Below are 52,780 nucleotides of genomic sequence, written 5' to 3' on the forward strand. Positions count from 1 at the left end.
AAGTTCCTGTTTTTGGACTAAGTGTAAAACCAAAAACTCTAAATGTTATTTTGTGATTTTGGTGACTTTAGTTTGATGATTTAAAGCATGGTTGATATTAGGATGATATTATGAATATGTTAGAAGTAAGATTTGATTTTTGAAATTTTTGGAGATGTTTTGATTTAAGGTCAAAACTTGTGATTCAAGTGCTTGGATCTTTTTACAAAAAAAAAGTTTGGTGTTGATTATTAGCTTTTTCTAAATGGATGTTTTAAGTATAGTTTTAAACTTAGGATTGGAAGATGTTTGTTGCAAAATTTTGGTTTAAGCATGAGTTTTGAAGTTGGAAGGAATTGCAACAAAAATAAAGGGAAATGGCCTATGGATGTTTCAACCATAATGTGTTCTTCATAGTTGTGTTTTGTTTTAAATTTTTCTGAGTTGATATTTAAGTTTAGGACAAAATTTACATGAGGAATGTAAATTTTGGAAACTTTTGGAGTTAGTATGCAAAATCCTTAAGTTATGGGTAAAACGGTCATTTTCCCACATTTAGAGAGTAAAATGAAAATTTTACTCTTTAAGTTAGTATTTTCCATATTTCAAATTATTAGTGATTTAGTTCTAACTTTTAGAATCACTAATTACAGTTCCTCGTAATCGCACTTGAAGTTTTATAAGAAACGCGGAGATCGAGGTAAGTTAGCTTTTAACTTACTAGCAGTCTACTGTGTATGTGTGCTAAGTAAAAGAATTACAGTGTATGTATGTATGTTATCATATATGTCATACCATGCCAAGTTATCATGTAATTGTCTATTATACAGAATTTATTCTGTCATCAATTTTTATCTGTTACACAATATATTCTGTCATGTATTACTATACATTACAAATATGTCATGTTAAATATGTTGTCTGTTATATGTTATGCCATGTTACGAAATGTTACTATCTCAAGTTGGTTATGTATTTAACTACAATTGTGATGCGTAAAATACATGGGGCCACAACAACTGTGGAGTATGTATTTTTCATGTTAAGTCAAGTTTATGTAGAATACATGGGGCCACAACAACTGTGGAGTATGTATTTAACTGCATAGTGATGTATAGAATACATGGGGCCACAACAACTGTGGAGTATGTATTTTTAATGTTAAGTCAAGTTTGTGTAGAATACATGGGGCCACAACAACTGTGGAGTATGTATTTACACATAGAATACATGGGGCCACAACAACTGTGGAGTATGTATTTTTCATGTTAAGTCAAGTTCGTGTAGAATACATGGGGCCACAACAACTGTGGAGTATGTATTTACACGTAGAATACATGGGGCCACAACAACTGTGGAGTATGTATTTTTCATGTTAATTCAAGTTTCAGAGTAAGTTCATGCTAAGTCAAGTTTCAGATCAAGTTCATGTCAAGTTAAGTTTAGTTCATGATTCAATTTAAGCTATGTCAATTATGCTATGTTGTACACTAAGTTATGCTTTAATTACTTATGAATTTGATTATGCATTTATGCTTTTACTGTCATACATGTATCATTAGTCTGTATGGAAGTTTTTTGTTAACTTGCTGAGATTTGTAATCAAATCTCACTGTGGTAGTCCCAACTACCATTCCCCCCGAATGGTAGATCTTGTTACAGGACCTGAAGGAGGATCAGGAGCTGACCAACTAGACACAGTCGACTGAACGACGGTGCGTCGTTAATGTTAATATAGTAGTTAAATTACTACTTGTACGATGGAGTTGCATCTCCAGTACTTTTGGATCATAACTATTTTGGAATAGTGCTGAGATCTTAGTTATTCAATGGATCTTTATGTATGAAGTATGTTTTAAGTATTGGGATATTTTCAGTTTGGTGCATAGTATTGCTAAAGAAAAAAATTATCCGCTGCGAATATTGCATAATGTTAGATGCATGTTAGGATTATTGCATCTTATATGTCATGAACGGGGGCAGGTAACCTTGTGTTGCATGTCTCGACGCTTCAAATGTCCGTCCGATCCCAAACGGAATTTGGGGGCGTCACATTGCCTCATTCTTCAAACGCTCTTGTTCTTCAAGAATCTGCATAGCATCCCTATCTAAAGGGGTGGGCAATCGAAAAGAAGATTTAAGCAAGGATTTTAAATTCCTATTCTTTTTCTTTATTGATTCTATCTTCATGTTGGACTCCAGAAGAAGTCGCTGAAGTATAGCAATATTCTCGTGGAGATTGTCAACTCCACAAGTTCTGAATTGCAGTCGCTGAGAAAATGCAACAATGGATGATGAGTATCGGGTACCGAGACTCACAAGCTCATAGATAGCTTCATTATCTGACCTACGAGTCAGATCATTATATTGCATGTTAGCACCTGTGGTAGAAGCAGGAACAGCTGATGAACGAGGTGCAGAATACCTCATATATTGACCCTGAGAAGATTGCTGAGCCATTGCAGAGAGAGATTGCAGGATAAGAATGCAGAAAGAGATTGTAGAGTGAAAATGCAGTATGATTACAGAAAAGTGAAGAAGATGAGATGCGAATGAAGATGAACTGAATATCTTTTTTATAGAGAAAATCATGATACAACATCTCTCGTGAAGCAAGAGAAAAGAGATGGAATATAGCTTCATAACTCTGCGGCGCCTGACAGCTGCAGTGCCTGACAGCACGCCTGACACCTACAGAGGAGTTGAAAATTCGCGGTGCTTGTTTGATCTTAAAAGGCTGGCCACCGTTTTTATTAAAAAATGAGGTTAGCGGTTTAATGTTGATGAATTCTCCACTAACTGTGTTATTTATAAGAACTCCAGAAGAGTACAACTCCAGAAGAGTAGTGATGAGTAGAAAGATCCAGTTGTGATTATTTTATCAACATGGATCAAGTCCACAGTTAGTTGGATGTATAGATGCGAGTGATCTTTCAGATACACACAAGAAGATCATTGCAATTCATGAGAAGAAAGTTGAAATTGATATCAAGAAGATATGGTCAAGTAAAAATCTGGCAGATTTATTCACTAAAGCACTACCAACTGCAACATTTAAGAAGATTATGCAGAACATTGGAATGTGAAGGTTTGAAGACCTGTTATCATGCATTACCAACTGCAACATTTAATAAGATTATGCAGAACATTAGAATGCGGAGGTTTGAATACCTGTTATTGTAACAGCCCGCTAGAAATTTAATTGTGAAATTTCTATTAACTTTAGGAATCTCGTGAAAAACCCATAAGTTTTCACGAATCCATTAATCGTATAGTTTTTTTTGTCTAACTACATAGTTAGTGTTATTATTTACTATGGTATTAGAAGTGTATTTTTGATTATTGGAGATAGTTAGAAATGTCAAAATGTATTATGGTTTGTGCCATTAGACTCGGAGGGTTATTTAAAATCTTATGGCGCAATAACTTTTTTTCATATTTTCGGACAAAATGTCTGTTCAAAATTGTAAATATTATTGGATAAAAAGAAATATCTTGAGGTAATTTTCGTGAATATTATTGGGTAAAAATATTTTGAGTTGATTTTTATAGATATTATTAGATAAAAATATCTTAAGTTGATTTTTTGTAGATATTATTAGATAGAATATTATGAGATAATCTTTTATAGATATTTTGGGTAGGAGAAAACCACACTTAACTCTCAACTCCAGCCTTATCACCTCCCTTATCTCGTCCATAAATGTGTCCAGCCATCACCCATGAACTTATCTTCAATAACTCCTTCTAATAAAAGATTATCAAACACTCTCTCTCGGACAGATTTTAGGAGATCTTTTGCATGCCCATTTCGAAGCTGTTGTAAGTGTTTTATCATAAAGTCTCCTTCATATAAGTTGTTCCTTTTTGAGTCTAGTTTACATGGATATCTTATTTGCCCCATTTGAAGATCATTTGGTCAGTCAAATATTGTGTAAACTATAGAAAGGTCATTCTGGGAGATAAACTGGAGAATATGTTATAGTTTGGAGTTTTTGACCAAGCTAATGGATAGATATTGGTCCGAAATTTTTATGGAGTATTGTTAACATGTATATGTGACTATTGGTTGAGGATTTTTGCATGATTAAAGGTTTTGATGAAAGATGTTCTTAGATTTAGAAACTTAGAAACTGGAAGAGGAAAAACAGTTTCTGTTTTGAGAAAGTTTAACTCTTTGGTGGTCTAAACCTATTCTAATGACTTTGATAATTTTATTGGAGGATCCTAAACATCTTATATACATGTTATATTATTATTTTGAAGATATTTGATGTTAGTTTCAAAGATATGAAATTTTATGCAAAGAGATATTCAAATAAGTCAAAGTGTGGATATTCTTGGCTAAATTTATGTTTTGGTTAATTTCTAACCATATGATCTTGAATTAGAAGCTTATATATGTTTTAGGACATCTTTTTAAACCATATGATGGTTTGGTTTGAAGATCATATATTTATAAGTCATAGATCAAGAGATTTATCAAAACTAGTTGAGGGAAAAGTTTATGTTTTTGGACTAAGTGTAAAACCAAAAAACTCCAAATATTATTTTGTGATTTTGGTGACTTTAGTTTGATGATTTAAAGCATGGTTGATGTTAGGATGATATTATGAATATGTTAGAAGTAAGATTTGATTTTTGAAATTCTTGGAGATGTTTTGATTTAAGGTCAAAACTTGTGATTCAAGTGCTTGGATCTTTTTACAAAAAAGTTTGGTGTTGATTATTAGTTTTTTTTAAATGGATGTTTTAAGTATGGTTTTGAACTTAGGATTGGAAGATGTTTGTTGCAAAATTTTGGTTTAAGCATGAGTTTTGAAGTTGGAAGGAATTGCAACAAAAATAAAGGGAAATGGCCTATACATGTTTCGACCATAGTGTGTTCTTCATAGTTGTGTTTTGTTTTAAATTTTTCTGAGTTGATATTTAAGTTTAGGACAAGATTTACATGAGGAATGTAAATTTTAGAAACTTTTGGAGTTAGTATGCAAAATCCTTAAGTTATGGGTAAAACGGTCATTTTCCCACATGTAGAGAGTAAAATGAAAATTTTACTCTTTAAGTTAGTATTTTCCATATTTTAAATTATTAGTGATTTAGTTCTAACTTTTAGAATCCCTAATTACAGTTCCTCGTGATCGCACTTGAAGTTTTATAAGAAACGCGGAGATCGAAGTAAGTTAGCTTTTAACTTACTAGCAGTCTACTGTGTATGTGTGCTAAGTAAAAGAATTACAGTGTATGTATGTATGTTATCATATATGTCATGCTATGCCAAGTTATCATGTAATTGTCTATTATACAGAATTTATTCTGTCATCAATTTTTATCTGTTGCACAATATATTCTGTCATGTATTACTATACATTACAAATATGTCATGCTAAATATGTTGCTTATTATATGTTATGCCATGTTACGAAATGTTACTATCTCAAGTTGGTTATGTATTTCAAATTATGTTCAAGTCACGTTATGTTACGTCAGGCCTTCAGTCCTTTCATATTCCAGTCACGTTTCATCTTGAGTATATTCAGTTTATGTAGAATACATGGGGCCACAACAACTGTGGAGTATGTATTTACACGTAGAATACATGGGGCCACAACAACTGTGGAGTATGTATTTTTCATGTTAAGTCAAGTTTGTGTAAAATACATGGGGCCACAACAACTGTGGAGTATGTATTTTTAATGTTAAGTCAAGTTTGTGTAGAATACATGGGGCTACAACAACTGTGGAGTATGTATTTACACGTAGAATACATGGGGCCACAACAACTGTGGAGTATGTATTTTTCATGTTAATTCAAGTTTCAGAGCAAGTTCATGCTAAGTCAAGTTTCAGATCAAGTTTATGTCAAGTCAAGTTCAGTTTATGATTCATTTTAAGCTATGTCAATTATGCTATGTTGTACGTTAAGTTATGCTTTAATTACTTATAAATTTGATTATGCATTTATGCTTTTACTGTCATACATGCATCATTAGTCTGTATGGAAGTTTTTTGTTAACTTGCTGAGATTTGTAATCAAATCTCACTGTGGTAGTCCCAACTACCATTCCCCCCGAATGGTAGATCTTATTACAGGACCTGAAGGAGGATCAGGAGCTGACCAACTAGACACAGTCGACTGAACGACGGTGCGTCGTTAATGTTAATATAGTAGTTAAATTACTACTTGTACGATGGAGTTGCATCTCCAGTACTTTTGGATCATAACTATTTTGGAATAGTGCTGTGATCTTAGTTATTCAATGGATCTTTATGTATGAAGTATGTTTTAAGTATTGGGATATTTTCAGTTTGGTGCATAGTATTGCTAAAGAAAAAAAAAATTATCCGCTGCGAATATTGCATAATGTTAGATGCATGTTAGGATTATTGCATCTTATATGTCATGAACGGGGGCAGGTAACCTTGTGTTGCATGTCTCGACGCTTCAAATGTCCGTCCGATCCCAAACGGAATTTGGGGGCGTCACAGGGTGGTATCAGAGCAATACGTCTCTGGGCAGTAAATCCACATGTCCTTAGGAAATGCACCAAATATTAGGTTTAAAATTTAGTTGTCATTAGGCTTGAATTTCTTAAAGGTATGAGAGGTATTATATGATTGTAATATGTATACTCGTGTGTTACAGGAAGAGAGAAATGACTCATGGTAGAATACCTCAAAACCCTGAAGGTGGTATCAATCAGGAGAATCATGATTCCCCGATGGATGGAGGATTAGCTGAAGCTGTGCGTATGCTGACTGACGTGCTTAGACATCAGCAACAGCAACAAGTGATCGCACCTAGACCCGAAGTTAGGGGTTGTCCATATGAGAAGTTTATGCTTTACCGTTACCCAAATTTTTTTGGTAATGAAGGACCACTGAGAGCCGAGAAATGGATTATAGATCTCGAGAGAACGTACGAGATTTGTGGATGTCTTGAGGATCAAAAGGTTCTATATGCTGGATACCTATTCCAAGGAGAAGCTGGAATATGGTGGGATACACGTAGGCAACTTCTAGTTAGGGAACTAGGTAGTATGGCTGCATTGTCTTGGGAGAGGTTCAAGGAAGAGTTTGACAACAGATTCTTCCCAGACTCTGTCAAACAATTGAAAGCCCTGGAATTTGCGTCCTTAAAACAAGGTAGTTTGACTGTAGAGCAGTATGCTGCTAAATTCATGGCATTGGGAAGGTTTGCACCACACTTGATTTCAACTCAAAAGATGCAGGCACAAAAGTTTCAAGCAGGACTTCTGCCTAAAATCCGAAGTCAAGTAGCTTGCCTTAGAATAGAGAATTACCAAGAGTTGGTAAATGTAGCGACAATAGCAGAGGCTGAGCAGAAGGAATTGGCAATCCAGAACATGACCGATCGAAAGAGGGCCATGCCATTTACTACAAGCAGTAGTGTTGAGAAAAAGAGGCCTTTTTCTAGTCCGGAGAAAGGCAAGGGAATAATGATTGGAGGACAGAAGCCGTCCTTTTATTCACCATGCCCTAAGTGTGGTAAGCTTCATTCTGGAGAATGTTACAAGGGATATGGAGTCTGTTACCGATGTGGAAAACCAGGACATATGATTAGAGATTGTCCTAACGCCAAACAAGGTAGTGGATCTGGTGATCGCAAGCCAAGGCCCCACATTCCGGCACGAGTGTATGCAGTAACACCCGGTGATTTTGATGTTGACACACCTGAAACTGATGAAGCTGGCGTCATGACTGGTAAATTTTTTATTTTTATTTTATTTTATTTTCTTTTCTTTCCTTTTAGTATTTATGATGTTGCAGGTATTATGAATGTGTTAGAATTAGTATTAATATCGGTGTATATATTTTTTTTTTAGGAAGGGTTAATTTGTTTAGGTTCTCGGCTTGTGCACTATTCGATTCAGGTGCGTCGCAGTCCTTTGTGTCTGCAGCATTTGCACGAATTTGTAGTTTGCAGACTGAATTATTACCACGACGGGTTGTAGTATTAATTCCCGATGGGAATACAGTATCTTGTACCCGTTTAGTTAATGATTGTCCGTTAGAGCTAGAAGGAAGGACACTGAAGGCTAACTTGTTAGTATTCGGTCAGATGGAATTCGACCTGATTTTGGGGATGGACTGGCTTTTCAAGCACTACGCTAAGATAGACTGTCGGAAACGAGAGGTTGTGTTTGAACCTCCAACTGAAGACAGGATGAGTTACGCAGGAACATCAGTTAAGGCCACCCCACCTTTGATCTCGGCGTTGCAAGCTAGGAAGTGTATCGATGATGGAGCCTCAGCGTTTCTATTGATAACTGTAGAGGAGACAACCAAAACTATAGGAATCCAAGGGATACCTGTGGTTGAAGACTTTCCTGAAGTTTTCGTTGATGAGTTACCTGGTTTACCACCAGATAGAGAAGTAGAATTCCAAATAGAGTTGGAGCCGGCAACAACTCCGACTCACAAGGCGCCATATCGTATGGCCCCTACCGAGTTGAAGGAGCTCAAGCTACAATTGGAAGAACTTTTGGAGAAGGGTTTTATCCGCCCTAGTTCTTCGCCGTGGGGAGCACCTGTGTTATTTGTGAAGAAAAAAGATGGATCTATGAGGATGTGTATAGACTATAGAGAGTTGAATAAGGTGACGATTAAGAATAGATACCCATTACCCAGAATCGATGATTTGTTGGATCAGTTACAAGGAGCAGCAGTGTTTTCAAAGATTGACCTGAGATCCGGGTATCATCAGCTAAAAGTCAAGGATCAAGATGTGCTGAAAACTGCCTTTAGGACAAGGTATGGCCACTTCGAGTTTTTAGTGATGCCTTTTGGGTTAACCAATGCTCCAGCCGCATTCATGGACATGATGAACAAAATATTCAGACCTTATTTGGATAATTTTGTTGTCGTATTCATTGATGACATCTTAATCTACTCTAAGAACAAGGAGGAACACAGACATCATCTAAGCATGGCTTTAACTATACTTAAGGATCAGAAACTTTATGCCAAACTTAGTAAGTGTGAGTTCTGGCTAGAAGAAGTAAAATTTCTAGGTCATGTGATCTCTAGTAGAGGAGTAGCAGTAGACCCAAGCAAGATTGAAGCTGTAACGAACTGGCAGAGACCGACCAGTGTGCATGAGATCCGAAGTTTCTTAGGACTGGCTGGTTACTATAGGAGATTTGTGGAAGGATTCTCCCGTTTGTCTGGACCACTTACCGCCCTAACTAAGAAAAATGTGAAATTTACTTGGAATGATAAGTGCGAAACAAGTTTTCTTGAGTTGAAGAAAAGACTTACCACTGCACCGGTACTTACACTGCCGGAACCTCTTAAATCTTTTGTAGTATATAGCGATGCATCTAAGGCAGGACTCGGATGTGTGCTAATGCAAGAAGGGAAAGTGGTTGCTTATGCTTCACGACAACTGAAGAATCACGAACAGAATTATCCTACTCATGATTTGGAATTAGCTGCAGTAATTTTTGCTCTTAAAATTTGGAGACATTATTTGTATGGCGAGAAGTGTGAAGTCTTCACAGATCACAAAAGCCTAAAGTACCTGTTTGAGCAGAAGAATCTTAACATGAGGCAAAGAAGATGGCTGGAATTAATCAGCGACTATCAGTGCGACATCAAGTATCATCCTGGAAAGGCCAACGTGGTAGCTGATGCTTTAAGCCGCAAGAGCAGACAAGAAGCTTCATCAGTTCCTTCATCAGAAGTAAATTCCCTCTTATGTAGTATGAGAAAACTGTTGATTAGAAACCGTAATCAGGAAACCATGTTGACTACAATCCAAGAATTCATTCCATTGGACTGGGAAGAACTGAAAGACCGTCAAAAGAAGGACAGTAAACTTGCAGAAGTTGTAAAAAAGATCGAAAAGTCAAAAGGACCAGTGGACTTTAGCCTCAGAGAGGATGGGACTCTGTATTACAAGGACCGAAGAGTCATTCCAGCAGATGAAGAGTTAAAGGAAAAAGTACTAAAGGAAGCTCATAACACACCTTACACTGCTCATCCTGGTAGTACAAAAATGTATCAGGATTTGAAACAGTCTTTTTGGTGGGAAGGAATGAAGAAGGACGTAGCAGAATTTGTGAACAAATGTTCTGTCTGTAGATTAGTAAAAGCAGAGCACCAAAAGCCAGCCGGTAAATTGCAATCATTGCCAATCCCAGAATGGAAATGGGAGGATATTTCCATGGATTTTATAGTAGGCTTTCCAAGGACCTCAGCCGGAAATAATACTATCTGGGTAATAGTTGATCGTCTGACAAAAAGTGCTCACTTCATACCCATTAAGAATACAGATTCTCTAGAAAGATTGACGAGAATTTATATAGCAGAGATTGTCAGATTGCATGGAGTGCCTAAGACGATCGTATCAGATAGAGACCCTCGTTTTACGTCACGCTTCTGGAAAAGTTTACAAGAATCGATGGGCTCTAGTATGAGGTTTAGTAGTGCATACCACCCACAAACAGATGGACAGACAGAAAGGACGATTCAAACTTTGGAAGATATGCTAAGAGCCTGTGTTTTGGATTACGAAGGGAATTGGGAGAAACAATTACCTTTGGTAGAATTTGCTTATAACAATAGTTTCCAGGCCACTATTCAAATGGCACCATATGAAGCCTTGTATGGCAGAAAGTGTAGATCACCTCTGTATTGGGATGAAGTAGGGGAAAGCAAAGTAGTTGGACCAGAAGTCTTACAAGAGATTAAGGACCAAGTACACTTGATTAAAGAAAGGATGAAAACAGCACAGAGTCGACAGAAGAGCTACGCTGATAATCGAAGGAGGAGCATAGATTTTAAAGTTGGAGATTGGGTCTATGTGAAGGTATCTCCTATGAGAGGAGTAAGTCGTTTCGGAGTGAAAAACAAGTTAAGTCCGAGATATGTGGGACCCTATGAGATAGTGGAGAAAGTGGGAGTAGTTGCATATCGTTTGGAATTGCCAACTGAGTTCCATGGAATTCATAATGTTTTCCACGTGTCTTCTTTGAAAAAGAGTTTTGGGAATCAGACACCAATGATAGTGGATCCTGACAGCATACCTTTACAACCCAACTAGACCTATGAAGAGAAGCCAATGCAAATTATTGACTGGAAAGATAAAGAGTTGCGGAACCGTAAGATCCCATTGGTCAAAGTACTTTGGCAAAATCATAATATTCAAGAGGCGACTTGGGAGAAGGAAGTTGATATGCGAGCCAAGTACCCCCAGTTGTTTGACATTTAAATTCAGTCTTGCAGAGTTGTTTTGGGATTTTGCTTAATTGATACTTTGTGGTTCACTTGTACGGGACTGACAATATCAGACGTTGTACTTCGTTATTCGAATATCAATAAAGTATATGTGTTTCCTTAACTTTTGAATTGTTATTTCTTACTTACTTCGATTTCGAGGACGAAATCTTTTTTTTAGGAGGGGAGATTGTAACAGCCCGCTAGAAATTTAATTGTGAAATTTCTATTAACTTTAGGAATCTCGTGAAAAACCCATAAGTTTTCACGAATCCATTAATCGTATAGTTTTTTTTGTCTAACTACATAGTTAGTGTTATTATTTACTATGGTATTAGAAGTGTATTTTTGATTATTGGAGATAGTTAGAAATGTCAAAATGTATTATGGTTTGTGCCATTAGACTCGGAGGGTTATTTAAAATCTTATGGCGCAATAACTTTTTTTCATATTTTCGGACAAAATGTCTGTTCAAAATTGTAAATATTATTGGATAAAAAGAAATATCTTGAGGTAATTTTCGTGAATATTATTGGGTAAAAATATTTTGAGTTGATTTTTATAGATATTATTAGATAAAAATATCTTGAGGTAAGTTAGCTTTTAACTTACTAGCAGTCTACTGTGTATGTGTGCTAAGTAAAAGAATTACAGTGTATGTATGTATGTTATCATATATGTCATGCTATGCCAAGTTATCATGTAATTGTCTATTATACAGAATTTATTCTGTCATCAATTTTTATCTATTGCACAATATATTCTGTCATGTATTACTATACATTACAAATATGTCATGCTAAATATGTTGCTTATTATATGTTATGCCATGTTACGAAATGTTACTATCTCAAGTTGGTTATGTATTTCAAATTATGTTCAAGTCACGTTATGTTACGTCAGGCCTTCAGTCCTTTCATATTCCAGTCACGTTTCATCTTGAGTATATTCAGTTTATGTAGAATACATGGGGCCACAACAACTGTGGAGTATGTATTTACACGTAGAATACATGGGGCCACAACAACTGTGGAGTATGTATTTTTCATGTTAAGTCAAGTTTGTGTAAAATACATGGGGCCACAACAACTGTGGAGTATGTATTTTTAATGTTAAGTCAAGTTTGTGTAGAATACATGGGGCTACAACAACTGTGGAGTATGTATTTACACGTAGAATACATGGGGCCACAACAACTGTGGAGTATGTATTTTTCATGTTAATTCAAGTTTCAGAGCAAGTTCATGCTAAGTCAAGTTTCAGATCAAGTTTATGTCAAGTCAAGTTCAGTTTATGATTCATTTTAAGCTATGTCAATTATGCTATGTTGTACGTTAAGTTATGCTTTAATTACTTATAAATTTGATTATGCATTTATGCTTTTACTGTCATACATGCATCATTAGTCTGTATGGAAGTTTTTTGTTAACTTGCTGAGATTTGTAATCAAATCTCACTGTGGTAGTCCCAACTACCATTCCCCCCGAATGGTAGATCTTATTACAGGACCTGAAGGAGGATCAGGAGCTGACCAACTAGACACAGTCGACTGAACGACGGTGCGTCGTTAATGTTAATATAGTAGTTAAATTACTACTTGTACGATGGAGTTGCATCTCCAGTACTTTTGGATCATAACTATTTTGGAATAGTGCTGTGATCTTAGTTATTCAATGGATCTTTATGTATGAAGTATGTTTTAAGTATTGGGATATTTTCAGTTTGGTGCATAGTATTGCTAAAGAAAAAAAAAATTATCCGCTGCGAATATTGCATAATGTTAGATGCATGTTAGGATTATTGCATCTTATATGTCATGAACGGGGGCAGGTAACCTTGTGTTGCATGTCTCGACGCTTCAAATGTCCGTCCGATCCCAAACGGAATTTGGGGGCGTCACAGTTATCATGCAATTTTCAGGGGAAGTAATGTCTTGAAGACTTGTGCTGATTGTACTCTTTTTCCTTCGCTAAGGTTTTATCCCACTGGGTTTTTCTTTGCAAAGTTTTAATGAGGCAATCCTAAAACATTCGGCGATATACATGAATACTGTACTCTTTTTCCTTCGCCATTGGTTTTTTCCCACAGGGTTTTTCCTTGGCAAGATTTTAACGAGGCATATTCTTTAAATATGGTCATCCAAAGGGGAAGTGTTATAAACTATCTTGAATTGTATGACCACATTTATCTAGTCGTCAAATGCATAGTACATAGTGCCAGTATAGTACTGCATAGTAACTGGCATAGTGAATGGTCGACATATGCATAATGCATAATGCCAGCATAATACTGCATAGTAACTGACATAGTGAATGGTCGACATATACACAATGCATAGTGCCAGTATAGTACTGCATAGTAAGATAGCATAGTTCCATTTGTACGCCTATATATATATCGTTGAATTCTTTAAGAAATTCATAAGTTTCATTACCTTTCTGAGCTCAATCTCTTTCTCTCTCATTTTAAAAGTTTTATAATACGTTATGGCTCTCTCTTTTCTATGATTTTATAACATCTTTTAAAAATTTTACATGTTTTATATTATACATAAACTATTGAGACTACTTTAATTTATAAGAGCAAGATGAACCAAATATTCTTTTTATTATTCCTTACGGAACTCCCTTTTCTCCTTGACATTCCCTATCACAAACAAGTTTAATTTGATTTGTAATTAAAATATTTATATTAAATTTTAAATAAATTTAATTAGATGTTTGTGATTATTAGAATTAAATAATCATTTAAAATATAATTTTTTAATCAATAATTTAATTAAAATATGATTAGTAATTAACATATAATTTGATAAATTGGTAAAATATAATAATTGATATTATTTTATTATTATATAATGAATAGTCTAATATATAAATTATATGTGAATGAAATAAATAAAGACAAATTCTTATCATATTAATTAATATTTGGACTTAACTTTTACTATTTCAAAAAGAGTGCTATGGTTACTGGGCAGGTTCGCTTGCAAACTTTCAATAGGAACCCTCGAACCACGAGTGGGACCGCCTCCAGCTTTACCCTTCACTACATTTGATTTTAAGAAAATATTTTAAACACAACAAAATTACATAAAAATAAACTTATAAATTTATGTAACTTGATATTATACATCATATTATAAAATTATTTTTATTATAAAAGACATCTAACAAATCTATAAAATTATATCAGTTTCTACTTTCTAAGTTCATTTTTGTGAATAAAACAATTCTCTTAAATTTAATTTCTTGTTTTAAAATGTAATAATTACTATAACATTTATAAAAATGAAACTTGGATATATTATTCAATATAATAAATAAGCAATTTTTGTGAATTTAATTGTTTACAAAATGTTAAAAATTATCTTTAACGTGTTTTTAGGTAACATTCAAAATTTACAATTATAAGCATTTTACCATACTTCACAGAATTGAGAATAAGATTTTTCTGACAAGAAGAAAATAAGAAAATTCCTATAATTGTCACAGCTTCGTGTTAATAAAACCGAATCAGCTTTTACACGCGGAGTCCCTTCGAGTTTAAGGTAAACAAGGTTTGCTGTCTCCTTTCTTTGTTTAGTTCATGAGTAAAAAGGTCCACTACCGTGCAAACCATCCTGCCATAATAGCTTAGGGTGCCCATGTCTAACATGATAGAATAGGATGGCCGAAGGGTTTTTTTTCCAGAAAAATGGATAAATTTAAAACTAACCTAGAAAAAGATTACTATATTAACAGTGGATCTAGCTTTATGTGCAAGACTTGGAACCATATATTAGGCATTATTACCCTTTTCTCAATTAGCATGCTAACTAGATGAAAACGGCTAAGGAAAAAAGGGGGGATTTTGAGAGTCGCATTTGGTTCAAGCAAAACAGAGAGGAGTTTGATTTTCAAGTACCATTCCCATGCAGAACGGGCCATTAATGTTTTCCTCTTTTGTCTTTCACCCAAACTCTGTAAACCAAACGAAAAGGCGAAAAGAGCTTTTGGGGGCATGTGTCCACTCCCCCATCTGTCATTTACATTAATTAAATGCCACAAAAGATAAATCACTAACAAACAGAATAAAGATAAGGTCTTCCAAGAAACATCAAATTATTATACTAATTTATCATTTTCCTACTAATATGATATTAGCCTACTAATAAACTTCCCAGCTGAGGAAACAGTTCAATTTCCTACGTACAAAGACAACCTTACAAGCACTTATTTATTTATTTCTACAAAGGTAAGCATCGGGAAGAAAAACAAACCTAAGTTCTCTAAACTTCCCTTTCTTTAGCTTTACTGCGCGATACCCAAAAGATTATTTTGACCTTCCATTCTTCTTTCCTGGAGCTCCTACTTAATATCATCCTCAAGCCAGAAGATAGTGTTGCAGCAAAAAACGAGTTTGTGGTAGATGAGTTCAGTAAGTCCAGTCTTGAGGCAAACTCATCTCAGGAGGAAGATAGCAATGACTTTCCCTTTGTTTGGCTACATCGATTCCTTTGAGGGAGTTCCCCGTTACTTGAATCTTCTGTTCATTTCTCAGAACTGGAATAGATATATAAACATGAACTCCATCAAAACAACGAAGATAGTGTTACGGGATGGGAATGAGAAGACGAAAATTTTGCGACTAGCAGTATATGGTTGAATAGCAGCAATATATGGTTTGTGAACAGTTGTAAAATTGTTTGAGTTATTATTTTCCAGAGTTTTAGAAAATGAAAGAAAAAAATGAATAAAAAATATTATAATATTAAAATATTATTATAATATAATTTTTAGTTTTATATTTGAAAAAATTAAATTGTTTTTTTAGTTATAATGAATAATTTGAAAGTATTTTTGTTTTGAGTGATACTGGGAAAGAAGATGAGATTGGGATAGACCAAAATAATTTCCAAACTTCAAAAACAACCTCAACTTTCCCCATTTTCAGTGCATTTTGAAAAGTCAAAGTTCTTTACATTCTTCTCCGGCAAGATAATACAATAGTAGATACTCAACATGTCACTATCCAAACATACAAATCCAATGCAGATCACTGGACAACTCATTTCGTATGCAAACAGGAAACAGTAAAAGCACACACTCATTTGTTTCTCTATTATTACTTGCATAAGGAATCTGATATGAAATGAAACGATGGTAGGTACACAAATAAAAAAAGCAGGATGCACTTATGTCTCACATTGTTTCTTTGATCACTTGCAAAAGGAATCCGATATGATATGAAACAAAACGTTTGGAATTAGAACTTCATGTTAAAATCAGCCAGTCACCTGGCATCTCAATTTGCAAAAGACACACAGAACGGCTTCTCCCATTGAAAATATAAGGGTTTCAAAACTAAGAATAATGTCAATAACTAAATGCAAGCCCAAATGATGCCTGTACAAACACCATGGACAATTAGACTGATTATTAGTTGATTACACACACCTATACTTTCCTTATTTCCCAGCAAACCCTCCACGCTTTACCTCGACTGTTTGAACGCAAGAGCAAAGAAAAAATATCCCATAATGCAGATTTAAAGAAACACACAAGCATAAAACACTTGAAGTAAACAAAAAAAGATTTAAAAAAAAAACTTCAAGCGTAGGTTTGATAACTCACCCTTTCGCTTTCTTATATCACTAGCGACGGCACTTGTGGTGGCGGTGTTCAAAATACGGGGAATGAAGACCCCTGTACCACCAGACTCTTTTACATAACCACCGCTAAGCCCAAACCCAGTACTTCCCTGAAACGGCAAAAGGCGATTTTGAAGGCGGTTTTGCTGAGTCCGCCGGACTCTCGCGCTTAAGCCGTCAACAACAGCCTAGAAATGACGAACATTAAATTTTGTTTTAGAAACTTGCTCTGAAGCCCTCATTAATTAAAGCTGAGAAAAAGCAAAAGATCCTAAAGACGGCAAATAAAAGAACTGGTTTTCTAAACAATCGGTTCTTGTTTCCCGTTCATTTTTCTTTACCTTAGGTTGAGATGGTTGCAGTAGCTGGTACTCGTAGAGCAGTTTGTTTACTGGGGAGGAGGGCCTGGCTCCGCACCCGCATAGACCGCGACCAGTGTTTTCAAAACCGCCGTTGAGGCTCATATATTCCTGCGGCACACGACTAATCGCACCGAACTTTTGAACCTCCGGTCTGAACCACTGGAAAAAAATAATTAAAAAAAAAACAAAAGAAGTGTTAGATAGCCATGCAAGGTGGTTCAATAGCACAAATATAAACGCTAAAAGAAAGAAAGTGGAGGGACCTCAATGTTTGGGGACAGATTGCGGGGAGCATTGGAAACGTTTCGGCGATGCTGGAGCAACGTGAAAGCAGCGAAACGTTCAGCGAGGTCGTCCACGCAAGAGAAGTTACGGTTGCTGAGACGGGAAGGCGGCACTACTTCGTTGAGAAACATATCGGAGGGAAGCCACACTTCCCCATCGTCCAAATTCGGAGGAAACTCCGCCATATAAAAAGGGCTCGCTTTGGGGGATTACAGTCACAAAATAAACAAAGCTAAAACAAGAGGCAAGGATTTGAGTTTTCTTGCAAACGAAACCCAAAATAGCAGAGAAACGTCGGGAAAAATAGATAGAATTCCAAGGCCTGAGACATGCTTGAGACTAGTGAGGGAGAGGGCTCTGCTTTCAAAACGACGTTACAAGTTCATCTCTTTTCTCTAGAAAGCAAGTATTAAATAGACAAGGAGAAGATACATTGGTAAGGACCCGTTTGGTTCGTGTTGTCTTATCCAAAACAAAGAAACCGATTTTATAGTAACCACGAAACGAATCAGACCTCGACTTTTCAAAACTGTAAAACAAACATGGTCTAGGGTTCCTTTCGGCCGAGACAGCCGTACTTATGGCACGTGACCACTCGGCACACGCCTTTTTTGCCTCGGAGTGGAATCGGGAGCCGTATAGATCGGCTCCTCGTTGGCCACTACTCGGCCTTTTGTTTCAGTCCTGAGGACAAACTCTCCACGTCTAGGAATTAGGCCGTGTGCGTTACGGAGGTAAGCCATGAGACTAGTTGAACACGTGTCTCTTTCCTGAGGCGAATATAAGAAGTATGTACGAATAGAAGCGTGAGATAAAAGCCTGTAACGTTTGATACGTTGGCAGGAAAGAAGATCAACGCAACGGATGCGACCTGCCATGGAGTCGTCGAGTCGTCCTACGTGATTACACGTGTCAGTCTGGAGATGACTTCAGAAGATATCCTACCGATGATACATCCAAAGGGCACTTTTACTGTGTTTACTATGCGCACCCTCCCGCGTTGGAAGCCAATTCGGCGATTCGCCCAGCATATACAAGTATTTTTAAGAGGGGTTCTTCAAAGATATTAAAACTTTTTTAAGTGGAAAAACGAAAAAAGAAAAGCAAAACCCGGCTTTTGATTTGTTTCCCTTATCATCAGACTCACAGATAAATCAATCTGCTATAAAAACATTTCTGAAGCTAGCTGATACTCCAGGAAGCTCTTTTATCACCCGATTCTATTGCAATTCATGGGTTTTAAGGGAAGATATTACGGTCTGCTAAAGAAAGATAATTATGAAATATTCACGCCAGAGCCAACACTCCCAAATCTATCTTGCATAAAGATAACATCGTTTAGAACATATAGTTCAAGTCAGTTAAGACAAACCATTTGCAATGTGACCAGCAAGCAAACTTGTCAAGTAATAGGTCACAAGTTTTTTAACGCTCCAGGAATTTGGTAAAATCACACCTTGCAGCAAGTTACCAATAAGTACACAGATTACTTCTATTGCCTAGATCATTTTTTCATATTTATTCTCACAACCCAATTTTAAGCATAGCACAAGAGCCCAGCGTTGCGGGGAGGAACGCACGAGGAGACGAACGAGCTGCACACATTCGACTAATTTAGGAATTTTGGAGGAAGGGCCGTTTTTGGAATTTTGGCTCGCATTGGGTTTCACAAAGAGAAGCAGTTGAAGAGAATGGTGCTTGCGGATCATCAAGTCTTAGGCGGGGTAGGGACGAAGGCATGGGAGGTTCACATAGAAGAGGAGACAAACCCCATCAGAGAGGAAAACGCGAAAGCGAAGATGTTGGGGCGAGAAAGAAGAGCCAGTTAATTTGTTAACGAACCTGGTTTGACACATGAGATGTGTGGTGTAAATTAGATAAACGGACTGATGAGAAGAATCTTTTAAGAGATGAGTGTTACGCAGAAAGGATACATAATAAATTATCGTTAAATAATAATTTGTATGCGATTATGTAAGAAAATAATACTATTTTTATTTTTAATTTAATATATTTAAATTTAATAAAAAAATATGATTATATTTAAAATTGTCTATAAATTATGAAAGGATTGTTAGTTTATCTGTTCTTTTTTTTATCATCATTTTTTTAATATGTTTTATTTGGCATTAAAAATTTGGTTACAAATAAAACATATTATGGAAGAGTTTTGCTACTCATAATTCCTATAAATGTACAAACTATATTTTTTTATTTTAATTTTTTAAAATATTAATATTCTAAAATTAATTGAGGTATTCTACTCATTATCCATATATCAAATATTTGATAAAAAATTATATATATATATGATATATAATGTGTGCAAATGATGAATAGAATTTCGATGATGAAAAGATTATGGTAAAATAGTGGACACGTGCATTAATCAAAGTAAAAATGCTAAACACAGTGATCTTTGTGTTTTCACTTTTTTTATATCTTAAAATTATTTTATTTATTTAGTATTTAATTTATTCATAATGGTTATTTATGTCAATATTTTGATGAAGATTATAAATCTTAATTTCTTGACAGCTTGAATATAATTACAAATTAAACGACAGCTTCAAAGAAAAAAACTATATAAAAAGAGAAATTTCCTACTCTTTCCTTGCCCAGAAAGAGAGATTCCTTACCATCTTGCTGCGAAGGAGTACCAAAAAAAAAAATGTCAACCCCTATTTAGAATGCACGTTTAAAAGTAAAATGAATATTTCCTGAAACAAAAGAAAATTACATGGACGTTTGAGTTCCATAACCATGGAATGTTTGAGACTTTTAAGTAATTTGGAGGAAATTAATGTCCAAAATCATACCAAACTTAACATGTTATTGATATCGGTTAGTTTCCGGTTTTGAACAATAAAAATGGGACCGGATTAATATAAATCGAGGACTAAGCCGAAATTTAATTGAGTTATTCATTATTATAGTATAATAAAATATAAATTATTATATAAAATATTTTTAAGATTTTAAATAAGTCTTTGAATAATTTTTTTTTTAAATTTATATTTACTACAATAACTTAAAATGAGACTTTAATGTAAATTTTGTATCTCGATTTAGCAAAATCTTAAAAAAAGTTATTTAAAAATATAAATAATTCATTTAAATATTAAATTAGTAGTATGAGATCTTGCACACATTAAAAAATATATAAAATTTATTTAAAATTTTATTTAATGAAATTATTTTTATTTGTTTTTTAAAAAAATACTTCACTTTTATTTTTTGAGGAGACCATTAACATTGACTTAGCCAAATGCTAATCTAAATGGAGTTATGAGTTGAATGGTTTTAGTTTTATGTAAAATATATACTTTTAATTAAATTTAGAAAACCACTTTAATGAAACTAATAACGGTACTCTTAGACTACTGGCATTGATATAGCCAAATATTAACGAAACTAAAAATATGCCTTATTTTTTTAGTAAATCAATTTCGTTAAAGTGTTTATGTGAGACTATGAAGTAAATTAAGTGCATATTTAAAATTGCGGTGAGAAATATAGTTTATAACTTTAAAACTTATAACTTAAGTAATAAGTTATATTATTAAAAAGTTATTTACTATTTGGTAATTATATGTTTAAAATACTTTCAAACATGTTATGTTTGTTTAGAAACAAATTTAAAAAGTGTTTTTTGAGATAGAAATGATGATTATTTAAATTTTTAAAAATTATGATCATATTCTTAAAAATTTAAAAGTTATAATTATTTTAAAATTATATAGATATTTTCGTCCATCGATATTTTTTTAAAATTCGAATTATGTTCCACATTATCCAGAAAAACACGTTTGAGAAAAAGCATCAAAATGATATTTTTCCTCAAACGTACTTTTTAGGTTATTTGAAATTAAAAGTGTTTTAATATGTAATACCCAAACGTTTTAATTTGTTTATTAAAAAAATTTTAAGAATATTTAAACACTTTTTAAAATTTATACCGCAACTTCAAACATGCCTAAATAAAAAGTAAAAGTCATTATTAGCGAGCCGTTGTTTGATTAAATATATATTTTATTAATTTTGCTACGTGTTGAATTTACGTATTAATCTATATATTAATATTAATATTTTTATATTTAAAATTTAAATTGATATTATTTTATTAAAGCCTCACTTTTTTATTAATCAAGTTGGATAAATATACATATTAATACACAAAATTTATTCCAACCAAATTTGTTCATATCTTTATTGGAAAATATTTCACCAACTGATGGACCCTTTCGTCACACTTTCTCCATGGGCAGTTTCCTTTCTCACATTTTCTCTCCTCTCTCTCCCTTTCTTTGGTGCCCGATACTCCCTTTCTCTCCGTTTTCTCTATTTTCTTCTTTTTTCTTTTATTTTTCGTTTCCTTGCTCCTCTCCATTTTCGCTTGCTCTCTTCCCTTCTTCTTTTTTTCGTGCTGCGTCTTTGGCCAAACCCCAAACCAAACCTGCCGCCTCTTCAACTTCCTTGACCATAAAGTTCCTCCTTCTCCCAATCCCCAACGCGGTTCTGATGGCGTTGCCTCCTCCGACATCACCGTTACCCATTCTGGCAATCTCTGGTTCCGCCTCTTCAACCCAAGCCCTACTACCGCTGGTGGCAGAAACGGAGTATCCAGAGAAGAAACCCAATATTGGTCTGTGCTGGTTTGTGAGCATAATTTTTACATGAAAAATCCATTTGTGAGCGTATTAGAGTATGGTCTGGAAATTTTGCTTATACACTCTTTCCCTCTGTTACGAGTTCCATCTTTGATCTAATTTTCTGTGCAATTATCTATAGGACGCAGTGCTTATACACTCGCTATACCTTGATGGAACCATTGTGTTAGAAATTTCATATGATCATGACATGTTGTACAAAAACTTACCAGCTGTAGTAGTCACTCAAAAGAACTCAAGCCTTTAAGCTTAGAAGGCCAGCTTGTAGTACTTGTCCGAGACGTAGATTGGGATATTCATAAACAATAGCTCATACCTTGTTTAAAAGGCGAGCCATTTAGAATAAAATTGCCAATTTAAGCCTATGAAAATGGCATAGCTTTGTACTTGTGTTTTATCACCCAGAATTAACATTAATCCCCTTGAGTTTTACCACTTCTACTAGATTGTGGGTAACCAGCACTTGTTAAGAAAGAAAAAATGTAAGACTCTCAACATTGTTATATTTTTACTACTGCTATGTGATCATCAATTATTTTTTGGTGGATAGTTTTATGCTGCTGCTGCTCATTGCTCATGATTCTAACCAAGTTGTGGACAGTTTTGGTGGACAGTTTTAACCGAAGTGACATGTATTTTGGGCTGGTTTTAAGTTCGGAAATGGCATGTATAGTGGGTTGGTTTTAAGTACGAAAATGGCATATATTGTGGCTTGGTTTGTATATGGTTATGTTAACCAAAATGACATGTATTTCTTGTCTATGGTTTTATTATAAGTACTGTAATTAGTTGTTATTATTTGGGTTGTTTCTCTCATTTATGGGTTTGGATTGTTATTATTTGGGCTCATTTGCTGTATATGTGCAAGTTTGGATTGTTCATATTTGCTTGGATTGGTGCAATAAGTGGTGCCAGAATGTGAAAATGTTGTGGAATTTTTTATATAAATCATTGGCTTCAAATTTTCAATTGGTGCAATGAGTGGTACCACGAATATTTGTTAATTTCAAGAATTTTAGATGTATTTGTTGGGTAGAAAAAGGGTTGTCAAAATGTATTTGTTGGATTTAAGAATTATAGATATGATTATTGGATGAATAAGTTGGCAAAAAAATATAGGTGGCAAAAAATTATTTAATTAAAAATTAAACTATTAATTGTCATATGGTCAGTATAATTGCAAATTATGGAAAAAAAAATTTTAAAAAAAAATTATTATTAAAAAATAATATTTGATTATCATTTTGACTAATTGATGGATAATTCAATATGAATTTATATCTTTAATAGCAAAGACAAAAAGTACAATATGTGATTTTAACCAAGTTTTATTTTTATCTTTGTCAACACCATTGCCAATGCTCTTACACACGGTGGGGGCTTGGACAATGTCAATGACCCAACTGGCGTTACCATTGAGCCTTACACTTTGGAGTTGAAAGTATAGATGGTATGTGTGATTCAAAAACTGCCACTTATAATTTTGTTTACCTGAAATAACAACTGAAACTAATTTTAAGGCCGAGTTTAGGCAAATTGCTGATAAAACTCAAAAGCTAGTTTAATTCAGTCCAAACAATTGTTTATTATATTTTATATAAAAATTTAAATTGCAGTAAGATATTAAAACTCCAAACCAAGCCTAGTTATTATTAAGCGGACTTTCGTTCCAATTTCCAAACACACATGCACAGACATAAGTGTCAGATTAATGTTGTTTGACTAAAAAGAGCTCTGCGTTTCGGCTATTAAATAGGGTCTCTGTTTTAATTGCTTGTATGGAATTAACTTGAGGGAAAAAAAGAAAGGGAGGATGCTGTAATTTTCTCTCCGCCAGCAAGAAAAGTACTAAAATAGTGGACCGCATGGTAATATAAGAATGGAACTTCCAATTTGCCCAGTGGGAGGAGTGCCAATCTTAATAGAAGGGAAGAAACAATTCTCAGAACGAATAATATTAGCATATTTAGGTATATTGAACCTGTCAATGGTCATTCAAGCAAAGGTGTGTGAATCATTGCACCCAAAAGGAAAAGAAAAAAGAAGAAGAAGAAGAAGACATATTCCATGCCCACACATAACCCACATGGGTACAAGACCAGCTTGTGAACACTCACAAATGTAACTTCCGTTACATTCACCAAAATCTAAAAGGCAACTGATAATTCAAGGGTCCATTATAGCATTTTCCTCTCTCATTTATTTCAGTCTCCACAATGACACTCTTTCTGTCTTCAATTTGAAGACCCAAAACGGTATGTCGTGGGATACAGAACAGTCCTTCTACTGTCTACCCCACCCTCTCGTTCTAATAAGAAAAAAAAAAGAGGCTATAATCATATATCGTCTATAAACACTTCCGTTAACACGGCAATTTACCTCACTTGTGGTATGCCATCTTCGTCGTCCTCCTTCCCCCTTCTATACATCAATCCTTATAAACACTCCAAGGGCTAAAAAGACAAAAGATTCAAACTTCAAGAGGACCCTTTGACGGGCCGGGCAATCGGACCCGCCGGAGACCTGAACCCTACAGTCACAGTATCGTACACGCACCCATGAAACCCAACTTCGTCTCCTTTTTGCTTGGCTCTCATACATTCCTCGCACTCGACATCAACGACACCGTTTCTTGCAATCCCTCTCTCGCCCACACCACCGTTATCTTCCTTCTCCAAAGACAAACCGCTCATACCCATATTCATCAAATACCTCTCTCTTTCCATCTGCAGCTCCTTTACCCGCTTTTCGTATCCGTTCCGATCCACGATCGGGGATACGTAACCCGGAAAGGCTTGGCCCTCAGTCCCGGCGTCCCGCCGCAGGAGCATCACGTTCTCTGGGACCTTCTTGTTCCTTCTCTGCACAACGCTCATCGAAGAAGCATGATATTCGTCCTCCTGAAATTCCTTCCGAGTCCTTCGCTTCCTCTCGCGCCTCGATCGTTTCAGGATCACCAGGAAGAAGCAGTCCTTCTCGCGAGAGATCGCCGCGAAATTCACCTTCCCGGTGATGGGGATCTTCCGGAGCGTCTCCGACCGGTACTTCACTGCGAGGTAGACCGAGAACTGATGCGGAGAGATTCCGATCTTGCGGCTCAAGATTGATTGGAAGTTCTTGAATTCCAACGACGGGTGAACGACGACGTGGCCGATGCTCATCTCGCGTTCGCCGTCAAAGAAAACGACAGGGAAGGAGACGCCGTCGGCGATCCCCACCATCCTCGATTCGATCTCTGGCATGACTACTTCAGATTCCGCAAGATTGAGGCAGACTGCTCAAGGGGCTTGTAACGGAGTAAACGGGGAAAAGGTGCGGAGAGGTGGGGGTTTATATATAGAGAAGGTTGAGAGAGAGTGGTGGGGTTTTAGGTGCATAACGGTAAATATATTAAGGCGGTGGGGGATAGTTATGGGAATAATTTTAGTACAGTATCAGTAATCCGCAGCTTGGCGCCCAAGTTAACCGGTTAAATAAAACGACACGTGTATTCTTGGCATCCAGTGGGAAAGTTCCCTATTTCATCGCCGTACCGGTCGAAATTACATTTATAACCAGGTAAATTTTCGCGCTTCCCATGTTTATGCACAATAAAGCCTATATATGTAATTTACTGTTGGGAGAATATTATTTAAGAAGGGATTTTTGTCCCTTTATTATTGATATGCTCACCTAAAATCTTCAATTTCAATATAAGGAATACGGAAACGCAATGTCTATGAGTTATATATAGCCAATCTATGTTCTTAATGCCCCGAATACCCTTTTTGGTTGGTTACTGTTTGGAATGGAGTAATAAATATTCAAGTCTCAACCCACACCGGGGCTTAATGGTCTTATCTGCTACAGATTTTGTTTCCTTATATTGTCAATACTTTCATAGTTATATATGTATGTGAATAGATTTTTTATTTATTTTATTTATCCCTTTTAGTTGTCTAACCAAACTTCATGATGAAAGCAATTAATGATAGCAGCACATTTACCTAGCATGACTAAGCAGAACAGTAGGAATTAGGAAACCCTTCCACCATATCAATCCGTCAAGAATAGTTTCCCCCTGAAGAAAGAGTATATTGCAAAAAGTGACAAATTGGAACAAGTTCCATGTGCCACCTTGCTGCTTAGATTAACTTACTTGAAACGGCAACATACTAAATAAATAGGAAGTGGACGACTTGCAATGTGTATACAAACTCCACAAAGGTGCTCTAGAAATCGCATGAAACCCGCGATTCACCTGGAGATGAATTGCAGAACAGTAGGAATTGCAAACGAGAAGATACCTTAAAAGTTCACAAGAACTTCGAACTTGACATAGATAAGTCAAGGAAAAATACACAAACTACCCTTAAATTGCGATCCAATTTACAATCATCCCACTATCAATTTTGGCAATGATTACTTTAGCATAACTTTTATTTAAATTCTTTTTTAATTTAATGGGGTTCTTTTGCCTTTTATGAGAATCTTTAAAGGTAATTGTCCTTTTAGAGGAAAATTTATAAATTGGATAATTTAAAGAGGTGGCTTTCAAAATTGATAATTTGGAAGGTAATTACAAATTGAGCGGAGTGGATTGGTTTTATCTCCTGCTGAAATCCTTGGCACCCAACTTTGTGATTTGGACAACAGCCACATGATTTTGGTTAACTAGGAACAAGTTGCACGATTCTCTGAAACCTAGAAAAAAAAAAAACTCTACTTTCTGTAGTTTCGAATGATTTCCACGGTACAGTCTAATTTCAAATCAACTACTGAAACACGTTCCATTGTTCTCAAAGTGATGAACCAAGCCTACACATTTATAATTAAATTACTCTCGATGAGTCCAGATTGTTGGTTTTGTATACCAAAAAAGATCCAGTGCCAATATACCTGGATGCCAACGCCTTTCCAGCTGAGGTTGGTTGGGAGAATGCCAACTGAGTGTGTTCAAGGACAAAACCCATGCAGAAACTTTTCCTGCAATACGCACAAAATTAAGAAAGCAGCCCCGTGCAAAACACATTGGCAACCCATTGAGAAAAAGCAATGAGTCCCGTCTTCTAATTCAAGGAATGCAAATGATGAGAAGTTTTAGAGGCTTTATTATCCTTTTTGGGAAAGAGACTCGCGCATTAAATGTACAGTATTCACACATTTGTCACCAAAAAGAAAAAAGAAAGTGTGAAGCTCTGAAAGAAACCTAATAAACCCTACTTATTACATTACAGTAACCAAAAAAGAAAAAGGAAGATAGCTTTTTAATCATCCAAGGTTCCAACTACTGCCTATAACCACAAGAACAGGGCATATCCGATTCATAATTGTGATTAAGATGGATAGGCCCAAGTCATTTAGTAGATCTAGCTACCTTTATTTCACTCACATGAGTTGCCTACATTTGAAGGAAATAGCGTATGAGACCCTGATTGCCTTAAAATTGTAAAATGCCCAAGAACTTACCTCACAGCATCCAGTAATTGGCTGGCTATGTGTTTTCTTCTGTTTGAGGGAGTGACCCATACAGCCCTAATTCCACAAACCGCAGGTACAGGTTTATTCTCACAGAAAATTGCTCCATTGAGATGACCATCCACCACCTCAGAACAATCAAGATCAGGGACTCTTTTATTTATTTCCCTTTTCAAACTAATAACCCCAAATTGGAGGGTGGTCGATTTCCGGCTTGCTATTTCCTTTGTAGCAGTACAATCAGATCGCCCATCCTCTGAGCATGTGAGAAGTTTAAATGCGTTTTTTATCGGTTCTGCAAGTAGACATCCTATAATCCTTTGAGAGGAAATAAACAGATACACCTGCCATATAGGTGGCAACACCAAAGAAATGTAGTCAACACCTCAATTCTAAATTTATTAGATATTTTAGTTAGAGGCATCATCTCCTACTCTAGCATTGTTCAACTTCAGATAGCAAACAGCGAGAATCAAATGATGAGAAGCCAAAGCGTATGGAAAGCCAGTAGAAATCTTAACAAAAATCCACCAGATGTAAGCTGAGACGATAAGGCATTCTATCATTTCAGAGTTATATGGAGCCATCTAAAAATCTCCACAAAAGGTTTACGTTATTCAAGATGCATTCACAAAATTCATGCGTTTATCAACTTTTTTAGAAGGATTCAATTACTATTCAAATATCTTCAAAAAATTTCATACGGAAGAAACGGGAAAAAAATCTTCTGAGACAATTACCTTACAGCCCCTAGGGGAAATCCATCCATTTCCAAGCTCTGTCTCCATCATCTTTACCACTTCCACAACCTGCAAATACAATAATGTCTCAATTCAACACTTGAAGAACACTAACCGAAGAAGTCTCTGTGTGCACACCCATCGACATAGCCTGACAAATTGTAGACCATCTTATTATCAATTTCCAACCATCAAAGTTAAATAAATACGAACCTTGTTCCTATGAGCTGGAGGGTCACAATCTAAGACCAAAATGATTCGATCCCCTTCAGTATAAGGCATATGAATAACCCTTTCATTGCACCAACCCTGTAGATTACTATACGAATGTTAGATTACCATAAAACATGCCAATGTCAGAATACTTTGCAATATGATGCAGTGGCTTTATAATGTCTCTTACAAAACCATGGTAATCCAACACCAAATAAGCACAAATGGACTTCAGCTTTAGCGATATACCTTGAACGGGATCCCATGGGTATAGTCCCTATGAAATGCCTTGTGAGCCTTCTCATCGTCTTCCTCTCCAGCAGCGTACTTGAGCCCACATGTGGAACATGTGTGTAGGATAAAATCAGACTGACCCAAATCTAAATGGAACTGCACATAGCTTCTCTTCTTCTTCTTGTTAATTGGTCTTCCAGATGCCGTTGATTGCGGCTTTAGACACGAATCATGGCAAATGGATTTCTTCAGCATTTGGCTGACTGACCCTAAAGTGCTGGATTCACTTCGTTTGACAATACGCCCAACCCCAAAAAGAATATCAGAAATCTCTTCAATATCAATCTCGTCGAGAGCTCAACGTTTATTTTCGAAACCTACTCATCTGCGGCAATAAATTCGCGTATTGTTTGGTTGCTGAGAAACTGTGGGAAAAATGAATGTTTAATTTTCTCTTCGTGAAACAACTCAGATATCAAGATCACCGCTGAGCTACATAACTTAAATAATAAATGTTATTATCTGAACAAGTATTTTTCACCAACTTTCTCAGCAGCCAAACAAACGAGCTCGTCCCAATTAAACGGGCACGACAGATGAAGATCCAATTTCTTGGACTGAAACCATGAACATCGAAACACTCAGACATCGTAGAATACCTGTGTGGTTTTTGAGCTCTACGCGAGTACGTATTGAAAAAATGATGTTCTTTCTTCTCCCAATACGTCAATTCGTCGTCGTCGTCGTCGTCGCCATCAGAAATCAGCGACTTGGGTCCAACAGAAGCAGATGGTTTGAAGAATGAACTGATCTTGGATTGCATGAATAAAACGAATGAATACCTTCTGGTTCTTTGGATTGCTGCCTCTTCGTGTTTTCGTTTATGGTTTTTGGCAATTTGGCGTTTTGGCTTTGGGGCGCCATCTGAATTTGGTTGATTAGCTTTTTGCAGCTATTTCCCGCCCTCTTCTTTGGTCGAATGGTCTTGGGTGCCCATTACTGCCCCGTTCGATTATAATATGAGGAGGGATGAAATCTCTTTTTAAAAATTAAATAAAATATTATTATAATATAATTTTTTAGTATTAATTTTATTTAAAATTTAAAAAAATTAAATTATTTATTATATTTTATATAAAAATTATAATGATAAAAATTTCTCATCATCTTTTCGTTATTTTATAATATAATATTAAATGATAAATTCATAAATAATATATAATAAATAATTTTTAATCATCAAATAATTATATCATAAAATAATAAAAAGATGATGATAATTGTAACAAATAATAATGTTACTGATTAAATTAATCTTTACATTCATAAATTTAACGAGAAAAATGCTATTAGTTTCCCCAATGCTATTGTTTAAAGTTATAGTATTTTAATTTTTTAATTTCATGTTGTTTACGTAGTGGTTAATAAAGTGAATATTAATAAAATTATATATATTTTTTAATTTTTTCTTAATAATTAAATAAGTTTAAAAAAACTTAAAATAATCATAAATAAAAAAGAACTACAAATTTGTGAGCACCATCCATATTTAGGGTGTAGGAAATAAAATTTTTCATAATACCATTTGTAGGTATCGTTTTAATAGTGAGTTGAGATAAAATTAAAATTAAAAATTGAATAAAATATTATTATTATTTTAGAATATAAAAATATTAAATTATTTATTATATTTAATGTATAAATTTAAAAAAATTATAAAAATGAGATGAGAATATAAAACATTTATTGTTGAAAACTTGGAACTTAATGGTGAAGCTTTCCTAAAATTATGTATTATTAGAATGTTAATTATTGTTTTGTAAACACGTAACTAACAAACTTTTAAAGTCAGTTAAAGTGATTTTTTTTAAATTCTACCATTAGCTGCAAATGTTTTTGAATAAAGCTTTATTTTTGTATTTTTTTAAAAAAATAAGATTTTCAATTTTTCTTAAAAATAATTTTTATAAATTTATTAAACATATTATTTTTTCAAAGTAGCTCTCTTTTAAGCCTCTAAACCAATATTTTGAATACTGTTTCGGTGGCCGTTTCAATTAAGGTACTGAAACGAAATATTTCGGTACTGGTATCATTTCGGATACCATTTCGGGATAGTCTATATATAATAAATTAATTATATATGTATAAATTATATTTCAAAATAATATCAATACAAGTTTTAAAAAATTAAAACATATATTTATAAAACTCAATAATACTTATAAGTTAAGAAAATAGTTTTCAGATGTGAAAACTAGTTTGAAAATTATGAAAAAATCAAAATTTTTACATTAATTATAAAAATTTCCTATTTTTGGCCGATACACTGAAAACAGGCTGGTATTGATTGAAACACACCGATATTTGATCCTATATACATTTTTTGTACTAGTCACTATTTTGGTACAAGAAATACTAAGAAATTCAAAACATTGTTCTAATCTCAACTCTTAATTACCTGTCTGAACTTGAGTTTGGTAAATTTGTAAAAACCGCTTCAAATATTTATAAAATAAACTTATTTAAAAAACACCATTTTTTTAAAACAAAACTGTTAGGAATAATACTATTTTTTTTTAAATGATTGTAATTAACTTTAAAAACGTTTTAACTGCATATTTACAAAACAGTACAAACTTGTTAATAGTATAGTTTTTAGAAATGTTCTACAATTAAAAGTTCTACTAAGAAAAATTATATTTCCTACCGTAAAGAGAGATTGTTTGCGTTTGAATAGTGAGCTAATCTAAATATTTTAATTTTAGTAATGAAAAATTTATGATAAAATAAGTTAAGCTGTGAATAGTAATATTTTGTGAAATTCATTAAGATGGGTTTAACCTTTTTAAGTTGAGATGAATTTAATTTTTTTAGGTTGAAAAATATGAATTAGCTCGAAATGAGTTTAACTTTTTTTATAAAAAATTGTAAAAACAGTTAATCTTATCAATCAGAGGAATGCTACACGTCATCCCACACCACACACTTTATATATTAAAAAATTATTTTTTATTTCATTTTATTCTTATTAAAATAATTATATTATTATATTTATCATCTACACACTATATATTTATTATAGAAAAAATGAAAAAAAAATTAAAATAAGTGTGGTATGTGAAGTGTGAGGATGACAATAAGAATTTTCCTATCAATAATTAGTTGGAAATAAATTAAGATGAATTAAATTTGGTTTAACAATAAAAAAGAAAAAACCTAAATTTATCTTTCGATTAAAAAATTATAAATCTACGTTAAAACGAATTTATTTTTACGATGAAACAATTTTTAAGGAAATACTTGTGGAATTAGAGGATATAAGAATTTTGTAAATAATAATAAGTCAATAAGATATTTTATAAATAGTAATAAAATAATTTAAATTGAGTATTTATTGAATTTTGAAAAATAAGAAAGACAAAACTGAATAAAAAAATTATAAAGTTAAAATATTATTATAATATTATGTTTTAATGTTGTTTTTGTTTTAAAATTTTGAATATGTTGATTTTTTTTATTTATTTGTAAATTTGAAAAAGTTATAATAATTAATTAAAAAGTGTTTATATTAAATGATATTTAAAAAATAAATGAAATAAGATAAGATGAATGAGATGGGACGAGATGTAAATTGTTTCCAAAAATTCAAGCGCACAACTATATTTAGGTATTAAGAATATTTCAAGTATTTTAATAATACTTTATTATTATTTATTATTTTATTATTAATTTTTGTTTATTTTTATTATTATTTATTACTTTTATTATTATTTAATATTTTATTATTATTTTTTCACTATTATACTCAACAAAACACTAGTCACTGTCCAAACGTACATGAAACTGGGCAATTAATAAGAGAAATGCTATACATCATCCTATACCACACATTTTATATATTAAAATATTATTTTTTATTTTATTTTATTCTTATTAAACTAATTAAATTATTTTATTTATCATCTACACACTACATATTTATTATAAAAAAATAAAAAAAAATTAAAATAAATATAGTGTGTGAAATTAAAGATGACAAATAGATTTTTCCAATTACCAATGGGCCAGTGGCTACAGACTACAAAAGTACAGTGTTCAACCCGACGCATGAGCCTGACCTTTTCTAACTCTCAATTTAGCCAGGAAAGAGCCCGCCCCCAACGTCCCACACACTTTGACCCCTCGAGCAATGCGGCTACATCAGTCACAGCTGCAGCAACCTCAGGTGGCGGAGGCGGTGACGGCTACGTCGACCCTGGTTTCGGATCCGTCGACCTTAGTGGAGGCGCCGTCGAAGTTGGTGGCTCTAGCCATTGATAGGCTAGGCCACACTGCTCGCCTCATTGCCGACATCAGGCTCGTCGCCGACCGTCCTCTTTGTCGACGGCCAGCCTCACCAAAGCACCAAACCTCTGCAGTTGTTCCTCAAAGAAGATGCCTCCATGCGTCAACACTCCCAAGACCTTCGATCCGTTGGTACGTATCTTAGCACACGTGGTACTGAGTCACAATTACAGTCCCTTTATCACTCCCTAGGGTCAGAGCTTAGGAAGAATTTTCTTCCATTGTAATCAATTTATTAGCATTGTAAAATCATCTGACTATTTTTTAGCCGCTTTTGGTAGGAAGGCAACTTGAGGAGTCTGGGGTTGTGAACAAGTCACTTCGGTCTCGAAGTAATTCGTGGGGGCTGCACATGCCCCTAGTCTTGTCTAGACGATGCTGTGGTTGCATACGCTTGGAAAAGCCAATTAGTCGACAGGACGAGGTTTGTTTATTTCAGTCCTGCTGGAGTGACGTGTGATTTTTTTTCTATCTTTTTGCATTTTACATTAACTGGTGTTTATTTCTGTGGAGATTAGTTCTTGTTTTTTTGGGCAAATATTAAGGTAGGGTTAGTTGTTGTTGAATGATTCTTTGAAAAACTACATGTATGATTTGATTGAATGTGGACGGTTACTAGGTTTTTGATTGATTGAAATATTGACCTGTATTGGTTTTGGTCTTCCTAACAAAATTGTTTGAGGAAGTAAAAGGGATTTGTATCTTTATCTTGCTCTACTAAAGATGCAACAATTGTTTGAATAGTTCAACTAATCAATATATTGCTTAACACATTGAGGGATCTTCTAGCCTTCAGCAGTTGTATTCAATAAATTTTCCCTGCTGCTTGATGTTTGTAGCACATGCAATGGCTTTAAGATGTTTTTTTAATCTTTTCAGGTTAGCTCTCAAGGACTTCACTGATCGGAAAAGATGGTTTTTCCCTCACCTTGATGATGGATTAGATGGTCAGAGTACCTAATCTACCTAATCTGCTTCAAAGAAACATTGTGGTCCCCAGGTACAGATGAAAAAGAGTTTTGCTACATACAAGCACAGTCGCGCACTAATCTGTGTACTAATACTGATTTATTCATACTTAAAATTTAAATTAACACTGTTTTCAATAAAATTTATTTTTTGACCAATCATATCACATTGGTGCACAGATTAGTGCACAATTGTGTTTGCAATTATATTTTTCCGATGAGAAATAATCAAGAAGAGCTTAGTGATTATAAGATACTGTCAGATGTTCTGACACATCTGGAAAAGAAGTGCCCAATTTCAAAGTTCACTTATGAACGATTGGACTGGTTGAAAAGAGCATCTTCGCTGCCCTCTTCAGCAAATGAGACTTCCATGGAAACATAGTCCAGATCCAAATTGATATGGATATCATTTATTTTCTTTAAAATTATTTAAAATAATATCATTATTTTTTTAAAATCATATATTTATGTTCTTTGTTGTCTTATTAATAAATATTTAGTTTCAAGTTTAGAAGTGATTCTAAGTTTAATTTTGACCAAAGTTTTGATAGAATTCTTGTTTATTTATGTATTAATTTCTCATACAATAATTTAGATTTTTTTTATTTTTTGAAAAATCTTCATAATTTTGAATTTTGCAGTTATTTAATTCCAGCTTGTGGGCTTTATAAAAGAATTTCAAATTTTATTATTAATCAATATTATTCAGAGTTTTTCTCTGTACTTCGGAAAAATCTCTTATATTCTCTTTGTGAATTATCTATTGAAACTAGCCTATAGAATAATCTAAATTCTGTCCCGCATCAAAACATATAATGAACACACTTTTCGCAGTTAAAATAAACTAAGACCAGGATCACTGAGTGCCATAGCTACAGAGAAGACTGCTATAATTGAGTTGCTGTTTTCCTCCATCTTCAGAGTTATTGTATCTCTTCATCCTGTTGGTTCTATTGATCTTAATTCAGTTGCTTTCTTTTCTCTAGACGAGGTAATAAAGCCACTTTCTTGAAAAATATAACATGATATTCTAATTTAATAGTGTATTATTTGTTGTTCTAATATGCTTCTATAAGATATTCTTTCCAGACCTCTAGTTAAGCTTAATCAATTATGCAAAAGATTGCGATTTTGTTAGGAAGTTGGGAAAATTTCATTTTACACTTCCAAACTACCAAAACCCTTGATTTGCATCCCAAGGCCTAAAGTACAGCATTTCCTCAACCTGCACCATGTCCATTTTGCCCAATTAACTTTGATGGAACCCTAGATTTCCCAAGTGAATTGTCTAAAATGCCCTCTCTGTGATGGTTCAAATTGTGTAACTGCCCAAATGTTAGAATAAATATAGCAAAAACAAACTAACATGTAACATTTTTTTAAAAAGGGGGTCACTACTAGAGTCTTAAAAAATTATGCCGATTACAGTGATCCTATGTGTTTGGGGTTTAATCTGAATATTAGTTTGTCGCATGAGGTGGCTGCTTCATTGTCTTCAGTTTGATTTCTTGTTGTATACATAGGTTTTGGTCAGGATTTGCAAAGTTAGTCTTTTTCCCCTGCAAGAAGGGAATGAGTTTTAGATATTATGTTTTGTGCTTCCATTTGTTGCTGGAGTTCCTAAAATGAAGTGAACTGAGCGTCATATGCCTTAAAATTGCTTCTGTGGTGCTCAGCTTCACTTGTATATTGGAATCTATTTTGAAGCTTTTAGTTGTTGTTCCCTTGCATATCATAGATGGCTTAGACGCTTGTGTTTCTTTGTTTTCTCTTGAATTTTATTTTTATATTTATCGAGCCTCATTTTTTACTGTTACTTTTGTGCTTTATAATGTGGGCCGTGGCTATATCTTGCTGCAATTTATTTACTTTCTAGCATTCTTTGACAGGGAGGTAGCTACATACATGCTAGGGGGATTTCAGTTTATCATGTATTTAGATTGATTACGGTAACAGCCTTCACCGCGCATTTGATCTTTCTTTGAGTTAAGGTGGTTAAACCCTTCTTGCTTATTTTAGTATTGTCCTATTGCAGGAGCATGCTGCTATGGCTCTGCAATATTTTCTTGGAATTCAAGCTGAAACAACTCTACATTCTCTTATGGTACCATCCGTTTTGTACTTGCAGATTTACTGGGCTAATTTACCGCATAGTATATACTTTTGATAAACCCCTAGAGGTTGACTCGAGTGGTAAAGGCCTTGGGCTTGGGGGTATGCTCCACCTAGGACTAAGGTTCAAATCTCTTTGGATGCAAACATTTTCTAAGGGTCATCAGACTGGGGAATTTCTCTTTGAATTATCTAAGTTGCACTTATGGAAAACTCCTTGTGGCCTGTTCATGGACACTCGTGCCAATAAAAAAAAAAGTATATACTTATGGTAAAGTTTAAAAATTCGTAACTGCCTGCCTTTGTTTTGGCAGAACTGGATATGTAGCCATCAAACTTTATTTACAAGAGTTTGCAGGTTCGACTTGCTGTTTTCCACTTCTCAGATTTGTTTGGCAATGTTGATGTTATTAGCTTTATTTTGTTTTTGAGTGCAGCAAATGTGGACAGCTGCTATTGATGGACAAAAAAGCTGCTTTACTGTTACCTCCACTTTATCCCTTGTAGTTGTAGGCAATTTTCGTCATTGGAAATTTCATCCATCCAACCCATTTCCTCAGCAAACGATGGGAGTTCTGATCTTGCTCGGGCTTATCATGTTAGTTGCTTTTCAGAGGAAGCTTAGTCCACGTATTGTGCTTTACTTTATGTTGCAGTTTTCACTTTTCATCCCGTTTTCTGTTAATGATGTCCTGTTAGTTGTTGCATAATCTAGTAAGAGAAAAAGTGGGAAAAAAAAAATTGACCAAAATCTGTAGATTTTAAAGTGAATTTTGATATTGAATTTTTATATAGGGGAAAAAATGTGGCTGCTTACATGCTGCAAATTGCAATGACTGCATACAGCACCGACATGGAATTTACTGGATTGTATAACTATGTTAAGTTCGGATATTGATTAGAAATGGAGATTATTTCTGTATTCTATCTCCATGTGCTAAGGTTGAAAATAGAAAAGGGTTGATGGTTAAAATCTTACTCCAGACCAAAATATTGCATGCGCACAGAAAACCAACAACTACTTGAGGTCTGTTAGATCTTACGATACATTTGCAAAAAGGTTTCATTGTCTGTAGCTTTTCGATTCAGTTGGATGAATTTTAATAAAGGGTTGCTTTCCTAAATGTTATTGTTCGCAATTTCCTATATGTCCAATTTCAAGAGGTGGGATCCCTAAATCGTGGGTTTGAGGCATGCTAGTAAGAGAGCATTTATCGAACGGTGTAGCGTAAGACAAGGAAATGGGAAACGAAACTTTATGATAAAAATTAAAAGGTAAGTTTGTGATCTTGGGCCGCGTGGTTAGGGTCTAGTTTTGTAGTACCCAACCTTTTGGTAGCCCAGCCCATTTGTCTTTGTAAAAAAAAAAAAAAAAAAAAAAAAAAAAAAGTCACCCAAGTGTGAGTTTCACTTGGGGCTTTTGCCTTCAATTTTTTTTATGCACAGTAAGTATCATCTTCTTCTTCCTTTGTTTTCATTCCAAGTCAGCCGCACCTTTTAATTGCTCTTTTCACGTTACACACAGTTTGGATCTTCTCTCGTTTCCTTTCATAAATATCTATTAAGATTAAATCATCAGACATTCAGATCTGTAACGCAGCTCTCTTAATTTTTGGTCATTGGTTTCCTTCTCAAGTGAATGGTTTTTCCCTTATAAAAACTCCAAAATCTTCTTGCAATACGATTTTGAAATCCTTACCATTTCTCTCTGGGAATAATCTATCTTTCGAGTCTTCCCTACAACTTGATATATTTATGTCATTAGTAATACATATGTTTTTGGCAAGTGGTAATTCGGGTAACGAGATAAGTAGGTTTAATTAATTTGGCATTTTTATTAGAAGATTTTGAACTCTTTATTTCTCTTAAAGCATGTACTGTTCAGAAAATTATTTTGCATTGCATAAAAATATTAGAGCATCTTAAGATAAATTATTATATCATAAATGTGTGTCTTGAGTCTAAATTTTTATGTAAGTAGTCATGATATATTTATAGAAATTTTATGTGTATTATATTTACGTGAAATGTTATGAGTTATATGATAGTACATGACCGTTACTAATTTTTATTTGGGAGGATAACTATATTGAAGGACTTTGAGAAGGTGTAGACCCGTCCAATGAGTAATGTATGAGGATGATAATTATACTGAAAGATAATGACAAGGTGTACACCCTAAATGGAAAGGGAAAATGAGAAGGATAACTACATAGAAGGATATTTAAGGTGTAGATTCCAAATGAATATGAGTTTATGGGAAGGATATCTACCTTCGAAGGGGTAGTTGCTTTGTGGAGAAATTTATTTGGAAGTATTTTTACATAATATAAGATTTTTATTTTTATGGTATTATCATGATATCAACTATTATTTATAAGTTTATTTTTTGAGGCTCATATGTTACACCTGGCTTAATTAATCGTACTTACCAAACCGTGGACTTACCATTAATCCACTTGTAACATCTTATTTTATATATGTCAAAGAAGAACAAGATAAAAAGGGAGCTTAGATGACATGTGGAAGAGTTAGATTAAGAGTAATGAAATAAGTATTGTTTATGGAAAAGTTTGAATTTTAGTTGGTGTTATTTTTATGTATGAACGGTTTGAGTTAATTTAGATTAAGTTTGGATGTTGAGTTGAATTGAGTTGAGATGAAAGTTGAAAGTTGAGTAAAATATTATTAGAATATTATTTTTTAATATTATTATTATTTTAAGATTTGAAAAAGTTGAATTATTTATTATATTTTATATAAAAATTTGAAAAAGTAATAATGATTAGATAAAATAAGTTGAAATGATTAATGTTTTAGACCAAACTTATATATAAAAGTTAGTTCTTTTCTTATTATTGTTTATGTTATCATTTTGATGTCAATAGAAATAACTCCAATAGTTAGACAAATTTGGGGTGTCACAAGTTTTTGGGTACTATTCATATGGTTATTTATTTTGTTTCTAATGTTTACCTACACAATCTTAGTCCTCATTGGCTCTAACAAAATAAAGCTATCACTGTCATAACACTAAAGAGATAAATCATTTGCCTACTCGATACTGTTTGAAAACACAACGATAATAAACAAATGAGAGTAAATACAAGCAGATTAATCACACGATATAAAATTAACGTAGTTTGACAACATGCCTACGTTTACAGAGCTGCAAAGAATTTTATTATGTTGAGAAATTACAAAATACACTTTGGGACAAAATCTCATTGTTCAGAACATTTAGAGCGTACTAAATTGATCATCAAGTATACATTTAAAGTGTCATGTGATGGAAATTCTAATTTTTACTTTTTACCTAGTAGTATTTCTTACTACAAACAGTGTCAATTTTTTTCTAGGAGCGTTGCCTATCGGCCCAAGCCTCCTTGAAAATACATCAAAAACTCATAATGCATCCTTGTCGAATCAAGTTATCAAATCAAACTAACACACCAACAAAAACTTAAACTAACGCACTAACAAAATTAGGCTCCACGAAGTTAACAGATACTGTGTAATAGAGGTTCATTTGTGCCAAAAAAAATTTTTAAAAAAATAAAGAGAAAAAACAAAGAGTGGAACTTCTAAAACGACTGGTGTCAGTAATCCCATGCTCGAGTGAGGAAAACAAGGGATAGAAAAGACAGGATTTCTTCAACACAGCGTGATATCTCCCATGCAGGAGCATGGTTATATATATTTGTACTGTATAACAGCTCATATATATGTAATATGTTACGAGTGCTTTGTGATGATCCTGTCTTCTGCTTTACTTAAAACTAGATTGTAATCTCTGATGCACGATGACTAGTACTCCCTTCAAAGTTTAAATGTTTAATTTTATTATGAAAATCAAAAGTTAGTATGAAATATCTATATTCGTTTTATATAATAATAATAATAATAAATCTGGTAAAAAAAATCTTCCATTTTACTTTATAACACCATTAAATTTTAGAAAACCTTCTGTAAAACTAAAAGTAGTCAGAAAATTTTGGGGGGGGGGGGGGGGGGGGGGGACAGAATGAATTAAATGAAGGGTTGCTTTCCATTTTTCAAAAAATACTCGAGTAGTTTTTCGATTCTTCGAACAAATAGTTGATTAAGATGTGTGTTTTTCACAGATGTCATGCGTAACAAAAAAGAAGAAGAAGAAGTGGGGGACTCGAGGCTATCATGCTTCAGTCTTTCTATATGTTAATTTAAGCTACCAGATTTGAAAATGGGAAGCACAAATAAAAGAAGGAACAAGGATGTGAGTTGTGAGTCGAAGTCAGATTGATAATCCCGTGTGGAGAGAGAGGTATCTCCCCAGTAAGACAGACTCTGCAAAAACGATGAGATTATTTTAATGTGACTACGTGGGAAGCACAAAATTCAGCAAAAACAATAAGATAATTAATGTGTGCACGTAAATATCAGTTGTGCTGGGTTAATTCGTTGGTTTAGTCGTGAAATCCATAAACGCTGCGACTCGCACGTTCCCAAGGACCCACATTCTCAACATTAACACGTTACTCCGACTGACGGTCCCACTAATTTGGTGGAGCCCCGTTTTCCAGACAATTATTGTACGAAATAAATGAAGAGAGGATACCAAAAAGATTACAATTGTTGCGACTCGTGTACCCTGAAATATGCGGGTCAGGTTCTACTACTTTTCGGTTTTCATCACCCTTCCACTCAAATGGTTCCAGATTGAGTAGCTCATAATGGGGTCAACAAGCATGGCCATTTATGGGATTCCTTGGCTTTCTCTCTGCTGTACATGCAGGCCGGTGAGGCTCATCTCATTCCATTTATGAATGTTATTGGCATTGCCAGTTAATTCGAGCAGCCAAATTATTACCCTGAAATTACTTAGTTTCTGGTGTGTTAATGGGTGTTGGTCAGCGTTTGAAAGGACACCCTAGGAAGCTTCACTTTCACCAGACAAATCTTGATGCATTTCTGTGTTACATTACTTTCGAACCTAAAAAACTCAGCAGCTAAGTTTCCGGCTCACTCCTAAGTTGATATATTATATATATATATGACATTTCTTTCAGCATCCATGGTACATCATAGCTCTTTCCTCAGCAAGACATGAACTGGTTTTTAGTTGGTTTAAAAGAAAATGGTAGCCGCAAAAGACGCACGTGATAGGATACTTGTATGGAATTTGTACCTATCAAGGGTGAAGAATTGATTTTCATGCACCCAACTCCGAGGACCAATCCTAATCTAATTTAGTGTCTATTCTCATCTTATGGAATTCAAACGAGAATTTCAGACGCTTTTGTGACATAAGCAAGCATGTAGCAGTGCCCACAAATGGAGAGTTTCATCTTGCCCAATAGAACACTAACACTTCTATGTGCATCTAACATATCAAATCTTAGAAAGTAGAAATCAATATATAATTAACGTCAACATTTCACAATCATTGTTCCTCTCTATCTACATCAACAATAAAAAGTAAAAATTCACGGTTGAAAATTCAAAGCCTAAACATGAGATCTCAAGCACCTGAAATCTCCATTTTTATTGGCCATATGTCTAACGCTGGCAATTAAACGTATTGCCACTGAATTCCCGCATATAGATAAAAAGACAACATGATATCTACACCTTACATAAAAGGACCTCTTTTACCGTCCATCAGCAGAAGTGAAAGACTCCGCAAATCCGGTAGGTCTTGCTGGGATGCTGTCTTTGCTGTCTTCTAGAGCCATATAACTCAAGTCCTTTCCTTCCTGCCAGCCCTTCACCATCTGATTAAGAGGAAGGCTGTAATCAATTCCAGAATATTCCTCGGTGTCATCATCAAATGGTTTCCATTTTTCCACAAGTGGGGCCAACACATTCACGGCATGGCCCATATCTGGCCTTTGGATAGGTTCTCTAGCAGTGCAGTGCCCAGCTAACTCAGCAATTATAGAGATGCTCTCAAATGTTTCTTCTTTTACATCTAGGGCTGGGTCAATGGCCGCCATCAGTGTCTCCTTATCTGATTTTATGCGCCAGAACCAAGCGGCTAAGTACTGGCTCTCCTCAGGCCTATCCTCATCAAGTGCCATCAACCCGGTCAATAGCTCCATTAGCACGATCCCAAAACTGAAGACATCAACTTTGGTTGTAATTTTTCCTGTCACTGTACCGATCGAATGATTGCAGTTGGAGTTCGTAAGACACTTGTATGCACTAATTTTGGGATAATAGACAATGAAATTGCATGGTCATTCCAACTTATACAAGAGATAAGTAAATATGCATCTGTACATTTCCAATCATCTGCATTTGAGTTGGCTACTTAGGTAGGTGACTTCTTGTGCAAGAGATGTTTTTTACCTCTTGAATAAGTTGGAAGGGCTCTAATTCGTTTAAAAACCTAACATTTCAAAATCCCTTTTGAAACTTGCACAAATTGCCAATCAATTTATAAATGATCAAGATTGAAACAAATAGACACAACAGTTTGAAAGTAATTATCTACTGGATCCAAATTGATTTTTTGCAAGAAGTTTGCTTATTAGTGCCATAACCTCAATGAAATGCAGCCCTCTTGATCCACCAATAGGGGGTCAGCTATGTCCATCTTTAGGGTATAAATTTCCAATTTGAAAATTGTTATATATTCCTAAGTGAGCTAAAATAGTTTCTATAAACACGTATTCCTTCAGGTATTAAGTAATAAACAAAGAAGATCACTGCCCTCTTGCTCATATCAATTTTCAATGCAACAAATTGACAAAGCAATTAGTTTGAAGGTTACCGGCATATTCTGGTGCTAAGTATCCAAAAGTCCCAGCAAGCCTGGTTACCACGGATTTCTCACCATCAGGAGCAAGCTTCACCAATCCAAAATCTGAAATTTTTGCTCTTAAATCATCCCCAAGTAAGATATTTGAAGATTTAAGATCTCTGTGTATGAAGCTCTGGTGAGCCATACTGTGAAGATACTCCATTCCCCTGGCAACATCCAAGGCAATATTTAGCCTCCTCTTCCAAGAGAGAGGCTCTAACTTTACGCTCTTCCAGTGGAATAGATGCTTACTAAGAGCCCCTTGAGGCATATACTCATAAACAAGAATTCTCTCGTTGCCTTCAATGGAATAACCCAAAAGAGATACTAAATGACGGTGCCGGACCTTCGAAAGCACTGCAATTTCAGACTGGAATTCATCCAACCCTTTGCTAGTAATGATGCCAGCCTCCATTCTTTTCACTGCTATTTTTGTACCATCATCCAATTCTCCCTTATAAACTACCCCAAAGCCACCACGACCAAGTTCATTCTCAGGGGCAAAATTATTTGTCACATTTCGAAGAACTTGAACTGATATGATTAGATTTCCAGCTTCAATGACATGAGACTCGCCCATTCCACTACTGTTTCTGCTTCCAGAACCGCTCCCTGTCAGTGCAGAAGTGCTACCCTTGGTGTTGTTGGCAACAACAATCTTGACTGTGTTATCTGAATCAGATGGATCTCTTGGGTGAATTACAATAGAACTAGGAGTTGGGGTCACGTCTTTTCTCTTCTTACAGTAATAGATAGATAGAGGTATGATCAGAAGAGCAACTATTGCAACACTTGCAACAGGTGCCAAGACTGAAACCAAAATGGATCTCTTAGAACTTTTTGGTTTGCCAGACGTATTGTCGCCATTAGAACTTGAGCCTGTTGTTGGCGAAGAAGGGTTTTTCGATGGGGACTGTGAACTACCAGATGATGGGCCGTTTTCCGGTGGACTGTTTCCAGCAGGGGGGGTTTCCTGCGACTGAGTATCATTCAATAGAGGGTTACCAACAATGACGAGGTTCACAGTACCACTGAATTTTGGCAATGGAGGGAAAATATTGTTCCCACTTACGTCCAAAGTTTTCAAATACTTCAAGCTAGTCCAGTTTTGGGGAATCTGACCACTCAAATTATTATTCTGAAGTCTAATTTGAGTAAGAGAACTTAGTTTTGCAACTACGGGACTCAAGGATCCATTGAGATTAAACTTGGGCATGTTTATGATAGAAATCTCATTGCTGGGATTACAACTCAGTCCTAACCACTGCCCTTCACAAGGCTGATTACCAGTCCATGAAGAAACAAGATTTGAAGGGTAATTCACCCACTTGAGAAACTCTATAAGTGCCATAACATCCGGCGCACAAAGATCCCCAGGAGTTGATTGACAAAATGCATTAGAATTAAAAGAGAACTTGGTGGCTTTGAATTTTGGTATAGGACCCATCAACCTGTTATTGCTCAAATCTAAATTTTCCAATGGCATATTAACTAAGCTATCAGGAATTAAGCCGACAAGTCGGTTACCATTCAGATTCAGATCCTTGAGGAGAGTCAAATTCCCGATGCTATCAGGAATCTCCCCTGTGAACTGATTCCCATGAAGCCAGAGACTTGTAAGAGAAGTCACCGTTGTCACTATGTTGATTGGGCCTGTCAATCCGCCTCCGCGCTGGTCATTTAACCATAGCATCTGCAAAGCCGAACCACCCAAACTCGGAATTTGACCGGACAAATTGTTCACAGAAAGCTTCAAGTTTGACAGAGAAGACAACATCCCCAGAAAGCTTGGCAACGGTCCCACCAAATTGCAACTAATACAAGACAGATTTCTCAACTGGGGCGATTCCTGCAACTGAGTAGGGAACATCCACCCGGTACTGGCATTCAAATTGATGTAATCCAATGCCAAGACCTCCAAACTCACAAGGCCATCGAAGAAATCGCCAGGAATGGTATCGAAACGGTTGTTGTCCAAGTAAGCATTGCGCAGATTGGACAAGCCGCTGAAAGATGGTAAAGCTCCGGTGAAGTTGTTTTTCTGCAGGCCAAGGTCTGTGAGCATGGAGAGCTTGTTGAGATTCTGGGGGAGAGGGCCACTGAGACCCAGGTTTTGGACCTGAATCTGGGCGACCCTGTCTCCTTTACAGAACAAGTGTTTCCACTTAGACCCGCATGGGTCAGCACCGTTCTCGGGCCACTGCAGGAGCTCTGGGTTTTCCAACCCTTTCTTGAACTGGTTGATAATCGCAAGGTCATTGGGGTCAGTGGCACCGAAAACCACAACGATAAGTGAGAGAAGAAGTAGAAAGACGAGCGTTTTATGGTGGGGTTCCATGGTAGATCAGTGATAGCACACCATGCTTCTTCATCGCAAATATTGAAACCCCAAATCGTAAAAAAGAAGCTTCATTTGAAGTACGAATGGCGGTTTTCCAAGATAACCATATGAAGAATCTTGCAAAACACAGAATTCAGATTACATGGAGCATACGGTGGGCGGTGGGGAGAAGTAAACCTCACACGCAGGACACCAAAGAAAAACATCAAAATTTAAAAAAGAAAAAAGAAAAAAAAAAGTTCAAGCTTGATGAATCCGCTGAAGAGAAATACAGGCGGATCTTTGGAAGAAAATTTCGCGGATAAATTTGGAGTGCAATTAACGGGAATAGGAGAAAAAGTCTCGTGTTTCGTTCGTACCTGTTTGGGAATGCAGTGGTTTACGTTTCGAAATAGTGGTTTGCCACTGCCACGCACCACACTTTCCTTTGCTGCTCGCTCTCTGGGTACTGATGGCTTTCAAGCCTCAACGTGGTGAGTGACAGAATGATTACTGTTTTTTGAAGTGTGTTGATTTGTTTAGATTAATATGATTTGGATTAGTTTTAATGATATATTAATTATTTAGTCAAAATTTGACAGGATACATCCATGATTCTTTCTATATGGCTGTTACATTTTTGTCAGACCTGACCTGACCTGACCGAAGCTGCTGCCGTTCCTATTCTCTCGGCAACACCAAGTGAGCCCCATTTCCACGCATCTCAATCTGCTATTTTTATTTTTTATTTTTTATTTTTTATTTATTAACAATCTCAATAACTATTTCGTAATTAACAAATACAATATAAAATATAGAATAATTTTATAATATTAAAATTCATTTTTAAAAACTGGCATGATTTCAATAATTGTTTAAAAATGAATTATAAAAAAATTATAAGTGTATAATTTCTCGTTTCACTAAATGCTATTTTTTATAAAGTCCTATTATATAATAATCTAATTTCAGAATGTTTGATGAGATATTTCATGTCATCTGTGTATAAATTTGGAAAGGAAAATAATATATTAATAATAATTTTTTAAAATAGGGATATTTCTATACAATAATTTATAAAAATAATATTATTTTATATAAATGTCCTCATTTTAAAATATAATTATAAAAAAGATGGTACGTACATATATCATTACTCAAATATTTTGACCCTCGCCAAAAGAGAATGAAAAAAATAGGAATCAAATCCTTGGAAATGTTGCCAATTAGAAGTCACACTCCAATATATAGGTAGTGCTAGGATCTCGCGCTCACATCGTCCAAGGTTTTGATCCGATGATCTAAGGAGATATAAATCGACCGACAAATCACGACAAATCGTGAGTAGTTTTAACTTTTACATAAACTTTGTTCACAAAAAAATGACCAAACTCAGTACACAACAGATGTCCAAAACATCTTGGCCGATGGCAGAAGTTCCCTGACAAAAGTAAATAATCCAGCATGCATGCCAGAAACATGACAAATTCAATACACGATTTCAAATTCTGACATGACAATTCATAACGTGAATATATTACAAAGGAAAATACTAGATCCTCCGCTGGGATCCGCTGGGAGTTACAGCTCTCAGTTTTTTTTTTTTTTTTTTTAGTAATTAAGTAAATTTTTTTTAATATTATTATGAATTTTTTATATTTTTTTAAATATTTAAAAATATTAAAAAAATGATATAAAAAAAAAACAAAAAAAAGAAAAATTTTTTAGCCTAGCGGAAGCCCAACGGTGGCCCTAGCACTACCCATATTACAAATCCCTCCCCCCAAAAGAATTGCGCACATCACACAGCAGAAAAAAAATTTATGGCAACATCTCATGCATGCAACAAAATTCATACAACTCTAGCTATGTCACGCCAACAAATAAATAAATTTTATTTAATTTCATTTGTCTGTTTAAAGAGAATACATATATATATATATATGTATGAATAATGTTAGTATAATTATTTTTATATATTTTTTTATGCACTTTATTGATATGATTGATTGGATTAAATTTTTTTTAATATATAACTAATCATATTACTAGAGTGCGTAAAAGAATACATAAAAATAATTATATATAAAATTTTTGTATATATATATATAACTTAATATACAGAATAATAAAATTAATAAAAAATAATATAAGTTAAAAAATTCAATTAAGACTAAAAAATAATAAATAAAATGATAAGAAGTCAAAAGTTGATGAACCTCAATAGTCGTATTGTAAATAAAAAAATATAGTTGTAAGTATAATTATGTATTAATCTGTATATTAATATAATGTGATTGGTTAAAAAATAAATTTTATTAAAAATAATATTAATTTAAATTTTAAGTATAGATAAATTAATATTGATATACAGATTAATACGTGACTGTATTTATATATAATAAAACTGGTTGTAAATTGAGAACAGAACAGGAAACGTGCCCACCGATAATGCGTTGCGGACCTGCGGTTGAAATCATTCGAAGTTACGGACGTGGCTCCAGCATTACGGCAGCTTAAGTCCTTAACCGGCACTTCCCATCTTTACGTGTTCACTATACATGAGATTACTTATCTGACCTCAGTGACGTTTAATATAATTAGTTAATGTTTAGATTACGGGATAAGACGAGATAAGAAGATTTTAAATGAAAATTAAATAAAATATTATTTTTTAATAATATTATTATTTTATAATTTAAAAATATTAAATTATTTATTATATTTTATATAAAAAATTAAAATAATTAAATAAAATATTTTAACTATTCAAACTAGATCCGAAATATTTTAATGAGCGGGACAAAGACTTTGGCCACTAAATAATGAGTAACAACTAGATATATTTTTAGCCCACTTTTGGTAGCTGCTAATTATTTCTCATATAATTAAGTTTTTTGTTGTTTATTTTGTGAAAAATTGGGTTGGAGCTAATTATTTCAAATCAATTTATTAAATTGTTATTTGAACATTTAAGAGATACATATTTTTAAATAGGATTAAAGGTGCTACTATACCCTTAACTCAAATTCCTTCAATTTCTAAAAACCTTCATCTTTTGCAATTTACCAATGCTAATCTCTAATCTTACAAAAAGACAAAAAAAAAAAAAAAAAAAAAATGTCTCTGATGATCATCACATGCTTAAATGATGTGTGATAATTCAATTGGCTGCAGGTTTAGATTTTTTTTTTCAACTAGTCTTGTAGGAGATTTATTTCTTATCTGACCTGTACCAATTGAAATTAACACAATCCAATCTATCGGCAACTCTTATCTTCTTAAATAATTTTTGTTTGATTTCTCAAATACTCTAAAGATCATGAACTATTTAAGACAATAGGGAAAACTCTTGATATATACGTCAAGCAAACTACCCCAATCTCAGCGACTAGCTAGATTAATTAAAGCAGTGAAAATTTGTGTCCCACTGCATGGGATGCAACTACAGTCTTCAACTTCGGCTTAAGCTCAACGTTGATATATAGTCTCAGTAATAATTAATACGGTCAGATTTATTTTCATAAATATGTTTATGATCTCTTATTTCGTACCTTAAATTTTCAACAATAACACTTCTCTAACTCCATCTTACTCTTAACACATTACAGAGGGTTTTTTAGTGAGAGAAACTCCTTCTCTCTAAAGAAAAAATGAGTAAATCATCCGAAAGGAGGGGGGAACGGCTTTCCCCCTCCCTTCATCCCCTCCATTTCTTTTGTTTGTTTATACTATTTTTCTTTATTTAATAAGCGTTGGTTGGCGGTGACCATGGTGGCCGAAAGTTTCATTACACGATCAAGGATTTTGAAGCCATCTACCATTTTTTTTCACTCAAACGTGTTGAAGGTTTTTACGTGATGGAGGTGGAGGGTTTTTGACGTCGTTGTTTGGCCGTCTACCATTTTTACTTCACTCGGACGTGATGAAGGCGATGGAGGTGGAGGGTTTCGATTGACTTTGTTTGGCCGTGAGTGCATTTTCGATGCAAAGAGGGACCATTATAGAAATCCACGTAGCTAGGCATGGTGGAAATGGGGAGGGTCTTCAGTGTGAGTAGATCCATGGTTTCATGAGCTCATAAGCTACGATTTTCAGGTAGTTTGGGGTGTACTCCCGTGGGGTTCTTTGACTCTGTCTTATCCATGAAAAACAAAGGTGGTTTGGGAGGCATGCTGGAATACATGGGGTTTTAAGGAGGTTTCTGGGGTGAAGTTATGTGGAACTCATGATGAAGTTTTCTCTTGGAAGGTGGTCGGATTAGGGGTGACGCACCGTTTGTTTATTTTTCGTTTTGTTGTTTTTCATTTCCATTTGCTGGTTTTTGTTACAGACTGGTTTTCATTTGCTATTTTCAGTGTTTTTGTTTCTATTTTAGAGTTGTATTTTGGTTAAGATAACTGTAAATAAGGCCTCGACGGTAGTGGACAGACGGGAAGAGTACCATCCACCGCGGCGTCCAGGGCGGCTCAGCTTACTTGCAGCAGTGTTTTCCAGCAGCAATGTTTTTAGTGAAATGGAGGTGAAACATAGTTGTACATATGGGCTGGCTAGTGGGTACAGGTTGCTGCTCAGACGAAACGGTTGGCAGGGCATGATCGCACGGCATGTACAAGTTGCAAAACTAGTTGGCAATGGGGGGCAAAGCGTGCTTTGCTCAAAGATAATGCAGATGAGCTGTCGGGGAATACAGGGCATGTGCCGTGAGGTCTCGTGCCGTGCGGTCATGAGCTATAGTGGATGGAAAATTAGATAAAGTTGTTTAAAAGTCCACGTTGGGGGGGCCATTGGTGTTCTACCCGAGTGAGGTGATGAGCTGCTTGATCGGTCACAATCTGGGATAAGAGCTTATCGAGAGTGACGGGCGATGTTATGGCTGGTGGTCGTATGGACGGTCTCTATAGGGTCCATACGCGAGCTGGGTGCTCGTGCCGTTTCTGGACTCGTGCAGCTGATGCCTGCGGTAGGTGTGCTGTCGGGGTTCAGGCCTGTGCTTGGAGTTCTGGTTTATGTTTGTTTTGCATGGGACTTTGCTATTTAGTTAGTAATATCGTAGATTTAGGCAATTGGACTTATGGTCAATAGTAACAGCGTGCTGTACTCTGCCTCCCTGAGAGGATGGAGGGAGTCTTTCTTCTCGGTTAATACAGAACACTCTATCTCTCGTTTAGGAAAGATTTAGAAGTTAAGACAATGTCCTCTACCATGTGTGCAGGGATGCTTCAAAGCAAATGCGTAGGTTGGCTTATAGTCTGAATTTTCCTGTATTGATAAGTCACACTTGTAACTTTGGTTTATTGAATGAATTCAATGTTCTATTTAAAAAAAAAAAAATCAACAATAACTCAAAAATAATAGATTAAGGATATTTATTAGCTTTTTAATATGATCATAAGATACTAAATAATTTATCTGTCGGTGGGAAATTGGGTTAAGTCATTTGCATCTGCACACGTTTAGTCTTTTCACCAAGAGTAGGGCAGAGCAACCAGGTATCGGACCGGGTATACCCACCCGGTTATACCCGGATTGGAACCCGAATTCCAAATATGGGCCGGAGTCTGGCCCGAATATAGCCGGGTTATGACCCGGGTTGGAATCCAGATTTTTACAACTCGAAAATCCGAGTTCCAGCCTATACTAAGGTTTTTTTTTTTTTTTTTTTAAAACAAAGCCTATATTATTAATTTTTTTCAGGAAAAAAATATTTTCGCACTCTTTTTCAGATCTTTGCACATAATCAAAATTTCTTCCATCTGCTCATTACAAATTCATTACAAAATTTCTTCCCTCTGCTCATTACAAACTCATCCCAATTCGTGCAAAAACATACACAAAGTGAAAATGAGAAGATAAATTAGATTACAACATTCTTGATGATCAACATTCCTTCCGAAATAACAGATAAATCAGATTACTGCCATATTTTTTAAAACATGAGTACAATTTCCAGAAGGTAATAAATGATGAATCATACTGTAGTGGAGTAGGATTGAAGCTGAAGACCAAATGCTAGGCCTTTATGCGCATATGGCACATGATATCCACCATCTAAGCAGTTGTCATAAAACACCTACAATAATGAACCGATAAAAAAAGTCTATAAAAAATATTGAGTTTGTGTAAAATGCCATCAAACTGAACAGAGTAGATATAGATCCCTTATAATCTCTGAACCATTTAATTTTAGAATCTTAATATTGGAAAGACTAAACCTTTGTCAAGAGTCTAGAATAAAAAAATAACCACCACATCAAAGAATTAAAATTGAAAACGGTTTCTTAAGAGACTCAGATGACAGTGTGAGCTTGGGTCCCCCCCTTCCCCCTCCTCTCTCTCTCTTGAAGTTTTTGTGGTCTTGAAGTTTTTGTTTCTTTTTTGAGCAACTTTAAAGTCGTGAAATAATTCATGGAAGTTGGAGGTTTCACTGTTATGGTTTTTGTTTTTGTGTTGGACCAAACTGTCAGCCAGAAATTTCTCACTGTCTTCTACTTTGAAACTGTAAAAGATTTTTAAAGAAAATAGAAAACTGTAACAGGAATCATGAAAGTTGTAACAGATTATGGAGCACTCTGCCTTTTCTCATCAAATGGGTGAACGTGACAATGAGTGGATCTCTAAGGAAATTAGTCAGAAAATTGATTATATTTAAGGAAAAGTATGACAGAAAATTATGAACTTATGAGGCTAATGTTAGTGAAAAGAAGCAAAGCTTCCAAAGAACAGGTACAAATACAAATACTCAGGGACAAAAGAAGTACAAATCCAAAATTCTGAATCCAAATCTTTTTCTTTCTCTGTACTTTTAACTTTCTTTCTTGAATCCCCTGTTGCGCTTAACAAGGTGAATGATTATATGTATATATGTATTCTTCCAGCTAATATATGCCAACAAACATCATATATAATAGACTAAAAATAAATCACACCCAAAAACAAATCACACCCAAAAATAAATCACACCCAAAAACTAATTACACCCAAACAAATCACACCCACTAAAAAAACCACACAATAAACTAAAGAATCGAAATGGAAGAGTTAATAAAAAAGTAACTTGATTTGTAGTGTTTCTAAGGATGATTAGATGAAAGCGACGACGGGATGAGGCTAGGGTTTTTGGAAGATTTATTGAGAGAGAGAGAGAGAGAGAGAGAGAGAGAGAGAGAGAGAATAAGATGGGGGGATCGGGAAATAAGGGACCAAGAGTAATAACCCAGTGCCAAAACCGTTTTGGCACTGAGTTTGGGTTTAAAAAAAATCCGGGTACCGGAAAGACCCGGGTTTTATAAACCGGGCACTGGCTCGAAAAATGGGTACCGACCCAGAAGTTTTTCAGGCCGGTGCCTGCAACCAGAACCCAGATAACTGGGTTTTGGACTAGGCCGGAAAATAATCCGGCCCAGTTGCTCAGCCCTAACCAAGAGTATTCG

The 52,780-nt window shown here is 34.8% G+C and overlaps 3 protein-coding genes, 1 long non-coding RNA gene and 1 pseudogene across 6 annotated transcripts; 2 read left to right on the plus strand and 3 right to left on the minus strand.

The window, feature by feature from the left end:
- Positions 1-15,306: 15,306 nt before the first annotated feature.
- LOC122275324 lies at positions 15,307-17,958 on the minus strand. Its single transcript, XM_043084335.1, has 4 exons — positions 17,478-17,958; positions 17,194-17,373; positions 16,836-17,040; positions 15,307-15,764 (listed from the first exon to the last, which is right to left on the minus strand). The coding sequence occupies exons 1-4, from the start codon at positions 17,682-17,684 to the stop codon at positions 15,637-15,639; spliced, it is 720 nt and encodes a 239-aa protein (XP_042940269.1). The 5' UTR covers positions 17,685-17,958; the 3' UTR covers positions 15,307-15,636.
- A 3,787-nt stretch (positions 17,959-21,745) lies between these two features.
- On the plus strand, positions 21,746-23,133 carry LOC122277462. Its single transcript, XR_006229015.1, has 2 exons — positions 21,746-22,144; positions 22,720-23,133. It is a non-coding gene; the product is annotated as an uncharacterized LOC122277462 (long non-coding RNA).
- A 3,742-nt stretch (positions 23,134-26,875) lies between these two features.
- On the minus strand, positions 26,876-29,796 carry LOC122277460 (protein CHROMOSOME TRANSMISSION FIDELITY 7-like). Of its 2 annotated transcripts, none has more exons than XM_043087441.1 (6): positions 29,473-29,796; positions 28,829-29,099; positions 28,580-28,675; positions 28,367-28,435; positions 27,618-27,970; positions 26,876-27,134 (listed from the first exon to the last, which is right to left on the minus strand). In XM_043087441.1, exons 1-6 carry the CDS (start codon positions 29,634-29,636, stop codon positions 26,981-26,983), a joined length of 1,107 nt encoding a protein of 368 aa, XP_042943375.1. In that variant the 5' UTR covers positions 29,637-29,796; the 3' UTR covers positions 26,876-26,980. The 2 variants fall into 2 exon arrangements, with proteins under 2 accessions (XP_042943375.1, XP_042943376.1); XM_043087442.1 differs by having other exon boundaries at positions 28,829-29,238; positions 29,473-29,612.
- Positions 29,797-32,911: 3,115 nt separating this feature from the next.
- LOC122277461 lies at positions 32,912-37,216 on the plus strand (annotated as a pseudogene).
- A 4,402-nt stretch (positions 37,217-41,618) lies between these two features.
- Positions 41,619-45,895, minus strand: LOC122277459 (receptor protein kinase TMK1-like). 2 transcript variants are annotated; one of them, XM_043087439.1, is made up of 3 exons: positions 45,728-45,895; positions 42,998-45,484; positions 41,619-42,376 (listed from the first exon to the last, which is right to left on the minus strand). In XM_043087439.1, the coding sequence occupies exons 2-3, from the start codon at positions 45,363-45,365 to the stop codon at positions 41,874-41,876; spliced, it is 2,871 nt and encodes a 956-aa protein (XP_042943373.1). In that variant the 5' UTR covers positions 45,366-45,484; positions 45,728-45,895; the 3' UTR covers positions 41,619-41,873. The 2 variants fall into 2 exon arrangements, with proteins under 2 accessions (XP_042943373.1, XP_042943374.1); XM_043087440.1 differs by lacking the exon at positions 45,728-45,895 and having other exon boundaries at positions 42,998-45,721.
- Positions 45,896-52,780: the final 6,885 nt, after the last annotated feature.

This window comes from Carya illinoinensis, chromosome 9 (genome assembly GCF_018687715.1).
Source record: "Carya illinoinensis cultivar Pawnee chromosome 9, C.illinoinensisPawnee_v1, whole genome shotgun sequence".
NCBI classification, from domain to species: domain Eukaryota; kingdom Viridiplantae; phylum Streptophyta; class Magnoliopsida; order Fagales; family Juglandaceae; genus Carya; species Carya illinoinensis.

Bases quoted from the DNA above. Each gene is read 5' to 3' on its own strand.
- LOC122275324 (XM_043084335.1), bottom strand. From the start codon at position 17,684: ATGGCGGAGTTTCCTCCGAATTTGGACGATGGGGAAGTGTGGCTTCCC. The intron at 17,374-17,477 runs GTCCCTCCACTT...ATTTTTTTCCAG, and splicing joins ATCTGTCCCCAAACATTGAG to TGGTTCAGACCGGAGGTTCA. The intron at 17,041-17,193 runs GTAAAGAAAAAT...CGTCATTTCTAG, and splicing joins TGCAACCATCTCAACCTAAG to GCTGTTGTTGACGGCTTAAG.
- LOC122277460 (XM_043087441.1), bottom strand. From the start codon at position 29,636: ATGCAATCCAAGATCAGTTCATTCTTCAAACCATCTGCTTCTGTTGGA. The intron at 28,676-28,828 runs GTATATCGCTAA...AGTAATCTACAG, and splicing joins CCCATGGGATCCCGTTCAAG to GGTTGGTGCAATGAAAGGGT. The intron at 27,135-27,617 runs GTAAGTTCTTGG...TGCGTATTGCAG, and splicing joins CAATTACTGGATGCTGTGAG to GAAAAGTTTCTGCATGGGTT.
- LOC122277459 (XM_043087439.1), bottom strand. From the start codon at position 45,365: ATGGAACCCCACCATAAAACGCTCGTCTTTCTACTTCTTCTCTCACTT. The intron at 42,377-42,997 runs GTAACCTTCAAA...CGATCGGTACAG, and splicing joins CTTAGCACCAGAATATGCCG to TGACAGGAAAAATTACAACC.